Source organism: Gigantopelta aegis, unplaced genomic scaffold (assembly GCF_016097555.1).
Source record: "Gigantopelta aegis isolate Gae_Host unplaced genomic scaffold, Gae_host_genome ctg2593_pilon_pilon, whole genome shotgun sequence".
Classification (NCBI taxonomy): Eukaryota; Metazoa; Mollusca; class Gastropoda; order Neomphalida; family Peltospiridae; genus Gigantopelta; species Gigantopelta aegis.
The window spans coordinates 152-72,240 of NW_024532965.1; the positions used below are offsets into that span (position 1 = coordinate 152).

The following is a 72,089-nucleotide window of genomic DNA, read 5'->3' on the forward strand; positions in this document are numbered from 1 at the left end:
AAATTTGATTATAGTCAATAGAGCCAAAATTTTCTTGCATAAAACATTTTAATAATTCATTTCATCACAGGTGGTTGGAAACAATAAAACACAATAAACACTACAGTCCACAGTACACCATTCACGAACTTTTAACACTAGAATTCCTTTTCGTTAAAAGATTCAATTTTCATGAAATTGTAGTTGAAAATATTGTTCATCAAAGTCCAATATATTTTTAAATCAAAAATGCTGTTTTTATAAACTAACGAAGAGTTGTGCAACAAATAGCTATTCTGAAACTATGCACAAACATTATTCAAATAGGTATGGGTCAGTATGTTTTTCAGTGTGAGCAAAGACAAAAGTTGAATATGTGTGTTTAACTGTGTTCAATCTCACATATCTAAACACAAGCTCCAAGTCATGATATTGCCAATAGGTGTTTCCAAATTAGAGAGTATCAGAAAATGTGTATAGCTGTGGAAGTTATTTTCACTGATGAAAGATGGTAGTATAATGTTAAAATACATCATTTTTAATTATTGTACTAGTAGTGGAAAAAGTGTGGTTCAACTATGGGACAACCCAGCTATTCAGGCATTTTTTTTGAAAATTTGTATCCCTTGTAATCTTTATTTCACACAAAAAATTTACAATCCAGGGATGGTTTATAGTGTTGAATCTTAGCTTAGTTTCAAATTTATTCATTAGCACACAGGTTCAAGGACGTGTCCGTTGCAGTAGTTTGGGTCATGTCAATTGTCAAGTTACCCAATGTGGGTAATCAGTATATTAACACTCTACAAGATAGTTTTCAATATCAGTGACCATTAAAGTATATCAAATACACCTACTTGTAAAACAGTATGGAGAGAAGTCATCGAATCCGACATAAACTCTTGTTTTGTAGGATATGCTGTAGAAATGGATTGTATCTGAGGTATGTGAATAGTTTTATATTAAATTTTTCAATTATTATCTATCATATGGGTACATATGCCAATATGTATCAGGGATTGCTTGCTACATGACAACCAACATTAGAGGTCTTTCTTTCTGTTTAATTTGTTGTCTCTGTTGAAGATGACTTCACCATCTGGAGAAGAGTTGAACAAACGAATTTGATTGGTCCTCTAATGGAATTGGAAGACAACTTGAAACAGTTCTCCTCTTCAAGAAAAAAATCGTATTGTCCAATGGTTAGTAGCATGAATGTACTGAAAAGTGTCCTTCAAAGACAATAAGAAACTAAGAGTAATAGAAAGAAAGAAAACTCCTAGGTTGGCATTAATTTATGATCATGACAATTATAACAACATTTATTATCATTAAATATAGATTGCTAGAAAAAATAAAGTTAGTTATATATAACTATATCAAGAAAAAAAATAAATGATTATAAATCATTTCTAAATGTAGATTCTTTTTTACTATAGTTAATTTTCTTTTCTACTATATTACATCACGAAAACAGCGTTACGCTATGGTCTTCTGATAGAAACGATTTGCACGTACTGATATCATTAACGTTCTATTTATTAACATACTTGAATTCGCTTGGGAATATACAAGCCCGTTTTGACACGTGATTACGATTATGAAAACGCTTCGCCCTGTGGTTGTATATAAGCATGTAGGTATTATAAAAAATTAAACTTCTATCATCATACAAAGTACAGATGTTTGACGTACCTTATAACCAGATATTGTGGAACGAGTAAAAGTAGTTACTGTAGCGTTCTCTCTTTTAGGAGAGAAAACTTTGTGAAAATCTTTGAACTAAGGAAGGCACCTATTGTAAGCACTAAGCCTACACTAAGATATTTGCAAATCTTCATTGTAGAAAAGTAAAGGTAGAAAGCAGAAAGGAAAAGTGAAGAAAATGATAAAGATGAAGAAAGTCAAATTTCAATTTTTGAAGAAAGAAGTTGACTTCCAATGCACTTTTAGCTATAGTGAATAATATGTTGCAAATACTAAAGAGAATAAATGATATACTATACACTCTTTGTAATATCGTCATCACATTTTTCCAGCTCTATTTTAAATACTTTTCTTTTTACAAGTCCAAACGACACATCAACAGAGTTTTTATCGGATAATGCAAGCTGTATCGATAATGTGTGTAAGTCCCATTGTGATAGCACAAAAACGGCCAACATAAAACGGCAAAGTTATTCACATGTTATTTGGGTGGCTCTTCTCAACTGGAAAAACAGAGTTATAACAATGTTAATATCATTGAATGTCTGTTTCATAACCTTTAACTATACTAAGTCCTTATAACATATAAAATATAATGAAATGCCACTATATGACTAATATTATATATATATATATATAATTGTTATGACTACTAATACTCATAGACCTTTTACATGAAAAACATAAAATGCAGAAACTTATATTTAAATATTTGTGGTTAACTACCTTTTATTAGAATCAGGAACACTCACTATCTATCTGATAGGAGATTTCTTTCTGACAGTAAATTCGTTTGTTTAAGTCACAGTGGAGACCTTTATATAGCCTTTTGGGTAACTCTATATATCAGTATGTCAGTTGTAGATAGAGTAACTGTTAAGATTCCTCTGATGGGAAGGTATGTTAATATGGTGGTGATAAGGTTTCTCATGTTGCTAGGTAAAGTTTTTGTAATTTGATAGTTCTGATATAATACTCTTCATGTCAAATGTATTATAAGCACATAACTATGTAATAAACTACACTTAAAATAACATTTTGTACATGCCATTTCAAACTGTTGTCTTCGTTACTAGAATTTCATCAATACGACGTGAGCCCAATATTGAATTACAACAAAGCCAAAAAACTTATTAACTCAGTACATATAGCACCAACTAGAAGCCAAATAGTTGTCTTTGTAGTTTATGTCCAACAATTGAAACTATGGCAGGTACTATTTCAATTAAAATAACTGGGTTAGGTTCAGTTAAAATAGTATCTGCTTATAGCTTCCATTGAAGCCATCATTCAATTACTATAGCAAAGTGGGTGTAATATTAATCTGATTTTAGATACGACTAGTTGTCTTTATACGTTTGAGTTACAATATAGTATTGGTGTTGTATAGAGTTTGTCCAGTTCTCATATCAAATTATAGTTCCAGTTCTAGTTCTAGAACCTTAAGTTTATCATTTTTATAGTTCAATTTTTTTTCAGGTTCTAGTTCTAGAACCAAATGTTGTTCTTTTTATAGTTCTACTTCTGTTCTGGAACCTTAAGTTTATCATTTATAGTTCCAGTTCTAGTTCTAGAACCAAATTGTTCTTTTTATAGTTTCTACTTCCAGTTCTGGAAATTTTTGTTTTACAATTTTATTTCCAGTTTTAGTTCTGGAAATTTTCCGCTTAATTCATAGTTCCATGCCGTTGCAGTTTCAAATGTTTATAGTATATTAATTTATAACCAATCACAATTTCTATGAAACAAGTTGTATAAGTACTTTTTATTTTTTTTTAGCAGTGTTTCGTGTTCCAAATTGTAGTTAATCAATCTATTTTTTTGTCCTTTTGATGCTTCTCCACTTATGGAAAACTGTGAAGAAACTCAAATTTTAGTTCCAGTAATACCTAAAAAATATTTTTAGTTCCAGTTCTAATTCCAGCACTGAGATAAAAATTATTTAGTTCTGTAGTACTAGCTCTAGTTCTAGAATTGGAGCTAAAAATTAAAATGATGGTACTAAAATTACTTTAGTTCAATACCTAAGAACTGGAACAAACTAGTGTTGTAGCAACCTAGAATTGGGTTTACATCATATTGATGAAACTGTGGTAACAAAGAGCTCAGTTAAAATGATAAAATGCTCTTTACAGTGTGTTAATAACGAATGGTCTACATGTAACTATAGAAGTGAATTAAACAGAATAATCATTTTAATGCAAAGAAATGATAGGAAATTATATTCTTTTTAGAGCTAAAGTTAATGTTTTTTTTTTTTGGAAATATGGATGAAAGTGTTATAAAAACCAAAATAAACATGACAATTTGTATTATATATCATAACACAACAATGATATAAGCATATTATTTTATTGTAAATGATCATGACAATAACTAATGAGTCATACAGTGATGATAAGATGAGTCTGGATTGTTTCTCTTATTAATTTATACAATCATTTTAGTAGTCATTATTATATCAAAAAGTTCATCTATCCATAATTCATTTATCTATTGATTCTCTTTATTTATTCATTAAAGTAAGATTGTGGTGTTCATTTCCAGTTGTTAACTGATTCCTACTTTGTTTGCCATGGCTAGGATATTCTAAAGTATAGGGATCATGAGATGAAGCCATTCTAGCAACTACTTTAGCTATTTTTCTTCACTATAACATTATTAAATAAAAATTAGTAGTCAGACATAAAAATAATAGAAAGAAAACTAACAAATGTTATTATCATTGAATGTCTTGTTTTCTAACCTTTAACCATATATAGTAAGTTTCTTTTTAACATAATGAAATGCAATTATATATGACTAACAATATATAATTTCTATGACACTACTAAATCCACAAAGACCTTTTTAGATTAATCGCAGGACTTTATTATTTAAATATTTGTGGTTAATCAGGAACACTCACTATCTGATAGGAGATTTCTTTCTGACAGTTAATTCGATTTTAAGTCACAGTAGCAAGCTTTATATAGACTTTTGGGTAACTCTATTATTTGTATGTCAGCTCTAGATAGAACAAACTGTTAAGATTCCTCTTACATGAAGTCATGTTAAATATGGTGATGATAAAAATTTGTCATGTTACTAGGTAAAATTCATTGTAATTTATTTTCATAATTCTGATATAACACTCTTTATGTCAACCTTTTTAAAGGCACAATCACTATGTTATAAACTATATCAACAATACTACATATTACAACTCTTAGTAATATATTATCAGTATTATCTCTTTACACAATTATTCCTTTTTACTTGGTATGCTCATGACAAACATGAACAGCAATAATCACTTATTACTAATTACCAAAGTGACCAATTGCTATATATGGCAATTGTTGCATCATTCATTAATAGGCAGGTTACCTTGAACCAAAACCTTGTCTGTACTGTCACAAAATAGAAAAGACTTATTAGTTTAGTAATAAGGCTTATATCATTTTCATTAAATGTGAAATTAAAGTGTGTAGGTTACTTTGTATAATATATAATGATATGTGTCTTGTAAAATGATTGTGCAAATATTGTGCCCTTCTTATTTCATCACTGCAGTATATCCCAATTGTTTTTATGCAAAGCACATGTGCTTGCAGGAACACACTCATATAATGTTCAGGGAAACTTGTTTTTTTTTTGTTCATTCAAAGTAAAAAATGCTCTTCTGGATCATCTGTTATATTTAAACAATAAAAAGTGAACATATTCTCTGAAAAAGCATATGTCATTTTAACTATGGTCTTCATTACTACAGTTACATCATTATGATGTAAGTCCAAATCAAAAGTTGCTACAAGACCAATACTTGTGTAATTTCAATATTCATAAAACCAACTAGTTTACATCTACAACCACATTGTTTTTATACCCACTTACTATAGTAGTTGAATCATGGCTTCAATTGAAATTATAAGTAATACTATTTTAACTAAATTAGTTAAGTTGTAATAATATCTGCCCTCCCTCATAATATCAGTTATAGGATATAAATTACAAGGAGTATTTTTGGTTTCTATTTGGTTCTACACATATTGAGTTAGACTAGTTTTTTGGCTTTATGGTAACTCAATATTGAGCTTACATCAAATTGATGTGATTCTGTAACGAAGACAATTCAAACATGAATTCATAAATCACACACTTGTATATGGTTGTTTCTTACTTATAACATTATTTATGATGACATTTGTTAATGTTCTGACATTATATTATTGTATTATACACATGGAGAACTCCATTTTGTATTCTTATACTACATACTTCTTCAAAATATGTCTACTTGTTTGTATGAACAGATATTCTGTGATACAAGCAAAAATATATAACATTAATTCATTATCTACTTACAGTATTTCTTTACAATATATGACAATTACAATTTGATATCATAAAAGCACATATTTACCTAATCTTAGTATATACGTAATATTAATACTTGTATGATACAGAGTAGTACATCTATGTTCTTGTTTAATTGCATGTAGAGTGACATCACTTCATGTATGTCGTTGATAATGAAGTATAAAAAATATCTGTACACATACATACACTGATATATCTATGAAGTAGGGTATGTTATCCTCAATATTATGATCATCAAATTGGTTTGAATGTATACAGCTATATATATATAGGATGTTCTATGATATTTTTCCTTCTCGATAAAGATTTTTTTCCTTCTGGATAATCGAAAGCTTATAGACCACAATGATGTGATATTTTTATTGCTTCAGTTACACTGCATGGTTTTATCAAAATACAGAATAGAGTAACTACTGACCTGCACAATGTGATGCACTTATTACTTAATAGAGGAGTAGTATATACAGGTGACTACAAGTTAGTAGTTTCTAAAATGATTTTTTTTCCTTTTCTGGATTATTAACAGCTTATCAATTCCCTTGAGCTTGTATGACTTCTTTCCTTCTAGATAACATTCTAGATAATGACATTTTGAAAACTCCCTTGAGTTTGTATGACTTCTTTCTTCTAGATAATTGACATTTTGAAAACTCCCTTGAGTTTGTATGACTTCTTTCCTTCTAGATAACATTTCTTTCCTTCTAAGATAATTGACATTTTGAAAACTCCCTTGAGCTTGTATGACTTCTTTCCTTCTAGATAACATTTCTTTTTTTTTAGATAATTCACATTTTGAAAACTCCCTTGAGCTTCTTTCCTTCTAGATAATTAAGAGCTTGTAATATCTTATTGTAGTATTTGTGGGAAACAATTAAAGAATGATAACAACATTATTGTCAATATAACAAGCAATTTATATTTATAAATAAACAAAAAATGTATGATTTTATATCATACAGTAAAGGTATCATATCATATTACGTTTCTGAGTGATTAGTAATATACGGAATACAACGGACAACCGTTTTCATTAATTCAAATTCTATAAACACGTGTTACATTTTCGTAAACTTACCGTTTTTCTTCACGTGGATTAATGGCTACCTTCCTCAAATCCATTCTTCGAAGAGGTCCTTTAAAAAATAACTATATCTGTCATTATTTTTTTTGTTAAAACAGGTACCACTCTTAAATTTGTAGGCGGAGTTAAACCAAGCATCAAGGTATCATAATATGCCACACCCACCAATATAATAACTCATCATTTAGTGTAATACTTCAGTCATCTTTCAAGACAAACGATATATATCAGGTATAATTTACAATGACACATCTACATTATATGTGTAACATGTTATAGCCACACCCATTTATCAATATGCTGAGAAATTGACATTTTCTCGTACCAAACCTCACGTCAACATTGGTACAATAGGACATGTAGATCACGGGAAAACTACATTAACTGCAGCTATTACAAAAGGTACCCTATTAATTAACAAACAAATAAATAATTGTTTTTTATATATAGTGTTAGCAGAAAAAGGCAATGCAAATTTTAAATCTTATGCTGACATTGAACAATGCTCCAGAAGAGAGAGCCAGGGTATCACCATAGCAACAGCTCATGGTGGAATACGAGACCCCTAATCGTCATTATGCTCATGTAGATTGTCCTGGACATGCTGATTACATTAGAATATGATAACAGGTAAGTAAATATTTAATTTATAGTAATTAATTTTAATTTGTAGGAGCTGCTCAAATGGATGGTGCAATTTTAGTTGTTGCTGCTACTGATGGACAGATGCCTCAAACAAGAGAGCACTTACTATTAGCTAAACAGGTGATGTCACAATGACATCATTGTATTGATTATTATAATTATTTGATTAGGTGGGTGTTGAAAGTGTGGTTGTGTTCATTAACAAAGCAGATATGGTTGATGATCCTGAAATGTTTAGAATTGGTAAGTTCCTATAATTTTATTAATTAATGCTATCTATTAATAATAAAGGTGGAATTAGAAATGAGAGAAATTCTTAGTGAATATGAATTATGATGGAGACAACACACCTATTATTGCTGGATCAGCATTGTGTGCTTTAGAGGACAAAAAATCCAACAGTTGGTACTGACTCTATTCTTAAATTACTTGAACAAGTTGATACGTGGATACCATTACCAAGAGAGATTTTGAAAAACCCTTCTTACTTCCTATTGAAGATGTGTTCTCTATAGCTGTCGTGGTACAGTTGTGACTGGACGAGTTGAACGAGGGACTATTAAAAAAGGAGAAGAAGTTGAAATTATTGGACACAAAACAAAAATGAAAGCAGCTGTTAAAGGTAATAAGGCCTGCCCTTGTAATTATTGTTCATAATTAAATTTTTAGGGTTGGAAATGTTTCATAAAGAACTTGATGAAGGACAAGCTGGAGATCAGTTAGAGCATTGCTTAGAGAATTAAACGAGAACAAATAAGACGTGGGATGTTACTATGTCAACCTGATACAGTGATATCTTGTAGTAAACTAGAAGCTCAGGTAACTCCACCCACTCACCACACCCACTAATATTGTTATAGGTATATGTATTAAAGAAAGAAGAAGGTGGTCGACATACTCCATTTATGAGTAATTATTCCCCACAACTTTTTATTAGAACTGCCGATGTGACTTGCGTAGTGTCATTACCAGAAGTAAGTTATTACTGACACCACACCACATTTATGATCTAATTAGGATAAAGAGATGGTGATGCCAGGAGAGGACACTCCAATGACTTTAACATTAAAAGCAGATATTCCTCTAGAAGTGCAACAAAGATTTACTTTAAGAGAAGGACATAAAACTATTGGTTCTGGTGTAGTCACTAAAATATTGTAACTAATTTATTAAGTGAATAAATGAAGTACAATTCTGTTTAACTTGTAACTCTTTTAATCTTCTCTCATTTTGCTACAAATTAGAGGGACATGTACATTGTTACATACAGTATATATCCAATGTATTATTCTGAGTAATCTTTTATTTTAATAGTAATGTCGTATGATGTCATAGACCTATAGAGAGGGTCCATTGCTAAATTTTGTCCTGGTTCACTGGTACATGTATGGTCTATAGTTAGAAAGTAATTCAGAATTGTTCTTTCATTTTATAATGCTTTAATTGTTGATAAAATAGGTACATTAATTAATTTGTACTTTAACATTTCAGGATTAAAGTTGATATATATTATAGTTATCAACATGGTTTTTTTAAAGGCTAATAAAATTTGTATAAAACAATATATTATTTTAATAAACAGTTAAATACTGCAATTTGATTGTATTTTCAATTTCAAACATTTCTGAAAATGGATAATTAATTTTTCAATTTTATATTTGTCACGTGACTTCAAAAGATGTCAGAACAAAAACAATAATTTGCAGCTATTTTGGTAGCCACACCTCCAAAAATTATTAGTGGCAAGAGCACGAGGAAGTAAACGTCTTTCCAAACTAAATAAATTTTAAATTTCATATACAATGTTGTCAACATGTTGGAGGACTGCTGAAAAAGATCATGGTCTCACACCATCTTCTAACGTCATATCTTCATACAAGTAGTTTCTACTTAAGAACTCTTCAACAAGTTATTAGACAAGGTCCATTAAAGACAAAGCCCAAAAAAACAGGCCCAATGAATGGTCAACCACAACTTAAAGGCATTGTCTTACAAACTATGATTTTAAAAAACCTAGAAAACCAAATTCTGGTCAACGGAAATGTTGTAAAGTTCGTTTGAGTACTGGTAAAGTATTGACTGCATATATTCCAGGAGAAGGACACACTCTTAAAGAGCACGATGTTGTCCTTATTCAAGGAGGAGGACCCAAAGATGTACCAGGAGTTAAAGTTAGAGTCATTAGAGGAAAATATGACTGTGGACACCCTATTAAATAGAATTTATAAGTTAATGATATCTGTATTAATTGTGACAGTATTATCATATAGCAATCAATTATATTTCTACCAGAAATGAAAATATTATGATCTTATTAGAACGGATAATAATTTGACCTCTTTATTTCCAGTCTTCATGTGTTGATTTATTTGAATAAAGACATTGAAAATTTTGGAAGAGCATGTCCATGTATTGTATGATTTGTGTAAATGCCTCAGCTCCTTTCCCTAACAGTAATTCGTTGTACAACTTGATTCCCAACATTCACTGAGCACTTGCTGAGATGACACAATATTTTCTTCACATAAACCAGATTCTTGACTTAGATCACACAAGAGGTCTGTCGAATATGATACCCAGATTATTTCCTATATCATTTCTTTTTTTCTAATGCTACACTTTGATTTTGATTTATGTCAACAAGAATACATGTTTAGTTGTAGAACATATTTATAGGACTCAATGTAATATCAATTGTAATGTACCACCCTGACTTTGGACAAGTTAAAAAAAGATCTAGAGTCATAGCATGTAAGAGTCCTACATATATTTCATGATTGAAATAATAGTTGGAGGGGAGTCCATGGCTTGGGACACTACATATACTTGGTCTTCTCAGAGTTCCTTCCCTCATCATAATGAATAAAAATTAAGCTAGTTTGTATCCCTAGATAGTTGAGAAAGTGTCTAATAGGTAGTTACCATCATATCACATGAATCTCTGAACCATGCATGAAAGAAGTCAGTACATCTGTTGTTAAAATGATTGTATACTTATAACTGACTAGCAACTACTGACCTATGATTAGCATATTAAGAACAGAGTAGTGTTTATTAAATTTCTCAATATGATTATGCAATGAAAATTACCATAGATTTGTTACATCAATCAATTGCTACAATGATCCACACACCACACACACACACATATATGCACCTACTATACTTTACAATGTAGACTCTAAATATATATATTTCACAATATATTAAACTAGTAATTTAGGATCCTCAGTTATATTTTTGCATCTTCTTATAATTTCTCCTCCATCATCACTAAAAAAATTATACACTTCTCTTATTTCTCTTCACTTAAACTACTGCTCATTACTTTAGGACCCATAACAAAATCTGATATTGAAAGTCTTGAAATTTATCCAGAAGTATGTTTTAATAGTTTTTTTGATGAGTTGAATAATTCAGATAAATATTCTAGACTACATCTGTGAAGGGTATGCACCTATAATTTTGTTATTTGACAAGATCAGTCATAGATTTGTCCCTAAGTTTAATATAATATATATTTAGGTATATGGAAGCTGTGGTGAATCTCTTCAGACTATTGATATAACAAAACATACCAACCTTTATGTAATTCACATAACAAAGACTTCGACATCATTAGTCAAACATATTGTAACAAATAACATTATGACATCAATTATTATGTTTAATAGAACTGAGTGTCCAGTTGTTCAAGTACAGGTATAAAACATTAGATAAGATGTAATGTAGCTAACACATACATCTGTATATTAACAATGTATGTATGTTTATTTGTATAACATTCAGAAAACTACATTAAAAGGAGGCAGTGCCATTTATAAACTTGCAGGATAGTGAAATATCGGAATAGACACTACTCTTCATTAAATCCTCCACAGAAAACATTACTTGATGGTTCTATATCAGTAACACTAATGTATGTGCAAAATTTTTTTTTGTACAATCAATCACCAGTATCATAGGTTTACTCCTGTTAATACAGCAACAATCATTTTAACAAGATCCATTCATGTTTTTCTATCAAGGTACAAATGTACATGCACTTTTCATATAGAAATGTAAACTGCAGGCAATAGAAACAACCATTGTCTATGTCATCTATTATATGTCTCACTACAATGGACTACCTAACAGATGAGGTGAATACTATATGTATACTACTATATGGTCAATCTGAAGAAAATGATTTCAGGTCATTGAAATGTATATTGACATCATAACAGCAAAGGCTTTAACAAACTACCAAATATCAGGACATTGTAGATCAGTGTACAATTGAGATGTTAATATTAGAAATACCTGAAGATCTTACACTTACTGAAGAGAGATAAAATGGATCTTCACCTCTTTCTAGGAAGGAACTAAGGAAGCTGCTATCAATTTAGATAGAAGGAACAAAAGATAATGAGGAAGAGTGTTTAAGTAATGATTGTTTTTAAGGCCTATAAAATTGAAATATGATAAAAATTATTTGTTTTTATTTTGCTTAAGTAGACTAGTTTTATTATTCGCCCTTAATAAGATGTAGTTTTAGTTTTTAATCATTTTAACAGTGTTTTTTAGTTCGTTGATGCACTAATCACTTCATAGCTTCCGTTAATGAGTTCATAGCACAACGCAGTACGCCCCACAAGAGCATGAAGACAAAATCTGCAGTACATATAAAAGGAAACTAAAAACGATCTTGGATAGGTTGTGTTGTGGGCCAGCGTTCTGCAATGCATCAGACCTCTGAGATGGTTACCAGCATACTCTACGGAGTATCCGAAAGGCCGACTAGGATAGGGCTGGTAGTCTCCCTTTAACGAGATGAGGCTGGGTGTATTTGTGGTTCCCGGTTCCTGAATGCGACATTCCCTAAGAGCTGGAATCCCGTACGGCTGGTTTTAAGTTAGGGCGATGCTCCAGCCAGGATTACCTCGCGAAGACGAGGGTTACCAAGCCAGGTGGCGGTCCCAGCTAGCAATAGCAGGGAATCCTGGAGCCTAAGTGGAAGCCTGAGTGGTGAGCGAGTAGGAATCGTTTGGGCAACACAACATGTTTTTTTTTTTATTTAAATGCCTTAAAGTATTTTTTCTAAATTGTTTTGTTTTTATAAAAAACTGACTGTCATGGCGTAAGTTGTATGGTATATACAAAATATTCAATAAGTATTACAGTACAAACATAAAACTGACAAAGAAAATTTCATAAAATGTTATTAGCATAATTTTTTTCATATAATAATTTTTTAATTGGTTTGACTTGTTTAATATATAGATACATTGAAATCCTGATATTGAGAATCTAATAAAAATTCAAGACATGATATTTAAGATATGTTAGTATGATTATGATTGAAGTCATAATACCACTAATATAGATTGTATTTTTAAGAGCAATTAATATTTACATTATTTATATTTTTAAGTGTCTAGATATAGCCTGTAATGAAACACCATACTTTAATGCGAAATTAATAACGATGTTTCTCATGTTACTTTTTTTATTTATGAAATAAATACATTTACATATATTTGCTGTTCATTTTTTTTCTAGTCAAGTTTGAAACAAGAAAAAATTATAGATTTCTTCTCTTAATACTATGACATTACAATGTCATATATTACAATAAGATGCAATAGATATAAACATATACATGTTTTATATGTACAGGGTAGACTGAGTCAGCACAATGACCAATTCTTGCGAGACATTTAATTATATTTGACTTCGTGTTCTTGTCATAATTGAACGCTAATTGTGCACGTGATAGCGCAACTGTGAATGTCTGTCAAAATGAAAAGACAGAGAAATACTCTTGGTTGTAATGACTGCGATGCATCAGAAACTCCTAGTACTAACAAAATAAGACAAAAAGAGCGAAATACTCCTGGTTGTGATGACTGTGATGAATCAAAAACTGCTAGTACTAAGAAAATGAAGCAGGAAGATGACGAGTCTTCTGAAAAGGTAATTATATATATATATATATAGATAGATAGACAGATAGATAGATAGATAGATAAATAGATAGATATATTTATATATGTGTGTATTAATAATAGTCCTATAGTTATCTTTCATTAACATTAATTTTCTTAGGTTTTTTAATGACCCAATTCATGGACATATTGAACTCCATCCACTATTAGTGTCTATCATTGATACACGTCAATTCCAGCGACTACGTCATATCAAAACAATTAGGTATATAAAATGACTTCATAACATATATATATACTCCTGTATTAGGTGGAGGTTATTATGTGTTTCCTGGAGCCTCCCACAACAGATTTGAACATAGCTTAGGGTAAGGATATATTACTAATGATGCAGAGTTTAAGTTGCCATGTATGTGTGCAATTAGCCTAATAAACAGCGAAATCACTTTTGCAATAATGCCACAAGTGATATTTTTGAACTAAACAGTGCTTTAAACTTTAAATTTCTTTCACTAAATCTAAAATTTTGTTCATGTAATGAGACTATTACTGTATGCTATTGTGGTAGTACCATGTACTTTGATTCTCAGAATGTTTAATACAAATTTTTGTTATGCACACTCTGCCAGACAAAAATACATGGACTGTTAACTTTTTTACATCAAGTACTATTCTTGCATCATTATTGTTATATAAAAATTGTTGTCATCTATGAAGTTTCTCTTAATTGTCATAACAGAGAGGTCACAATTGCAATATAAGGTGGTCATTTTATAAGAAATGCTTCTATATTCATGCATATTATAGGTTTCAGATTGCCAGAAAGCCAGTCCATGTCACTGAGCATTATAGATGGCCAGAGATATCAGTCATACTTGTGATGCACCTGTATAGCATACATTAGATTTTAGCTGAGTACATTTATCTCTTGTATGCCAAATTGTACAAAGTTGACAAGTAGTCAATGCATGTATTGATATATATATTATATTCATAATGTATTATGCATGTATGTATATGCTACACTGAAAAAATTAATATGTTTATTTTAAACATTTAGATTGTACTTTACATAGGTGAATTACTATGGAATGTAGAATTTATATAAATTACTCATTGTATAATTTGTTGGTATATAAAAGTACAACATACCGACAAATTAAATAGTGAGTAATTTGCATGAATTCTACATTCCATAGTAATCCATAACTAGTTGTAAAAATAGCATATTAATTTTTACAGTACACTATTTGATCTTGAACCAAATGCAAAGAGCATGTTACGAGTTTCTTTACATCAATGTACATGACTAATTCTTGAATGAACAATGATTGTTTATTTATACAATTTCTCTTGTATTCTTTTCTATATTGACTGAAGTTATGGTCAATTTATATACATTATATTTTATTGTATAGTGTAAGTTATTTAGCTGGGGAATTTGTTGAAAGCTTACAACGTCGTCAAGAAGAGCTTGCCATTACTAATGAGGAAGTTTTATGTATAAAAATAGCAGGTCTCTGTCATGATTTGGGTCATGGTCCATTCTCTCACTTGTTTGATGGACAATTCATTCCTTTAATCAATGAAGGTTCAACTTGGAAGGTAAACTCTTAACAAAATTTCCTAAGTTTTTCTCTGTTATAGCATGAACAAGCTTCTGTTGATATGTTGCAGTATTTAATAGATGACAATAATTTATGGCCACAGTTTGAGAAAAATAAGTTAACAGAAACTGATCTGACTTTTATCAAGGAACTTATTGATAATCCCTTAACAGAAGACTTTTCTTCAGATAATTGGCCTTGCCAGGGACGACCAATTGAAAGAAGTTTTCTATATGAAGTATAGGCAATGTTTATAATCAATTTGTTATTAGTTTTATATACTAGATTGTTGCTAATAAAAGAAATGGAGTAGATGTTGATAAATGGGACTATTTTGCTAGAGACTGTCATTGTTTGGGAATACCCAATAACTTTGACTGGAGACGTTTTGTGAAATTTGCTAGAGTTATTAAAGTTGATGGTATTTACCAAATATGTTGTAGAGACAAAGTAAGACATTTATTAAGAAATATACTTGTTAAAATTATTTATGTTATGTAGGTAGTAATTGATTTGTATGAAATGTTTCATACTCGAAGCACTTTGCACAGAAAAGCTTACAAGCATAAGACTGTCACTATTGTTGAAAAAATGTATGTGGCTAAATTAGTTCCTCTAATATTAAATTTCCCTATAAAAGGAGACTGTTCCATTAACATTGTATACATCTATGCATATCATTGTATATTAGGATTACTGATGCTTTGGAAGCTGCTAATGAACACTTTCTTATAAATGGAAAGGATGGGTATGTCCCTATTTATTAATGATAATTACACTGATAATTATTGTATAGACATCTTGTTAAAATGTCAGGTGCAATAGAGGATATGGTAGCTTATACACAATTAACTGACAGTATAATACAGCAAATTATGATGTCATCAGACCCACACCTTCAGAAGGTAAGACACTCCTACCAGTATTATATTATATTATATTATATTATATTATATTATATTATATTATATTATATTATATTACATTATATTACATTATATTATATTATATTATATTATATTATTTTAGGCTCAGCAATTGTTAAGACAAATTGAAGAGAGGAACTTATACAAATATATTGGTGAAAACACAACCCATTACTGTAGAGATGACACTTGATGAGGTAAATACTTATATTATATAGTAGAAACACAATGAAATGTTATATCTGGTCTTTCAGAAGATAAGTTTTTATAATTTTTAACAACTATTTTATATTGTGAACTGAATGTATTTGTATTCTATATAAATATGCCATTGATGCCAATTTTATCTTGGAACATGCATAAGGTATATATGTAATCATGCCAGTTCTCAATAATTTAATCTACAATTTTATGTGATGGATATGATTATCATTTTTTCAGACACATCAAAGCCAATGAAGTCTATAGACTTTAAAATCTATGACAAAGAACTGAATCAAAACTTATTGGTATCTGCAAAGCTTCTGCTTTCTATTTACCTAATTTCTAATCCATCACTTGTGTGACATCAATAAAATTGGGATTTTAACATGCATAATGGATTATTTTTTTGTAATGTCCACTCTTGTAATAGTGGGTACCCTTGAACAAAAGCCTCTTGAGTTATTATCAAGATCAAAATAAATATGTGGTTCAGACTAATTGGATATCAGTATTATTGTTTAGATATTTTTTACTCTCTCTTTACTTATAATTCTAATCACATCAATTCAACTCACTTAGACTGAGATTAAGAAACAAGTAGTAGAATGTGGTCAGAACTCTAGCCTAACAGTTGATAATATACATATACAGGTATGTGTATGGGATGATCTGTACCATATTACTGCAGATATTACTTTTCAGATTGTTTCATTTGATTATGGTATGAAAGACAAGAATCCTATTGATAAAATGAGATTTTATATAAAAAGTAAACCAAATGAAGCTGTGAAGTTTAAGAAAGACCAAGTCTCTCAAATGTTACCACAAATGTTTTGTGAGAAGACTATTCGAATGTATTGTAAAAAAATTGACAAAGAAAGTATTGATTTATTTAGCTAAAACGTATGTAGAACAAAGGTATAATATCTAATGTTATATTGTATTAAATTTAGATGTTATGGGACATGGTGCAGCAAACAAGAACATCTGATAGCATCTAGAGTAAGTATTTTATTTATCTTGTCATTATCATATCAATATTAGGGAGATCTTTATCAACTTTCTGCAAAAGAACTTGAAGAATTATTTACAGAAGAAGGTGTTTTTCCCCCTCGTGGCACTCCATTTGTTTCGCCAGCAAAACCAGAATCTGTTCCTCAAAATCAGTCTAACAATCTTGAACCAGTTAATAATAAAGTAATTAAGGAGTTGACGTTTGAAATCCAAGAGTCAGACAAAAAATAACTGATATTCATAGTGGACTATTGATTGATTTAATTATATTTTCATGATGCATATCAGTTTAAGGATATTAACTGTAAAAAAGGTGTTTGTATTTTAAAGTTCTTTTGAGATCAGCTAGAAATGGCTGTATTAGAAATAGAGTATTTGAAATAAAAATTAGTGAATAAAACAGATCTACATGTATGTGATCCAGAATTGTGAGATGTAACCTATGCTTACTCTGCTGGTCAGTTTACTGGTAATAATAGCCTATTTAATTGCTTGCATAATTAGCAACCATGCAGTTTTTTTAAAGTCATCTAGTTAGCACCTTTTTTATAATCAACACAGCTTGACTTCCTTCTTGCAGTGAGTGTAATAATAATAAATTAGACAAAGATTGTATACATATCTTTCATTGATACTTACAGGTTGAGATTGACACTATCGAAACAAATATATTGTCCTCCGATAAGGACTGTAGTCTAATTGTAGATGATCTTCACATTGATGTATGGATGAAATAAATTAACCTGAAATACCAATATATTTTGAAAAAGGGTTGTATCATTTGATTATGGTATGAATGTTGACAATCCCATTGATAATATGTACTTTTATGCCAAACAAGATCCCAATAAACCATTAAAAATCAGAAAAGAACAAGTCTCACAAATGTTACCTCAAACATTTCATGAGAAGATAGTTAGAATATATTGTAAAAGATTGGATAAACATAGTGTTCAAGTAGCTGAAAAGTATATATGAGGTCATGTGTCTCTTTTGTTATCTAATGTTATTGTAGTTGTTTCAAGATATGGTGCAAGAATCATGATCATACAGTAAAATCCCAAAGTAAGTCTAATTCATCTGTTGTTCTTCATTCACTTAATGTAATTTTGTCTAAGACATTGGAAGAACTGTCTGTAGATGACTTCACTCCATATTCTTTTACTCCTCAAAAAAAAAAGGACATGTGTAAAGATAAGACTGGTAATGATGCAAAGATAAATTTAAAGAAAAGGTTCTCGTCAGCAGCTGAAATCCATCATAATTGTATAGTTAGTTTTGCTTGTATTAAGCACATGATTTGACATTTATATTATAATGAACATTGTTTACATATTAGTTATGTATATATTCATTCATTTTTCTTAGCTATATGAAATTAGTAATAAGTAATTACTACAAAAATAAAACTACCAATATACATAGTGAAAATCTCTATATAGTACTGAATGTCTATTAGTCAGGCAGGTGATCAATACTTCATTGTGTATAGTTATTATTCAGGACTTAGGGGGTGGAGATCAATTTATTATACATAAATATATAAACTGCAGGGAATAGAAACAACCACTGTCTATGTCATCTATTATATGTCTCAATACAATGGACTACAGGTGAATACTATGTCTATACTATATGGTCAGTATGAAGAAAATGATTTCAGGTCATTGAAATGTATATAGACATCATAACAGCAAAGGCTTTAACAAACTACCAAATATCAGGACATTGTAGATCAGTGTACAATTGAGATGTTAATATTAGAAATACCTGAAGATCTTACACTTACTGAAGAGAGATAAAATGGATCTTCACCTCTTTCTAGGAACTAAGGAAGCTGCTATAAATTTAGATAGAAGGAACAAAAGATAATGAGGAAGAGTGTTTAAGTAATGATTGTTTTAAGGCCTATAAAATTGAAATATGATAAAAATTATTTGTTTTATTTTGCTTAAGTAGGACTAGTTTTATTATTTGCCCTTAATAAGATGTAGTTTTAGTTTTAATCATTTTAACAGTGTTTTCAGTTCGTTGATGCTACTAATCACTTCATAGCTTCCGTTAATGAGATTCATAGCACAACACAGTACGCCCCACAAGAGCATGAAGACAAAATCTGCAGTACATATAAAAGAAAACGAAAACAACCTTGGATAGGTTGTGTGTGGGCCAGCGTTCTGCAATGCATCAGACCTCTGAGATGGTTACCAGCATACTCTACGGAGTATCCGAAAGGCCGACTAGGATAGGGCTGGTAGTCTCCCTTTAAACGAGATGAGGCTGGTGTATTTGTGGTTCCCGGTTCCTGAATGCGACATTCCCTAAGAGCTGGAATCCCGTACGGCTGGTTTTAAGTTAGGGCGATGCTCCAGCCAGGATTACCTCGCGAAGACGAGGGTTACCAAGCCAGGTGGCGGTCCCAGCTAGCAATAGCAGGGAATCCTGGAGCCTAAGTGGAAGCCTGAGTGGGTGAGCGAGTAGGAATCGTTTGGGCAACACAACATGTTTTTTTTAAATTTAAATGATTTAAAGTATTTTTCTAAATTGTTTGTTTTTATAAAAAACTGACTGTCATGGCGTAAGTTGTATGGTATATACAAAATATGCAATTAGTATTACAGTACAAACATAAAACTGACAAAGAAAATTTCATAAAATGTTATTAGCATAATTTTTTTCATATAATAATTTTTAAATTGGTTTGACTTGTTTAATATATAGACACATTGAAATCCTGATATTGAGAATCTAATAAAAATTCAAGACATGATATTTAAGATATGTTAGTATGATTATGATTGAAGTCATAATACCACTAATATAGATTGTATTTTAGAGAGCAATTAATATTACATTATTTATATTTTTAAGTGTCTAGATATAGCCTGTAACAAAACACCATACTTTAATGCGAAATTAATAACAATGTTTTTCATGTTACTTTTTTATATATGAAATAAATACATTTACATGTATTTGCTGTTCACTTATTGCTAGTCAAGTTTGAAACAAGAAAAAAAATTATAGATTTCTTCTCTTAATACTATGATATTACAATGTCATATACTACAATAAACATATACATGTTTATTTGTACAGGGTAGACTGAGTCAGCACAATGACCAATTCTTGCGAGACATTTAATTATATTTGACTTCATGTTCCGGTCATAATTGAACGCTAATTGTGCACGTGATAGCGCAACTGTGAACGTCTGTCAAAATGAAAAGACAGAGAAACACTCTTGGTCGTAATGACTGCGATGCATCAGAAACTCCTAGTACTAAGAAAATAAAGCAGATGGATGATGAGTCTTCTGTAAAGACAAAAGAGCGAGATACTCCTGGTCGTGATGACTCTGATGAATCAAAAACTGCTAGTACTAAGAAAATGAAGCAGGAAGATGACGAGTCTTCTGAAAAAGTAATTATATATATATATATATATATATATATAGATAGATAGATAGATAGATATATTTATATGTGTGTGTATTAATAATAATCCTATATATTTCTTTCATTAACATTAATTTTCTTAGTTTTTAATGATCCAATTCATGGACATATTGAACTCCATCCACTATTAGTGTCTATCATTGATACACGTCAATTCCAGCGACTACGTCATATCAAACAATTAGGTATATATTATATAATGATTAAAATAAATATACTATTATATTAGGTGGAGGTTATTATGTGTTTCCTGGAGCCTCCCACAACAGATTTGAACATAGCTTAGGGTAAGGGCATACTATTGATGCAGAGTTTTAACTTGCCAAGTATGTGTGCAATTAGCCTATTTTATACAGTGGAATAACATTGTCAGAAGTGTGATATTTTGAACTAAAAACAGTGCCTTAAGCTTTAAGTGTATTTTGCTAAATCTTTGCATGACAAAATTTTCTTCATGTAGTGAGACTATTACTGTTGGGTATTGACTAGTACCATGTACTGGTCATTCCTTTGTTTGTCAAAGTAGTGCTTAAAACAAACCTTGGTTATTACATATTCTGCCAGACCAAACTTTCATGGACTGTTAACATTTTACATCAAGTGCTGTTCATGGATTGTTATTGTTATATGAGGTTGTTACCTATGAAGTTTCTATTAGTTGTCATAACAGAGAGGTCAAAATTGCAATATAAGGTTTTGGAAAAGGCTGGACTTATAAGAAATGTTTCTATAGTCATGCATATTACAGGTTTCAGATTGTGAGAAAGCCAGTCAAATGAACACTTAGATGGCCCAGATATAAGTCTTATTTGCGATCCACCTGTATACATTAGATGTTAGTTGAGTACACGTATCTCTTGCATCCCAAATTGTACAAGGTTGACAAGTAGTCAGTGCATATATTGATATATATATATAATATATATTATATACATAATGTATTTATGCATGTATGCATATATGCACTAGTTGATACTAAACCAAATTAATGCAAAGAGCATGTTAGAGTTTCTTTACATCAATGAATTTGACTAATGCTTGCATGGACAATAATTGTGCATACATACAATTTCTCAAATATTCTTTTCTATATATTGACTGAAGTTATGGTCAATTCATATACATATTTATTTTATTGTATAGTGTAAGTTATTTAGCTGGGGAATTTGTTGAAAGCTTACAACGTCGTCAAGAAGAGCTTAGAATAACTGATAAGGACGTTTTATGTATAAAAATAGCAGGGCTCTGTCATGATTTGGGTCATGGTCCATTCTCTCACTTGTTTGATGGACAATTCATTCCTTTAATCAATAAATGTTCAACTTGGAAGGTAACATATTCACAAAATTTACTAAGTTATTCTCTGTTATAGCATGAACAAGCCTCTGTTGATATGTTGCAGTATTTAATAGATGACAATGACTTATGGCCACAGTTTGAGATATATAGTCTAACAATAAATGATCTGATTTTCATCAAAGAGCTTATGCTGGTCCCATACAACCCTTTACTCCTCTAAAACAAGACTCCTCTTCTCATAATTGGCCTTACCAGGGACGACCAAGAAATAAAAAGTTTTCTTTATGAAGTAGGCAGTCCCTGTAATCAATTCTGTTATTATTTTATATACTAGATTGTTGCTAATAAAAGAAATGGAGTAGATGTTGATAAATGGGACTATTTTGCTAGGGACTGTCAATGTTTGGGAATACCCAATAACTTTGACTGGAGACGTTATATGAAATTTGCTAGAGTTTTAGAAGTTGACAATATTTACCAAATATGTTGTAGAGATAAAGTAAGTCTTTTTATAGAAATTAATTTTTACCAATATAATTGGCTATACCATATATTTATAGGGAGTAGTGGATTTATATGAAATGTTTCATACTCGAGTTACTTTGCATCGAAAAGCATACAAGCACAAAACAGTCAAAATTGTTGAAAAAATGTACAGAGTATACATGTAATTATATTGTTGCATGTGTTACTGTATACTTGTAGGATTACTGAGGCTCTTGTAGAAGCAAATGAACACCTTTATCTAAGAGGAAAAGATGGGTATGTCCCTTGTTATGGCTCATATTACATGCATTTTTCCTACAAGGAAAAAGATCAAAATGTCAGATGCAATCTATGATATGGTAGCATTTACTCAACTAAATGACACTGTTCTGCAACAAATTATGATGTCAGAAAATAAAAAACTTACCAAGGTAGAAAACACTATATTCCAAACAACACATAATATCATAGACTTATATTGTAATAGGCAAAAGATTTGTTAAGAAAAGTTTGAACAAAGAAAGCTTTACAAACTTATTGGTCAAACACAACTTTCATTGGAATCTAATGTAAGTTAAATACTTACTTGTGCATAATTTTGAAAATTTAACTAACTTAGTATATTAAAATTGATACTTGTACCTATCTACATAACAACTCACTAACTAATGTTTGCTAGAATTATTTGTTGTATCATAATACATCTTATATATGGACATCCTTTTCCTACAAACTAGACAATGATTCTATACATATCTCTTATTGATATCTACAGGTTGACACTATCAAAACAAAAAATGTTGTCCTCTAAGAACTGTGGTCTAACTGAAGATGATCTTTGCATTGATGTATGAATGAAACAACTTGACCTAAAATGCTATTATATTTAAAACAGGATGTATCATTTGATTATGGTATGAAAGTTGCTAATCCCATTGATAACATGTACTTTTATGCCAAACGGGAACCCGATAAACCATTAAAAATCAGAAAAGAACAAGTCTCACAAATGTTTACCTCAAACATTTCATGAGAAGATAGTTCGAGTATATTGTAAAAGATTGGATAAACATAGTATTCAAGTAGCTGAAAAGTACATATGAGGTCATGTGTCTCTTATGTTATCTAACGTTACTGTAGTTGTTTCAAGATATGGTGTAAGAATCATGATCATACAATAAATCCCAAAGTAAGTCTAATTCATCTGTTGTTCTTCATCCACTTAATGTAATTTTGTCTAAGACATTGGAAGAACTATCTGTAGATGATTTCACTCCATATTCTACATATACCCCAAGTAAAAAAAAGGACACGTGCAAAGACAAGACTGGTAATGATGCAAGGATAAATTTAAGTGAAAAATTCTCATCAACAGCTGAAAATCCATCATAATTGTGTAGTCAGTGTTGTTTGTATTAAGCACATGATTTGACATTATAATAAACATTGTTTACATATTAGTTATGTATATTCATTCATTTTCTTAGCTATATGAAATTAGTAATAAGTAATTACTACAAAATAAAACTACCAATATAATAGTGAAAATTTATATATAGTACAGAATGTCTATTAGTCAGGCAGATGATCAATACTTCATTGTGTATAGTTATTATTCAGGACTTAGGGGGTGGAGATCAATTTATTATACATAAAGATGCTGGCTTAGAGCCAGATGAATAAACATTATCAAGTATAGCAGGAAACCACAAAGAGCATTTTAAAAAATAGAAACATCCACTGTTAATTAATAGTCAGTGTTGTGTGTTGCTGCTTGATCATTTTGTAGGCATGTTTAATTTTTATAGGTACATAACATTATACTAGAAGTAATGTGGATTAATAATTACAAAAAAACTCTTAGTTTGTTAATTATGTATTACCTTAATGCAAAACTATTGTATGTAACAGATAGAGTACTAGTTATAGTTAATTGCTTTGTCACAAAAAAACTACCAAAATTAAAGTCATATTAATTATATGAAACAGAGTATTAATTAACTGATTTAAATGAGAGTGGTAGTTAAATAGAACATTATAACATCTATTGTGACTGTACACTACATCTCACAAATTCTAGATCTATTCTATAGATAGACTTAAATTTATTATCTACCATATCCCCAAGTTATATTTAAGTATCACAGCTGATCACAAAAAATAAATCTGAAAATATAAAAACAACGTGTACAATTGACAAACTTGAACTGATGAACATCTTGAAATTTTTGAATGCATAAGAGAAATCAATAGAGTACTAGTTCATTATGAATATCAGTTTATTTGTGTCTAGCTTTTTGACTTGTAAAACTTAAACGTTCTTTACTTCAACTGATAAAATATTGTTAGTATGATCTTGAGGAACAGCTTCTTCTTTCATTGGTGTACCAAATGGAGTACCATAAGGAGTAAAATCACCTTCTTCTGTAGATAATTCATCAAGCTCATCTTGGGAACTTAGAGACAGATCTCCCTAATGTTATTAATATGACAATGAAAAGAGAAATAAAAAAAACTTACTCTAGGTGTGATGAGATGATCTTGTTTGTTGCACCATGTCACAAAACATCTAATTAAATATAACGTAATATTCACTACACATCAATATGTATACCTTAGAGCTAAGTCAAGATTTGTCTGGTCAAGTTTCTTACAATACACTCTAATATTCTTTTCATGAAAAGTTTGTGGCAACATTTGAGAGACTTGATCTTTTCTAACTTTAACAGCTTTATTTGGTTTACTTTTAATATAAAATCTCATTTTATCAATAGGATTTTGTCTTTCATTCCATAATCAAATGAAACAATCTGAAAAGCAATACTTATAATAACACATTACACAGATCACACTGTACTATACCCTTATATGTAGATCATCCACTGTTAGACTAGAGTTCTCAATAGATTCTATTATTTGTCCTTTTGATATCACTCTGTATTAATAAATATAATAGCTAGTATATATATAATAAAGATAAACACTAGACACAATATATATTGTTTTTCCATTTAAGACCGACCGACCATTATGTATGACATTGACTTAAGAGATGGCCTTACTTGTGAAAATACATTATTACAATTAATGCATACTTTCAACTAGACATCAGTTCATAGCGGATTATTAACTATTCTATGTATATTATCTAAAAGTACTAGATCTTGTTTTAATTCAAGATTAGCATATTTTAATACTGACCCCAAACCCCTAAACCCTAAATATTAAGCTTTAATGTATATAACCTGATGTTCAGATTGTTCTACGGAGCCAGGTCTAAAGTTTTGACTGTCTTTCTAGCTTTCCATATTATATATAATTGTTTCATTTTAATTTACCTCATTCAAGTTCTAGTTCAATAGAAGGTTGTGTTTGACCTATACACTTGTATAATTTCCTCTCTCCAATTTGTCTTAATAATTTTTGAGCCTAACATAATGTAATATAATCTAATATAATATAATATAATATTAATATAAGGTAATGTTAATATAATCTAATAGAATAAATATATGAATATAATAATATATATAATATAATACTAGAATATAATATAATGAATATAATGTAATATAATATAATATAATATAATATCATATAATATAATATAATGTAATATAATATAATGTATATAATATAATATATATAATTATAATAATAAGATATATAATATAATATAATATAATATAATATTAATGTAATATAATGTAATATAATGTAATACTGGTAGGAGTGTCTTACCTTCTGAAGGTGTGGATTGATGACATCATAATTTGCTGTATAACACTGTCAGTTAATTGTGTGTAAGCTACCATATCATGTATTGCATCTGACATTTTGACAAGACGTCTATACAATAATTATCAGTGTAATTATCATTAATAAAATAGGGACATACCCTTCTTTTCCTTTTATAGAAAGTGGTTCATTAGCAGCTACTAATGCTTCAGTAATCCTAATATATCAAGATATGTAATGTTGGGGACAATATTCAATAGAACTGTTTCCTAATATAAATAGAATCTAGTGCAACCTGTCCATATAATGGAGGGATTGTTATAATTATTAAGAGGTATTGCATGAAAACTTAGTGGTATAAAATGATATGAATTAAGAACACTCTCTATGTAATCCCATGCTATCACTATAGAATATCAATATGGCTGGTCTATTATTATAAACATCAAGAATACACGTCATGTTTGTACTAACATTTATTCCACAACATTAGAGGTTTTGTGTTGATAAGCTCTTCGATGTAAAGTGTTTCGAGTATGAAACATTTCATATAAATTACCTACTTCCTACAAAAGGTCAATGATTAAACATATCACAAAATAAAGACTTACTTTATCTCTACAACATATTTGGTAAATACCATCAACTTTTATAACTCTAGCAAATTTCATATAACGTCTCCAGTCAAAGTTATGGTATTCCCAAACACAATGACAGTCTCTAGCAAAATAGTCCCATTTATCAACATCTACTCCATTTCTTTTATTAGCAACAATCTAGTATATAAAACTAATAACAGAATTGATTACAGGGACTGCCTACTTCATAAAGAAAACTTTTATTTCTTGGACGTCCCTGATAATGCCAATCATGTGAAGAGGAGATTTGTATTGGGGAGGAAGTAGAAGTTTGTAAGGGACCAGCAATAAGTTCCTTGATGAAAATCAGATCAGTAAGTGTTAGATGATATGACTCAAACTGTGGCCACAAGTCTTGTCATCTATTAAATACTGCAACATATCAACAGAGGCTTGTTCATGCTATAATGGGAGAGTGGGAGAGAGAGGGAGAGGGAGAGAGAGAGAGAGAGAGAGAGATGTATTAAGTTTAAACTACGAATCTTACCTTCCAATTTCTATTTTCATTAACTAAGGACATAAACAGTCCATCAAACATATGAGAAAATGGACCATGACCTAAATCATGGCATAGACCAGCTATCTTAATGCACAACACATCACTGGCCAGTAATGTTAAGCTCTACTTGACGACGTTGTAAACTCTCAATAAATTCACCAGCTAAATAAGACACCCTGCAAGGACATATTACCATACAATCCTGTGTATAATATATTGTATAATACTGTGTATAATATATTGTATAATATATTGTATAATACTGTGTATAATATATTGTTATAATACTGTGTATAATATATTTGTATTACATGTGCTTACCCTAAGCTGTGTTCAAATCTATTATGAGAAGCCTCCTGGAAACACATAATACCTCCACCTGATAAGGAGAGATGTGTTATGATATCATTAATATAAAGTATCTACCTAATTGTTTGATGTAACGAAGTCTTGAAATTGACGTGTATCAATAATAGATATTAAAAAGTGGGTGGAGTTCAATATGACCATGAATTGGATCATTGAAGACCTAATGATCCAAAAATATTATTTCTTTATTTATCTATTAAGATACCATTTGTACAATAGCTGACTGGTCTGACCCCATGCTATCTCTTGTTGTCCTTCCATCCATTACCTCACCTTTTCTCTGCCTGTAGGCAAGAACTGATATGATTGACACCATTTCATGACATCAAAACTGACTACCTACTTCACTATAATATTAAGAAAATAATTTATAATAAACAGTACTATTAAACACACTTATTAACAGACAATGAATTGTGTGCAACATATTACAGTTCAGTGGCAGATTATAATTACAGACAGATATAATAGGACCACATATATAGATATGACACCATTTTTGGGTGGAGTTAGTATTTAATACCACATTACAAGGTGATATATCAATAATCTTAAATGAGAGACACATACTTTTATTCCCATTTCAATTAATGTTGTTGTAGTGATATCTGGTATATGACGGAGCTTTATCTTGTGTTCTGTACAATAAATTGACTACATCCTAAACAATAGAGTTATCGTTTACCTCTGAAGGCACTAACAATGAACTTATTAAAGCCATTTAGTTCAAGTAAACGAGACACATCATCCTCATCATTATCAGGTTCTACAATATTGCATCTCTTTGCACTAACTACTCTGGTAGATCAGGAGGTCTGTTAAGTCAGGAGGATTTACTACGCCTAGCTTCCTTTTCCTCTTAAGAGCCATTACCCACGTGATTTGAGCCACTCCCACTGTAAATATTTACAGTATGAATATTCATAAGAAGTTATTAATTTTGTTAGACTATTTTTATTTAGTTAGTAAGTTAAAGCAGTTTCAACAATTATTACAGAAAAATTAACTTTAATAAATATAATATAATTGTTTAATTGTGTCAGTTATATTTATAAGTTAAATCCAATAGTAAGTTACTCCTAATATATTAATATTCACTGATATCCAGTATCCTTTTCATGACTGTAATAAATTAGAGTTATTATGATATTTTAAGTTATTATCTTACATTGAATTATTTCTTCCATTGTTAGTGGTGAGATATATGTCACTGTACTAACCTCTTTAATAGTTACCATATTAGAATCAATTGGTTCTATTTTATCAATAGTACTTGGTATAGAGATCATTGGAGGAAGAGATTGAACATCTATAATAGTAATATTATAATGAGAGTGTATCAGTACATAGACTACTAACCACATCTATTAGGATGTTCTCTACAGAAGATGAGACAGTATCTGGTATATGACAATAGACATGTTAATACACATATGTACATGATCACAATACAATCAAACAAGGACTATCAATCAAAGACTTGACAATTTCTTTTAATGTATCGATTGTCAACCAACGAAAACGTAGCGGTGCCATGTGTGTAAAATTTACCTAGAATAAATAATTAGTTTAATTAATGTTGAATCTTAGGAGGGGCTCGCTAATGTGCAGCAACACAGCTCCACTGATTCTGCTTTTCTTGGCTCTCTTTTGAAGTCACAAATATTTCAAGAAACTATTTTCATTATTTTTACTAATATCATTATTATTATTATCATGAAATGTTACTATTATTATTTTAAAATGTACAATTAACATTATGTAAATATAAGCATATTATACTAAAATTATATTATATTAATATGAAATAAATTATATGTATAAAATGGCCTAATGTTGTATGTAATGGTCTTTAAAGTTGTATATGATAGTCTGTCCTTGTACCTAAATTAAAAGGAAGTGACATTGCTATATTGACTTATAAATAATGTTTCAGCTTACTTTTTTACTGTTAGTGGTTATATTTGTGTCTGCTGATCTTGGGCTTCTTCCTATGGAGAATCTAAAAAGAACATAGATATTACCACACTCATCACATGCTATATTATATATACTCACCCCCAGATTGGCAGGATGGTTGGCAGCAGACTAACTGCCCTATAGTCTTTGTGCCTACACAAAGTGAAAAGGACAGTTAGTCTGCTGCCTATACTTTTCCCCGCCACCTTTTCCCATCATCAGATATCTATGCAAATAGAAGTACATGCAACAGTGAGAAATAGCTGTAATGTGTTACTGATAATTCCTCAAAGTGCCGTGAGCACAATAATATCTGTGTTGAAGAAGAAATGAAACAATCATGACACAATTGCTTACAGAACTTACACTTCATTTTACTCTCTTCCTCCTCCTGCCAATATTCGGACATTCCCCCACCATACATCGCTACAGAATTAAACGAACACAATAATATAATAATGTACATGTTTGTGCATCATTTGTGTTTGCTCATGTTGTAGGCATTACTTGTTCAATAATGCATGCATGGACTATGGCTGACTTACGGGGGGAGAACAGGAGAAGGAGGAAGAATGGGAGGATCAACAGATGGAAGAATGGGAGGATCAGAATTTCTCTGATACAAACATCCATCAAAATGTTCTCCTCCTCCTGCCAATATTCGGACATTCCCCCGCCATACATCGCTGCAGAATTAAACAAACACAATAATATAATAATGTACATGTTTATGCATCCATTTGTGGTTTGCTCACGGTTGTAGGCATCATTCATTGCAGTAATGCATACAAAGGACTATGGCTGGAGTATTGACTTATAGGGAAAGGAGGAAGAAGAGGAGCAAAAGTTGTGCTCTATTTGCTATCCACAGATGCTGCTGCTTTATTTCTATAAGTATATCAATATGACACATTATAATAATATATAGATATAACTTACTACATTCTATACTATGTTGACTACAGTACCAAACATATGGACATATTGTAGAATAGAAACAATAATCTCTATTGATCTCATTAGCTTGATTTAATTCAATTAATATTTGTGAATTAGTTGAAGAGATCTCAGATTTCATAATATCTATAGTAACACATTACAAGTTCATATGATAAGTTAGTATTATATACTTACTACATGTATTAGGAGAACTATTACAATACAAGGACAGTCAGTGATATAGTCACAATGAACTTGTAATTTCTGTTGTATCATCACCTCCACTACAACATATGTCTATTATATCTAGATACATCATATTGTTACTTACAGCCAATAATGTTTCTAAGTGTTAACGTTCAGGTACCTTTGGCCTGGATATCCTATAAAAATGAATATTATCACAATGAAATACAACAGTTTATAGTACTAAACATAATATAATAGATACAATATAATTTTTAAATAATGGATTCATGAAGAAAATTATTTTGTACAAACTATAATATATGAATATTCTGTTATGTATAAAACAAATTAATAAACACATTTCACTTTGGAAAGTAATAAAATTTATTAAGTGAATGATTTAAGAATTCTTAGTTTGAAAGAATTACTTTGTAATGAATACATACTGGAATTGTCTTTGTTCTTGACTATAGTAGACAATTTAAGAACACATCAAGTAATAGAAACAGTTTTGATTTGAATGACCTTTCATTTTGTCATAATCTATTGATATATAACAGAGAACACAATATTATATAATTCACTTATACTTACTAGATGTACAGTAAACTCCATAGGAAGTAGCAATTATAAGAAGTACAAGTATTGTGTTGAAGAGGAATATCTTTGATGAGAGGTACTTTGTAGTTGCAAGTACAGTGAACTGATCAGCCTGATACGTTTATAGTAGACTGATTATAACAACGAACCCACAAGATTAGAAGTAAGGGGGTGTGGCAGACTAGTTAGTGTGTGCATTGAAATATTAGTAAACACTGAACGATATGTTATAATGAAAGTTTAATGACTTTTAATTTAAACAATATATTTACTATTATTATTAAGAATAAATAAATGTATATATTATATATATATATATTATATATTATATATATATTATGTACTATGTAAATTAATAAAAAAATAGAAGACTAACAAAGAAATCAAGAACGAAGAATTGCAAGGAATCACAATTATTTGGTAAAATTATAAATAGTTATAATAATCGTGAATTTCCGGTAAAATCATGAAGACTGTGCAATAATCTGTCTTAATGTTGTACCTTGTACTCCATATTGGACAAGATTAGAGATCAAAGCCATATTGTCATTAAATCTAGCCCATTGTCTGTATGAGACAAACCTTGTGCATGCACCCATGAATTCCTAGGAAATCTACAGTGTCTGTATATATATATATATATATATATATATCTTTGTTAATGTACTGGATTACAGCTAGTACTCTATCATTATAAATTCTTTTTAACCAACACTCACATTAGATAAACTATATACTTGTAAACCAGAAACATATGACTTCCTTATTTTGAAGCTATTGACCTATATTTTATATCCAAGATTCAAACATTTAGGATAATGGAGAACACACCCATCATCCTAATGTATGAATTTAATTTATATATGTATCTTATATTTGCACGCTAATAAAAGCACGTGTTATTTCCTCCTTCATTATTTTCCTTCTCATTTCATTTACTTTGTTGTATTGAGGATCTACATACATCAGTCAAAATGGATACCTCGTTTACTGACAGTCCTACTTGGATCAAGAAAATGAAATGGCGTTTTTCCCATTTGGATGCAGACAAAAATGGTATGTTGATAATGCAGATTTAGCTATTATAGCTAAAAAAACTAGCTGCCCTCAGAAATGAAGGTTCAGATGAGGAAAAGCACTACTATCAAATAGTTAAAGCTATCTCATTAATTGATAAAGAAGGAGTTACTGAAGAGGAGTTTGTGGAACAAGCCAAAAAATTTGTTTCTCTGCCAGATGCCAAAGAACGTTTGCAAGAATTAGCTGATGCAGGCTTTAAGATCATGGATTATTAATAATGATGGAGTTATATCTTATGAAGAATATTTGCAGTTTTATAAATCATTAAACATTAAACAAGAAGCAATCAATGAACTTTTCAATAAAGCTGACACCAATGGAGATGGGGTTGTTGATTATCAAGAGAGTTGTGAAAGCTTTTTCAAGTTCTTTTTGTCAGCTTAATAACTATTAATAACTGTAAGAAGAGACTCATGACTTGTTTAGATAATAGTATGTAGTCTAAGTATCTCATGTATAATCACATTTTTTAAAGGACTATTCTATTTCTCAACTTAACTATTAGAAAAGACATATGACTTAGTATATATAAATAATATAATTCAGTTGTAATATTCCCATGTCATGTGTATTGTGATGTGGATGTTATGTCAACATAAATTCCATTGTAACAGACCCTCACAAGTAAGTTTCTCATCCATGAAAATTCTACTGTTTGATTAATTACTCAGTCAATTAGCTACACATTACTGTAAATTAATACACAAATAAAACAATTTCATGTTTACTATTATCAACACATCATATTCTATTATATTCAACTTATATATTACCACTGATAAATTAAATCAATTAATTCACTTTTCAAGTGAGCTGCTACTATTGACATGATTATCATTTTATATAATTATAAATTAAATAAGTACTTTAATTAAATATGTACTTAAGTACAACCAGATTACTATTATGTTCATATATAATAATGTCAACATAAAGACTAATTAATATTTCTTTTTCTATTTTTAATTGCTGTTACAACATTTACAAAAGTAGCACACACACAATTTATAACAACACAGATGATTATGATATACTGTATTATATGTACTTGCAATAAACTATGTTCAAATCTTTTTCTCCTGAAAACATGTAATTCCCTTTACCTGATACGGAGACATGTACATAATATCATTGATAGACAATATATAACTAATTGTTTGATGTAGCAAAATCTTTGAAGTAGACATATATTAATAGTAGATATTAAAAGTGGGTGGAGTTCAAATGACAAGGAATTGAATTATTAAAACCTAATAACCTAAAAATAAATTATCTGTTCATTTTCCATTAAGTTACCATTTATACACAAGATGACCCATGCTATCCTCTTGCTATCCTTCATCTATCCATTCCTTTGTCCAAATATCTACCCATTGATCGACTCATTTCTCTGCTTACATTAAATAGCCTATGTCCTAAATTTCCCTCACTGTTCATTGTCTGTTACTAGTATCATTGATAGTAGTGTTTTGTAATAATAGAATTTCTTAATATTATAAGTGAAGTAGGTAATTAGTTTGATGTTATAAATGATATAAGTCTTATTAGTGTATACAATATTTAGAATTCTTATTACTATGGATTGATAGTTCCTGCATTTCCTGGATCTTCATATATGGTATGAAAGTTATCTAATGATAAATTCCACAGTAACAGACATAACAAACAGGTTTGGTGTCTATTAAAATTCAATTGTCTAATTGATTACTACGCAATGAGTAAACATGACTGTCAGTCAGTATACAATAAAATAGTGTAATCTTTGCTATTATCAATGTTTAATATTATATTATATTCAACCTATATATGACCACTGGTTGATTAAATCAATTAATTCAGCTTTTAAAAATGAAAAATGAAAAAGACCAATAAGGAGAGGAAGAGAGAGAGAGAGAGAGGACTACCTATTTTACTATAATATTAAAAATTCTATTATAATAAACAGTACAATCAATAACATAATTTTATAACAATGAATAGCATAGGTATCTGTGCAAGTTACATCCCAAGAACAGAGAGAGAGAGAGAGAAGGAGGGAGAGAAACTGAAAAGAGAAAGAGAGAGAGAGAGAGATATCGAGAGAGTGAAACAGAAAGAGAGAGTGGGAGAAAAGAGAGAGAGAGAGAGAGAGAGCTATGTTAAGTTTAGCTTACCTACCAACTTCTATTTTTATTAAGAAGAGCCATAATTGTCCATCAAACAAATAAAAGAATGCTTCATGCATGACCTAATCATGACATATCTTATACAAATCACATCATTAGCAATGATGTAAGTTCTACTTGACAAATGGTAAACTTTCAATAAATTCATAAACCAAATAAGACAACATACAAGGACATAGTTCCATATACTTTTGTATAATTTGCTTCATTTCATATAGTTACACACAAGATATGTTCAAATTTTTTATGATTAGCTTATGTGAACAAGGTAATCCCCTCTACCTAAGATGTGTTATAATATCCTTACATATAGTATATAATCCTTTAATAACAAAGTCTTTGAAATTGATATGCAATAGCAATAGATATTAAAAGGGGATGGAGTCAGAATGACAAGATTTGGATCATTAAATATCTAATGATCCAAAAAGATGATTGTTATATTTTGTACACAAATTGACTACATCCTCCTATTGTCCATCTGTTGGTTTGTAGTCATTTGTCTGATATAATATAAACATTGATAAAGTTTGTGTAAAATTAAAATGACCTAGATTTCAATGAAGTTTTAAATTAATACCAGTAGTTGTATGCCCTAAAGAGTTCAGATAATGTATAATCTCATAGATCATACTTTTCTTTTATAGTGAAAGTCAATTCTCAAGATTCTGATGTATGTCAGACAAAACAGGATTAGACAAAATGATATGACACTATTTTATCTATCATTAATATATCATACATGTACATGTACAAATAAACATGTATGGTTATATCCATTGCCTCTTATTGTAGTATATGATATTGTAATATCATAGTATTAAGAGATGGAATGTATAATGTTTTGTTACTGTCATTTTTCAAACTGACCAGCAAAAATGAACAGCAAATTCATGCAAATGTATTTATTTCATAAATAAAAGTAACATAAAAAACAGCGTTATTAATTTCAAATTAATGTGTGTGTGTTTTTTATAAATAATATATTAAATATCATGTCTTTAATTTTTATTACATTCTCAATATCAGCATTTCAATGTATCTATTAAACCAGTCAAACCAATCAAAAATCATTATATGAAAACGCTTATGCTAACAATATTTTTAAAAATTTTCTTTGTCAGTTTAAGTTTGTAATACCAATTGTATATTATGTATATACCATACATCTTAAAGCAAAATCGTGAAATGTTCTCTATGACAGTCAGAGGGCCAGTTCTACTAACAGGTAGTTTTAAATAAATCAAAACATTATTTAAAAAAACATGTTGTGTTGCCCAATGTATGACAAGGGGGGGTAGGAATGAACTTTGAGTTGGGGGGGGGGGGGGGGGTGACCTTATAATTAGTTGTATTTATATTATTAAAGAATCAAAAATGACCAAAAAAAATTAATTCGTCTGTCGTTAAAGGAAACAAAGTCTTTAGCTATTTCTAATAAGTTTATGTTATCAGTATAGTCCTTATGTGTATGTAACAGCATGACATGGTTTAGTTGTTCTTTGGTCATAGTAACATGTTATGTAGGTAGATTTCATTAAAAATTTAAGATTTATAAAAAAAAAAACATGTTGTGTTGCCCAAACGATTCCTACTCGCTCACCCACTCAGGCTTCCACTTAGGCTCCAGGATTCCCTGCTATTGCTAGCTGGGACGCCACCTGGCTTGGTAACCCTCGTCTTCGCGAGGTAATCCTGGCTGGAGCATCGCCCTAACTTAAAACCAGCCGTACGGGATTCCAGCTCTTAGGGAATATCGCATTCAGGAACCGGGAACCACAATACACCAGCCTCATCTCGTTTAAAGGGAGACTACCAGCCCTATCCTAGTCGGCCTTTCGGATACTCCGTAGAGTATGCTGGTAACCATCTCAGAGGTCTGATGCATTGCAGAACGCTGGCCCACAACACAACCTATCCAAGGTTGTTTTCGTTTCCTTTTATATGTACTGCAGATTTTGTCTTATGCTCTTGTGGGCGCAACTGTGTACGCTCATGAATCTCATTAAAGCCAACTATGAATATGATTACTGACATCGGTGAACTGGAAACACACACTACTGATTATAATAATTTTATCGTATTTAATTTTATATTGACTTAAAAATAAGAATCATCTAAAATAGTTTATTACAGTAGTGACAAATATATTATAATAAATATCACTATAGTAATGTTGTTGATATGTAGTTGTTACTCCTACAACTAAGATACCAGTGATCCCACACTTTTTTAAACATTATTCCATTTTTAAACAAATTACAGAAACAAAAGGTTCAAATAATACACATACCCAATTAGAGTTCTTTTTCTTATGATTTAGTCAAATAATGTTTGAATAACATAATTCTTTTAATGATTGATCTTAAATCAGACAAATAAGACACATAATATTTATCTGAATATGTACCACATCATGTTCTATGTTAACAGAGAACTTAATGTTATATAATTCATTCATAGTTACTAAAGTACATAAAATTCCATAGGAAGTAGTATTTTACAAGTAATGTGGTGAAGAGAAACATTTTCAATGAGAGATAGTTCATAGTTGCAAGTACAGTGAAACTGACTAAATATGACAAGAAATCAATGAGTACTGAAAAGATACGCAAAGTGCAACTGACATTTAATTTTCTTTTTATAACAATATACTTACTGATATTAGTAAAGAAAGAAAAAATTATCTTTATATATATATATAAACATATATGTACATTATAAACAAAACATGTCATATTGTATATACTGTACACACACTAGTTATGGATGTAACTAATAATTGTGTAATACTTTTGATAGTTCTGTAACAAATTGATATTATTAAATTTTAGTTAAAAAGGAACAACAATCTAATTTAAATGTATCAAAATAATAATTATACAAATGAATTAAGTACAGGTATTTAATCTTGCTTAATCTTTTGATGACCGACGACAGCAGCAACAACTTCGACAGCATTTACAAATTTTACTGCAACACCAGATAATTATGATGACACTGCTTACTATCACTAACCATACATCAATATTATAATACTGTAAAAGTTCCATTTATAGCGAATAAATGAAGGGATACCATGATCATGTCCTATATCAGCATATAGCTCTACCAGATCAGCACCTTTCTTAGCTCCTCCACCAGCTCTTAATAAATGACTCACTTTTCTAACTTGTTCATTGTAGCCGCCTGTTCTAATTTTGTGAACTGAGTCCACAATATCATATGTTTTCACTTTACTTGGGATGAACCATATTCCTAAACCTTGAGAGTCAAGTCTGTAGGCAACATCAAACTGCTCAAATACACTTGGAAAGCATACAACAGGTACAGAATGGTACAGGGCCTCCATGACACCATTGATACCACAATGTAATATTGCTAGGACCACTGAGTGATGTTGTAACATTGTGATCTGTGATACCCATGATGAGATGTACACGCGATCTTTGTTAATAGTTAGTCCATTAAGAATGTCTTGATTAGATTGACGTAATGACCATACAATGGTGTAGTTCGTTGAAAGTTCAATGAATGCTTTTTGCCATTTCATCAGTGACCTCACCAGTTGTACCCATACTAATGTAAATAACTTGAGAATCTGGAGAATTCTTTGATAACCATTGAACAAGAGTGGAGTCTAGAGGAGGTGATGTTGAGAGAAACATAGGACCAACATAATGTTGAAGAGGAAGAATAGTTTTTGGCCAATCAAATCCAATTACTGAGTTTATTAAAAGTGGTTGTTCAAAAATTTTATACTGGCATCAAAAATACTCCGCTCTTTATTAATCCTTAAAAGAAAATCAATTATAACAAATGTTAGTTTCTCTATAGGACTGTAGAGAACAGTGGTCAGAAATCGATCATAAAATGACATATTATCAGATATTGGACTAAATAGACATGGAAAAGGCCATGGTATTGAATATGTAGGTTGAATTGGTACTGTTGGCATAACAAGCATTATATTGTCATTACTCCAAGCACTTTGTATGTAATATCCAACATACGCAGTAGCTATATCAGATATTATATAATCATAATTACTGCTATTCAACTTATCAATCTCTTTCTTCATTTTCAATAGATACATTTCATTGTCTTCACTTGCATTGAATAATGTTTGTGTTATATTGTACAAGATAGTTGTTAAATCACCACTACCTTCATGCTTACCCGTTTCAACTACTTGTTCATATACCCAGCCAGGTATAAAGTCTGCTGATATAACTTTCATTCCGTGTGAATTAGCCAACTTGGGAAGATGTTCATATCCTTCAATAGTTGGTCCCAATAAAGTCACTTGATGACCTCTGCTTATAAGTTCAGCTCCCAATGCTACCAGAGGAAAGAAATGACCTGGATATAAGGAATGAAGAATTAAAACTGATAACATCGAGTGTTTGCCTTCATCACAATGAGAAAGTGGATTTCGACTGTTATTTAGATTAAGGGATTCATCAATTAAAGTCAATCCAATAAGACAAAATAGAAGGAAGACTGACATTTTGAAAAGGAAGTTGATTTTAAACTTAAGTTATCACAGGATTCACTTCCATATATGGCTAAGCTGCTATCATAACAACTTATAATCTTTAAAAATACTTATATCCATTTTACTATGAATTGGAATATCAAGGATATGGCTAGACAGATCATTATATAAATATACATTGTCTGTAACTTGTATTGGACATAGAGAGCTAGTACTCTACATTCAGGAATACTTTATAATAAACATGAAATATTATGTAAATATATCCAATGTAAAACCATATTGTAGAAGTAAATAAGTTCATGATGTTGTAACTATTAACATGTTTTAATCTGACATGTCAATGATTTCCTGTAGAAATAAAATTTTAACATTGAAAATACAAGTATTATATTACACTAGTGGTAACAATATACTACAATAAACATCACTAACAACTACATTAAAACGTTAATTACATTAAATTATACATAATATCCAGTTAGAGTCCATGACACATAATACTAAATATTTATATACTGTTATGAAGTCTTAAATATATTTGACTATAATTCAGGACATCATTGTGATTACATGTTAATATGATGATAGCTATTGTTCATTGTAGAATTACTCTTTCTTATCATTTAGTCCAAGTTAGACCAAAACCCATGTGATTTAAGTGCTGCATACTGTCTGGAATTTTTAATACGTATATATTAGTAAGCATAATTGCATCAACAACACTATTATAATCTAATCGTATTACGTCGTGGTATATATAATTTAAACACTTACATTTCGATAATACGAATAAAGACATCTGTTAACTTTTTATCTCTTTGCTTTTCATTTAGTCTGTTGTGTTGAGGGTCTACATACACCAGTCAAGATGGATACCTCGTTTACTGACAGTCCTACCTGGATCAAGAAAATGAAATGGCGTTTTGCTCTTTTGGACGTAGACAAAAGTGGCGTTGTTAATAATGAAGACTTAGCTATTGTAGCTAAAAATCTAGCTGCCTATAGAAACGAAGGTCCAGATGAGGAAAAGCACTACTTTAAAGTAATTCAATCTACTTCGTTAGTTGACGAAAAAGATGTTACTGAAGAGGAGTTTATCCAACGTGCAAAAAAATTTGTTTCTCAACCAGATTCTAAAGAACGTGTAAAAGTATTGATTGATTCAGTTTTTAACATCATGGATGCTAACAAAGATGGAGTTATATCTTACGAAGAATTTTTGCAGTTTCATAAATCATTAAACATTAAACAAGAAGCAATTGATATGCTTTTCAAAGCAGCTGACACCAATGGAGATGGGGTCATTGATTATCAGAAACTTATGAAAGTTTTATCAAATTCTATTTCTCTGGTTAATAACTATAAAAGAAAACTCATGACTTAGTTATAGTTAACACCATATATATAGCTCTAATTGTGCAGTTAAATTTTTAAAAGTTGATATTTTTTGTATTATTTAAGTCAATAAGTGCTTTGAATAATGCAACATAATGTCTTAAAATTACAAAGCAAGTCTTTGACCAGTCAAATTCTACTCCACAGCAAGTTTGATACATGGTTTCATCTATACAACCATCAATAGGTGTGGTTTATTGTAAATATACTTATTAAATATTTGTATTTGCACTTAACCCACCATGCATTCCTATCCATGATATCACTATAACAAAATGGACAGAGTGTTCTGAATGAATGATAGATTTCATGCATATGTCAAAAATTCGAGAATAATTAAAAGAAAGACTTAGTTTATTAATTGTTTTAATTATACAATATATGTCATATTGTCGTTTGGATACAATACTGGGATTATGTACTTAATTTTAATGATTTACTATATAACAGAAATCAGTCTACACAATACTATATTGTTAAATTGATTGGTTTAACTAATTCATAGTTACTTAGGTTATTGTATCCGTCTAAAACAATTGTAATAATAATATCATGTTATGTCTGTATATTATATATACAGACATAACATTTTCTAATTACTATGGAATTAAGAGTTCCTGTACTTTTAATTGACTTCTAAAAGATCATATATAATAGGGTACAGAGGTTATCTCATATACAATCCATAGTTACTATGATATGTAACATGAGATAATTCTAAGTAAGTTACTAAGTAATGACCATCTTACACAGAATTATGATCTATCAATATTATTTTGTTTAATTAATTACTCAGTCTAGTAACTACTCATGACTATCAAATTCCATACAAATAAAATAATGTGATGATTATTATAAACATATCATCTTATATTCAACCTATATATTACCACTAATTGGTACAATTGACATGATTATCCTTTTATATAATGATAAATTAAATGTACTCAATAATAACTAGATTACTATTATGTTCATATATAATAATGTCAATTTAAAAACTAATTAATCTCTCTTAGTTTACTCTAATTGTTGTAACAATAGATATACAGAAGAACCGATACAAAATATATATACAGTTACATCATATGATGATGAGTCATAAAATAATATTATAACGATCTGTTCAAATTTTTGTCCTCTATTGTTGATTGATATTCTACAATATTATATATTATTATTATAATATATAATATTACAATATTATAATATTATTAAAATTTGAGAATAATTAAAAGAAAGACTTAGTTTATTAATTGTTTTAATTATACAATATATGTCATATTGTCGTTTTGGATACAATACTGGGATTATGTACTTAATTTTAATGATTTACTATATAACAGAAATCAATCTACACAATACTATATTGTTAAATTGATTGGTTTAACTAATTCATAGTTACTTAGGTTATTTGTATCCGTCTAAAACAGTTGTAATAATAGTATCCTGTTATGTCTGTATATTATATAATATATATACAGACATAACATTTTCTAATTACTATGGAATTAAGAGTTCCTGTACTTCTAATTGACTTCTAAAAGATCATACATAATAGGGTACAGAGGTTATCTCATATACAATCCATAGTTACTATGGAATGAAACAGGAGATAATTCTAAGTAAGTTACTAAGTAATGACCATCTTACACAGAATTATGATCTATCAATATTATTTTGTTTAATTAATTACTCAGTCTAGTAACTACTCATGACTATCAAATTCTATACAAATAAAATAATGTGATGGTTATTATAAACATATCATCTTATATTATATTCAAACCTATATATAACCACGAATTAAATTAAATCAATTGACTCACTTTAAAGTAAATTGGTACAATTGACATGATTATCCTTTTATATAATGATAAATTAAATGTACTTAATAATAATTAGATTACTATTACATTCATATATAATAATGTCAATTTAAAAACTAATTAATCTCTCTTAGTTTCCTCTAATTGTTGTAGCAACAGTTACAAAAGGAACAAATACAAAATATACAGTTACATCATATGATGATGAGTCATAAAAAATATTAAACTGATCTGTTCAAATTTTTGTCCACTATTGTTAATTGATATTCTATAATATATAACTCATTTATACTTACTAGATGTACAAATAACTCCACTAAAGGTAGTAATTAGAACTAGTACTGTGGTAAAGAGAAATGTTTTCAATGAGAGATATTTTGTAGTTGCAAGTACAGTGAACTGATCAGCCCTGATAAGTTTGTAGTAGATTAATTATAACAACGACCAACAAGATTAGAAATAAGGGGGTTGTGGCCGACTAAATATGATAGTTATGTTACATAGTGACAAGACTACATTGAATTAGTAATACTGAACAATATGTTATATGAAAGTTTAATGACTTTTAATTTAAACAATATATTTACTTTTAGTATTAAAGAATAAATAAATGTACATTATATTATATATATTATATATATATATATATATATATATATATATACTGAAGTATCTAAGTCTGTTGAAGAGTGCTCGATGTCGTTTAGACAGAGCACGGGTTAGAAAAGTACACGACCAGTTCCAAGCCACCCTTAGCAATGATATAAAAAAGATAAAGAACTCCAAGGAAATGCTCATCCCCGTCGACAAAACTAGGAATCTCTACCTGCTGGAAAAGACCAATATGACAAACTGCTCAGAGAAAACATCACCAAGCACTACAAACCCGCGAACGAACACCTGTACGACGATATCAACACCGAAGCCAAGACCATTGCTGAAAATCTGAAGATAGAAGACCGAATGGAGATCATGGCCAAAAAAGAAGCCTTCATAACACTCAAAGATCAAGGAAAATTTCGAAAGCACCCTTCCATGTCGACTGATAAACCCTGCAAAAACTGAAATGGGCATCGTTAGCAAGAAAATCCTCGACAACATCATCAGCAACGTCAGATTAAAAACAGCTGTCAACCAGTGGAAAAACTCGGCCTCTGTGATTGAGTGGTTCAGAGACCTGGGCGATAAAAGCAAGCACACTTTCGCCTGCTTTGACATCGTCGATTCGTCGAATTCTACCCTCAATCTCGGAAGACCTGCTTTAAGCAGCCCCTCGATTTCACAAAACAGCACACCACAATCTCACAGCAAAACACCGAAATCATCTTCCACTCTAGGAAATTCCTACTTTTCGACAAAGACAAACCATGGATAAATTGAATTAGTTAACAATAATTGAAAAAATGGCAGATCACAAGGGCTTGTCTTCTGATGGTGGTGTTTCTGATGATCAACTACGTCGAACTGTTTCAAATAAACAGAGAGTGAAGGATAAACTAGCTAATAAGGATAAACTAGCTAATAAGAATAAATTTCAAGCCTTCAAATCCATCCTCATCTGTTCATTGTGTCTGTTCCTTATCAGAAGACTCTGGTCACATGGTTGATTGTGAGGCTTGTTCTCAATGGTCTCACAGCAAATGTGTTGGCATTACTTCTTCTCTGGCTCCAACTTATCCTTATGTCTGCCCATTTTGTATAAAATCTGTGTTTTCACGCTTTTCTCTCAGATTGAAGAAATTAGGACTGAAGTCTCTGTTCTTCAGAGCCAACTTTCTTCCCTTGAGTTGTCCATTAACTGTGATGTCTCTCCTCCTGTTCAGTCAGAAATTCAGCGCATTAATGATTCTCTTTCTGAAATCTCAGTTAAACTCATTTCTAATATTTCCAAGTCTACTCAGCCTCCCACTTTGCAAGTCCCGCAGATTCCAACCAATTCTACCTCAGCCAACAAGTCGATTAAGCCTGCTGATATAGACAGAAATCTCAACATTGTAATATATGGAATAAAGGAATGCCCAAAAGGCACTTCCAAATTCAACAGGGCTATGGCTGATCTTAAAAGTGTCACCTCCATCATATCCAAACTAGACAGTTCCTTTAACGAATACTCAATTAGAGACTCTCTCCGGCTTGGAAGATACCAAGAGAAACTCAAACGTCCCCGTCCACTCCAGGTAAAATTCAACAGAGCTGCAGACGTCTCAAAGGTCCTTTCTAAAAGAAACAGACTGGACAAATCTTTCATTATTAAGCCAGATCTGTCACCTACTGATAGAGCACAAGAAGCTCTCCTCCTGAAGGAACGCTGGTCATTAATACAGACAGGGCACAGCAAAAGCGAGGTAAAAATTCGAGGCTCTTGCATTTTCATCAATAAGAAGTTGCATGGTCAAGTTATCGATTTCATGTTTCAACGCTATCCTCAGCTTGGTGATGATGCCCCTAACCAAAGGACCTCCTCAGTCAGAGAAGAACATGCTCCAGTATTAGACGATCTAACGCCTTCCCCAACTTCAGTTCCTGATCAAAGTTCCACCAGGGTTAGTACCTCCAAGGATTGACTTACTGACAATCTCAAAATTTGTCTCTGGAATTCACGTAGTCTAGTAAACAAACTTCTTCAATTCCAATCATTTGTCTACTCATCCCCTTTTGATATCTATGCCATCACTGAAACCTGGCTGTCTAGTTATATATATGACAACGAAATTCTGCCCAACAACTTTATTCTTTATCGTAAAGACAGGAATACCAGGGGTGGTGGGGTTCTTTCTGGCTGTACATCACAGTATGCAATGTATTCTTCTTTCCTCTCCCTCAAACTTAGAAGTCATTACTGTTGAAATCAAAAAATATCCTTCCTCTACCTTTCATCCTCTGTGTTGTTTACTCCTCACCCAACTCTAGTCAAGTCTACTTCCAGAACTTATTATCTTATCTGTCTACTCTCTCTTCTGCAAATTATCACATTATTATTACAGGAGATTTCAATTGCCCAGACATAGACTGGGATACACTGTCTAGCTCCTCCTCTCATATCTACCATGATTTGCGATCTTGCATTTGATCTCAATCTGGAGCAACTGGTGTCAGCCCCTACACATATCAAAGGGAATATTCTTGACATAGTTTTGACCAACTGCGATAATTATCTCAACAATCTCACTATTCATCCTCACCAAGGACTAAGTATTCAATCTGATCATTTTATAGTATCATTTTCTATTGCCAAATCAAGACCCAACCCTAACCTGATATCTCCCCGATATGTATATGACTATTCCAAAGCTGATTGGGATGGTCTTTCCTTCTTATCTTCTTGATTACAATTTTGATTTTATTTTTCAACTCAATGATGTTGAAACCTGTTGGATGTCTCTCAAACAATCGCTTTTAACTGCTATGAGTTTGTTTGTTTCTAAGGTCAAACTCCGGGCACATCAACGCCCCAAGTGGTTTACTGCAAGCATCCAAAATCATTTGAATAAAGTTCACTCACTTCGTAAGAAAGCTAGATCAACTCCTTCTCCTCAAAATTTATCTAATCTAGCCTCATCTGAATCTCTCCTTCAAGCTAATATAGCTGAGGCAAAATTAAACTATGAATCTCACCTTGTCTCTACATTTGCTGCAAATAAAAAACTACAAAATCTTCAACTACATGCATTGTCTAACCACACATAACTCCCTGCCAGCTACCATTCGTTCAGACTCCTCAGAAGCAAGTTCTGACATGGAAAAGGCCAATTTATTTAATCAATACTTTCACTCTGTTTTTACCAGACGCAACTACTCTTTACCCTCCCTGCAAGATTTTCCAGTAAATGGTGTCTCTATTAGTGAGATTACTTTCTCAGAGAGTGATGTATATGAAGTACTTGCTGCCCTCGACCCTAACAAAGCTATGGGTATTGATGGTATCGGCCCTAATGTTCTTAAGTACTGTGCTATTTCACTATGTCGTCCTATTCATCACCTCTTCTCTCTCTGTGTTCGTCTTCACTCTATCCCTGCTGAATGGTGTCTACACTGTATCATCCCTATTTTTAAATCAGGAGACAAATCTCTAGTACATAACTATAGACCTATCTCTCTTTGTGCTCCATCTCTAAAGTCCTGGAGAGACTAATCTATAACAATATTATCGATCATGTTTCCTCCTGTATTTCTGACTCTCAGTTTGGTTTTCTCCAGCACCACTCCACTCATTCATCAGTTACTTCTATTCCTGTGTACGACTTTCAATTCCTTTGACCAGAGATCCCAAACGGACTGTATCTATCTTGACCTACGAAAGGCTTTTGATACAGTTCCTCACAATGAGCTTTTATTTAAATTCTGGTCCATCGGCATTACAGGTAGCCTCTGGGAACTTTTCCAATCATACCTGTGGTCTCGCTCTCAGTGTGTCTCTATCAACAACAGCCTTTCTGACAAACTTCCTGTTATCTCTGGAGTTCCTCAGGGCAGCATCTTAGGGCCCCATCCTATTCATCATTTACATCAATGACTTGCCGTCTACTGTCTCCTCTTCAATTATTCTTATGTTTGCTGATGACACAAAATGTTACAGACCTATCAGTTGCCCAAATGACTCCTTGCTTCTTCAGAGAGACCTTGACTCCATCTCAGAGTGGCGTGCGGCATGGAATTTGTCCTTTAACTCCACTAAATGTGCTGCTCTACACTTCTCTCGCTCTCCATCTTCTTCCTCTTCTACCTATTATCTGAATGGTGATTCAATTTCTGACATGGTATGTCACCGTGATCTAGGTGTTATAATGTCCAGGGATCTATCCTGGAGTAATCACTATGACTATATTCTGCCAAAGCATATAAGACCCTTGGCCTCATCCGCCATTCATTCCATCATATCAGCTCTATCTCTACCAAAAGGACTCTTTACATCTCTCTTATTAGACCACAGATTCTCTATGGCTCTCAAATCTGGCGTCCCCATCTGATAAAGGACATTATCAAAATTGAGAATATTCAAAGGCGTGCTTCTAAATTTATCCCAAATGACTTTCTCTCCGACTACAAGTCTCGCCTCACTTCTCTTCACATACTGCCTCTCATGCTATCCATGGAACTAAATGACATAATCTTTGTGGTTAGTTGTCTCCAGTCTTCTCATTGTTGTATTGATATTCATAGTCTTATTTCTTTTAGCTCTTCTGACACTAGATCTGCTAGTTCCCATAAAATGATTCATTCCATTTCCTCTACTAATCACTCTCGCCATTTTTTCTTTAATCAAATTCCAAGACTGTGGAATGCCCTTCCCTCAATTGATCTAGACTTATCTATTAACACTATCAAGAAACAGCTAACAAAATTCTTTTGGGTCTATTTTACCAACAACTTTGACCCCTCCAACCCATGCTCATTCCATTTTGTTTGCCCATGCAGCAAATGTTCTCTTTGTTCCCTTCCCTCACAATTCACTAAATCACTTTAATCAACTTCATCACTTAGGCTATTAGTAGGACTTACTAATAGGCCCTCAGTTCAATGCCCCTCTTATTTCTATCACTTACCATTCGTCTCACTTTTTATAATTCTATTATTGTTCTGTAAAATGATAATAATAATAATAATAATAATAAAAAAACGAGAGGGAAACAGCCTGTTCGACGTGACGATGGGAAGCTACGACGGAGCGGAAGTTTGTGAGCTGGTTGGCATCTACGTACTCAACACCCTTGCAAACAAGTATGATATAAGCAAGATAGGCTTGTACAGAGACGATGGGCTTGCAGCTTTTAAAAACACCTCAGGCAGTAAAGCAGACAAAATCAAAAAGGATATAACTAAGATCTTCAAAGAGACTGGCCTTAGAATCACCATCCAAGCCAACCTAAAAGTTGTAAATTTTCTTGACATCACCCTAAACTTGAACAATGGTAAGTACTACCCTTATAGAAAGCCGAATGACAAACCAGTCTACATCCAAAAGCAGTCCCAACCACCCACCTAACATCATCAAGAACCTGCCAGATTCGATCAGCAGACGCATCTCCGACATCTCGCATGACAAAGAAATCTTCAACCAAGCTGCCCCCCTCTATGCAGATGCACTCAAATCCTGCGGCTACTCGGAAAGCCTACATTACAGCGACGAGCAACCAAAAAAGAGCAAACGTAACCGACAGCGCAAACATCATATGGTTCAACCCACATTCAGCAAAAACGTATCAACGAACGTAGGCCAAAAATTCCTAAAGCTGATCGCCAAGCATTTCCCGGAAAACTCAAGGCTACACAAAATATTCAACAAAACACTGTTAAGGTCAGCTACAGCTGCATGCCAAACCTAGCCAACATCATCAAAGCACACAATAATGAGGTCTCAAAAGACACCAGCACGCCCACGCAGAAACCCTGCAACTGCCGAAAAAGAAAAAAAGACCTATGCCTATTAAACGGCGAATGCCAGTCCAATAACATCGTCTACAACGCAGAAGTCGAAAACATGAGAAGAAATGAGAAAAAGGGTGTACATAGGCCTAACCGAACACGCCTTCAAGCAGAGATATTCCACCACATGCAATCAATTAGGCAGAGAAATACGGAAATAGCACAGAACTATCGAAGTATGTTTGGCAATTGAAGAAAGAAAGGTGAGGAATTCAAAATTACCTGGTCAATAAACCAAAGGGCACAAGCCTACTCAAACACAACAAAGCAGTGCAACCTTTGCCTAACGGAAAAGCTCTCTATCATCAACGCCGACAAAACCACCACCCTGAATAAAAGATCCGAACTCGTCTCAAAATGCCGACACAAAAACAAGTACTCTATAGCACATTTCTCTAGGGATAGGACATAGCTAACACCTCGATGCTATATAACCAGCCTGTAAACAGAGTAGTATCCAGCTGTCTGACGATCGCATAACGCGTGAAACTCAGAGTAACAGCAACACAGCGAGAGCTCTGTTCTTTTGTCCTTTAATTCTGTTCTATATATATATATATATATAATATGTATATATATGTATATATAATATTAATGTATATAATATATATAAACATGACAATATCATGTTGCATATACTGTAATTACAGACACACTAGTTATGGTTGTATGCAATTAGCAAGAATAATTGCTTTTAATATTTGACTCAATATAAATCAAATGAAATTAAATAATACCAGCACAAATGAATTAAATATAGGTATTTAATTAACTATTAACATGATTATCCTTTAATATACTGATAAATTAAAATAATTAATTTAAAATATGTACTTAATTATAACCAGATTACTACTACATAATAATGTCAACATAAGGATTAACTAATTTCTTCAGTCTTTTAATCTTCATATAATTGTTATAATCAACCCAGAAATCAGCAATAATCAGTTATATTCACACTGTAAATGTTTACCTAATTATGTTAAGTGATGCAATAAACTCAAAAAAAAAATGAAAAGCAGACAAATTTAAATAATAATAATCGAGAACACACCCATCATCCTAATGTATGAATTTAATTTATATATATCCAATATATCCACGCTTATAAAGCATGTGTTATTTCCTTCTTCATCATTTCTCTTCTCATTTCATCTACTCTGCTGTATTGAGGATCTACATACACTAGTCAAGATGGATACCTCATTTACTGACAGTCCTACTTGGATCAAGAAAATGAAATTGCGTTTTTCCCATTTGGATGCAGACAAAAATGGTATTGTTGATAACGCAGATTTAGCTATTGTAGCTAAAAAACTAGCTGCCTATAGAAACGAAGGTCCAGATAAGGAAAAGCATTACTATCAAATTGTTAAAGCTGTCTCGTTAGTTGATGATAAAGGAGTTACTGAAGAGGAGTTTGTAGAACAAGCCAAAAAAATTGTTTCTCTGCCAGATGCTAAAGAACGTGTGAAAGGATTAGCTGATGCAGTTTTTAAAATCATGGATATTAATAACGATGGAGTGATATCTTATGAAGAATTCTTGCAGTTTCATAAATCATTGAACATTAAGCAAGAAACGATCGCTGAACTTTTCAATAAAGCTGACACCAATGGAGATGGAGTTGTTGATTATCAAGAGACTTGTGAAAGTTTTATCAAGTTCTTTTTGTCAGCTTAATAACTATTAATAACTGTAAGAAGACTTACTTAGATAACAGTATGTAGTTCTAATATATCATGTATAATCACATTTTTAAAAGCACTATTCTATTTTTCAACTTAATAACTATTAAGACTAATGACTTAGTATATATCCAAAATAGAATTCAGTTCTAAAATATCATTTATAATCACATTTTTAAAAAATATGTTCTGAATAATGCCAAAATTATGTCTTTGTTTTAAAAAGAAATTTTCCATTGATTAATCAAATTGTGCTACACAGCAAATTTCATATATGGCTTCAATGAGTATGCTATTGTGTGTTTATTTTATTGTAAATATACTCGTTAATTATTTGTGTAATTACAGCAAACTTTGCCGATCTATGACATAACTATTACATAATGAACAAGAGTATTCTGAATGAATGATAGATTTAATGAATGAACAATCTGAAAAAATTAACAGGAAGGCTTAGTTAGATACATGTCATATAGTGACACAATAACTGAGGCTATTTACTTATTTGTAATACACTATATAACAGAAATCAGTCTAGACAAAATATTGTTGACATTGATTACAATATATTTGTTAAGTTGATTAGCAAAAACTGTCCTGTTGTTATTTTAAGAGAATTAAGAGATCATATACTTCCCAAGTCATGTGTATTATGGTATGGATGTTATGTCAACATAAATTCCATTGTAACAGACATCACAAGTAAGTTTACCATTACTGAAAATTCTACTGTTTGATTAATTACTCGGTCAATTAGCTACACATTTCCTATTGTCAATATATCATATTATATTATATTCAACCAATATATTACTACTGATAAATTAAATCAAACCAATTCACTTTTCAAGTGAGCTGCTACTATTGACATGATTATCCTTTTATATATATTTATGTTTAAATCTTTTCTCCTGAAAACATGTAATTCCCTTTACCTGATATGGAGACATGTACATAATATCATTGATAGACAATATATATCTAATTGTTTGATGTAGCAAAATCTTTGAAGTTGACATATATCAATAGTAGTATTAAAAGTGGGTGGAGTTCAAATGACAATGATTTGGATCATTAAAATCTAATAATCTAAAAGTAAATTATTTTTTTTTTAATTCATCAAGTTACCATTTATACACAAGATGACCTGACCCCATGCTATCTTTTTATCTATCCATTCCTTTGTCCAACCCATCGATCAATCTATCATCTCACCATTCCTCTGCTTATATCTATATGTCAATAAAAACCATTTCATAACGTCAAACTAATTACCTACTTCACTATAACATTAAGAAATTGTATTGCATGTGTAGTTTGCACTAATATTAATTTTATAAAATTATTTTGATAAAGATATATCAACATAATAAAATAATATGCATCTCTTATTGGATGGCAGTTTTCTGTTGACTTTTGATTTTTGTATCCAAGATGAAACTTGTATTACATTAAGCTGTGTCCCATTGTTGATAGTGAATATTGGATATTGTAGATGTGTCCCTCCAAATTATGCAAAACTCTTAAAACAAAAACAAATTTTCAGTATGACGATTCAATAACTATTATGTAGTTGCTTGTGAAGCTATGGGTTTCTAGTTGCTTACGAGTGACTTAAAGTATTTAACTTTAACTAAAAGTATTTGGTTTTAGTTATTTTAACAGGCTTTTTACTTCGTCAGTGCTATCACAAACTGCCATTAAACATATTCAGTTACCTTTAATGAGATTCATAACCGACAGGGTTGCGTCCCACAAGAGCATTAAGACAAAATCTGCAGTACATATAAAAGGAAACGAAAACAACCTTGGATAGGTTGTGTTGTGGGCCAGCGTTCTGCAATACATCAGACCTCTGAGATGGTTACCAGCATACTCTACGGAGTATCCGAAAGGCCGACTAGGATAGGGCTGGTAGTCTCCCTTTAAACGAGAAGAGGCTGGTGTATTTGTGGTTCCCGGTTCCTGAATGCGATATTCCCTAAGAGCTGGAATCCCGTACGGCTGGTTTTAAGTTAGGGCGATGCTCCAGCCAGGATTACCTCGCGAAGACGAGGGTTACCAAGCCAGGTGGCGGTCCCAGCTAGCAATAGCAGGGAATCCTGGAGCCTAAGTGGAAGCCTGAGTGGGTGAGCGAGTAGGAATCGTTTGGGCAACACAACATGTTTTTTTATAAATCTTAACTTTTTTAATGAAATCTACTGGGAAGGAATGTTGGTATAACTGATCAGTGTTTTATAGAGAACATTCCACGAACTTCCTTTTAGTTGTATGGTATATATGAAACATGCAATTGGTATTACAAAGCATAGCATAAATTTATCAGATAATAATTAAATTGTTTAACAAGTTTGATTGGTTTATTAGATGTATTCAAATTTTCGTATTGACAATATGTTTAAAAAATTAAGACATGATATTACATATATTAGTTATGGTTAAAATGGTAATTATTTAAAAATTTGAGTACCTCCTTGCTTGGTATATAGCTGCTGGCACTATTACTATAACTATACATATCACCACTGCTATAGCTGATGAGACTGAGCATCCTTTTGAACAATACTAGAGTCAAGTAGATTTTCTATAGGCTCTGCTATAATTCACCACTAACAAAAAGAACTATAAAAATAGGTTGATGGATATAAAAAGTGTCTAATAGTTTGAAGTGAGTGGTAATGCTCCAGCTAAGATAACATTGTCTTTGTCCTTATTTGTCTATTTCTAGTACCAGTGTATTCTTCTAAATGTTTTTTTCCACAATATACAGGTAAACTTTATCTAATAGATCAAAGTCATCTCTCTCTCTGCCTCTGTCCTTCTTCTTAGCTCTTCTTTCAAAAGTAACACGTTACTGCAGTCACCAGCTTTCTTTGATACTTTCCTGGATATTATACAAGTATTGTTTGTCAGTCTACTGCATTCTTCTAAGGTTAGAACAATTGAAATTAGCCATTTTGGTCTGGTAGGACAAAAATTTACAACAAAGAACCAAAAATTTCAAAAGAATGGTTGAATTGTTTTGTCCTAGGACAAAACTTTTCGTGACAATATTATCATTATGTTATAGACTAAATTTAACCCTTTACGTCCCCACTACTACTTTTTAACATAAAATGAATTTCTAATGCGCATGCTCGGAACACGCTCCTACGCTCTTTATACGCTCTTTATAAGCCTCTTGTTTGCAAGCATACAAGATAGCTAAATTGGAAGAGCGAGTATTGTTGTATCGCGTAGATCCAGCAGCCGCTCTGTTAAAAGTTAAGGACAAAATGTAGGACAATGGCATAATGATGTTCGTCAAGGTATTGGTAACTACACTTATGTTAATGGAGACATAAGGGTAGGAAAGGGGGGGGGGGAGGGCAGGGGAGCTGAAGCCCAGCCCCCAATTTTAAGTCAAAGGGGGGCTAAGCCCCCCTGATTTGCACTCAAAACTATATATATGTACACAATAACTGCTTAACTGAAGTGGTTATTGTGTTAACCTAATTAGACTGTATCTAACCATACCAATGACTTCTGCTACAGCGGAATGCAGCCTTACACTGACTAAAAAAAATTACCTACAAAGTACTATGACCAAAGAACAACTAAACCACTTATGTTAATGGAGACATAGGGGTAGGAAAGGGAGGGGGAGGGCAGGGGGCGTGTCATCTTATATTATATTCAACCTATATATTACCACTAATTAATTAAATCAATTGACTCACTTTAAAGTAAATTGGTACAATTGACATGATTATCCTTTATATAATGATAAATTAAATGTACTTAATAATAACTAGATTACTATTATGTTCATATATAATAATGTCAATTTAAAAACTAATTAATCTCTCTTAGTTTACTCTAATTTACATCATATGATGATGAGTCATAAAATAATATTATAACGATCTGTTCAAATTTTTGTCCTCTATTGTTAATTGATATTCTATAATATATAACTCATTTATACTTACTAGATGTACAGTAAACTCCACTAAAGGTAGTAATTAGAACTAGTACTGTGGTAAAGAGAAACGTTTTCAATGAGAGATACTTTGTAGTGGCAAGTACAGTGAACTGTTATAGTACATTAATTAAAACAATGACCAACAAGATTGGAAATAAGGGGGTGTGGCAGACTAAATATAATAGTTATGTTAAATAGTGACAAGAGTACATTAAAATATTAGAAACACTGAACGATATGCTATAATGAAAGTTTAATGACTTTTAATTTACAGAATATATTTACTATTATTAATAAAGAATAAATAAATGTATATTATATATATATATACTAGAGTATCTAGGTCTGTTGAAGAGTGCTCGATATCATTTAGACAGAGCGAGTTAGACCAGAATTGAAGGACAAAAGAACAGAGCTCTCGCTTTGTTGCTGTTACTCCGAGGTTCACGCGTTATGTGATCATCGGACAACATATATATATATATATATATATATATATATATATATATTAATAAATGTTCTTTAAAAATTAAACATGGCAATATCATACTCCATATACTGTAATTACAAACACACTAGTTGTGGATGTATGTAATTAGCAAGAATAATTGCTTTTAATATTTATTTTACATGTACAACTTATATTGTTTATTTTATATAAAAAATAACTAAATCTAAATCAAATAAAATTAAATAATCCAAGTACAAATGAATTAACTACAGATATTTAACTAACTATTGACATGATTATCCTTTAATATACTGATAAATTAAATTAATTTCAAATATGTACTTAATTATAACCAGATTATTACTATGTTTATATACAATAATGTCAACATAAAGATTAATTAATCTCTCATAGTCTTCATATAATTGTTATAACAAACCCAGAAATCAGCAATAATCAGTTATGTTCACAGTGTACATGTTTTCCTAATGTTAAGTGATGTAATAAACTTAAAGAAAACGAAAGCAGACAAATTAATTTAAATAATAACAATAGAGAACACACCCATCATCCTAATGTATGAATTTAATTTTTATATATTTGCACGCTAATAAAAGCATGTATTATTTCCTCCTTTATCATTTCTCTTCTCATTTCATCTAATCCGTTGTGTTGAGAATCTACCACTAGTTAGGATGGATACCTCATTTACTGACAGTCCTACTTGGATCAAGAAGATGAAGTGGCGTTTTTCCCATTTGGATGTAGACAAAAATGATATTGTTGATAACGCAGATTTAGCTATTGTAGCTAAAAAACTGGCTGCCTATAGAAATGAAGGTCCAGATGAGGAAAAGCATTACTATCAAAATTGTTAAAGCTATCTCGTTAGTTGATGATAAAGGAGTTACTGAAGAGGAGTTTGTAGAACAAGCCAAAAAAATTGTTTCTCTGCCAGATGCTAAAGAACGCGTGAAAGGATTAGCTGATGCGGTTTTTAAAATCATGGATATTAATAACGATGGAGTGATATCTTATGAAGAATTCTTGCATTTTCATAAATCATTGAACATTAAGCAAGAAACGATCGATGAACTTTTCAATAAAGCTGACACCAATGGAGATGGGGTTGTTGATTATCAAGAGACTTGTGAAAGTTTTATCAAGTTCTTTTTGTCAGCTTAATAGCTATTAATAACTGTAAGAAGACTTATTTAGATAACAGCATGTAGTCTAATATATCTTGTATAACCACATTTTTAAAAGCACTATTCTATTTCTCAACTTAATAACTATAAGACTCATGACTTAGTATATATAAATAATAGAATTCAGTTCTAATATATCATTTATAGTCACATTTTTATGTTCTGAATAATGCCACAATTATTTTTATGTTAACAAGAAATTTTCCATTTGATTAATCAAAATTGTGCTACACGGCAAGTTTCATATATAACTTCCATGATTATGCTATTGATATGTTTGTTTTATTCTAAATATACTCATTAATATTTGTGTATTTACAGCAAACTTTGCTGATCTATGATATAACTATTACATAACTTACAAAAGTGTTCTCAATGAATGATAGATTTAATGAATGAACAATCTGAGAACATTTAACAGGAAGGCTTATTTATTAGTTGTTTTAACTATTTGATACATATCATATAGTAACACAATAACTGAGGTTATTTACTTATTTGTAATACACTATATAGCAGAAATCAGTCTAGACAAATATTGTAGATATTGATTACAATATATTGTTAAGTTGATTAGCAAAAAATGTCCTGTTGTTATTTTAATAGAATTAAGAGTTCATATACTTCCCAAGTCATGTGTATTATGGTATGGATGTTATGTCAATATAAATTCCATTGTAACAGACCTCACAAATAAGTTTACCATTACTGAAAATTCTACTGTTTGACTCATTACTCAGTCAATTAGCTACACATTACTGTAAATTAATACACAAATAAAACAATTTCATGTTTACTATTATCAACACATCGTATTATATTATATTTCAACTTATATATGACCATTGATAAATTAAATCAATTAATTCACTTTTCAAGTGAGCTGCTACTATTGACGTGATTATCATTTTATATAATTATAAATTAAATAATTACTTTAATTAAATATGTACTTAAGTACAACCAGATTACTATTATAAAGACTAATTTCTTTTTCTTCTTTTAATTGCTGTTACAACATTTACAAAAATAGCACACACACAATTTATAACAACACCAGATGATCATGATATGCTGTATTATATGTACTTGCAATAAGCTATGTTCAAATTTTTTCTCCTGAAAAAATGTAATTCCCTTTATCTGATATGGAGACATATACACAATATCATTGATAGATAATATATATCTAATTGATTGATGTAGCAAAATCTTTGAAGTAGACATATATCAATAGTAGATATTAATTTAAAAGTGGGTGGAGTTCAAATGACAAGGAATTGGATTATTAAAACCTAATAATCTAAAAATAAATTATTTTTTTTCAATCCATCAAGTTACCATTTATACACAAGATGACCCCATACTATCCTCTTGTTGTCCTTCATTTATCCATTCCTTTGTCCAACTATCCACCCATTGAACAATCACCTCATCTTTCTCTGCTTATATGTATACACTGATAAGACTTATACCATTTCATAACATCAAACTAATTACCTACTTCACTATAATATTAAGAAATTCTATTATTACAACACACTACTACCAATGATACTAGTAACAGACAATGAACAGTGAGGGAAATTTAGGATATGGGCTATTTAATGTTCAGATTGCTAATTACTATGGAATGATAGTTCATGAATATCCTGCATTTCCTGGATCTTCCATAAATAGTATGAAAGTTATCAAATGGTAAGTTCCACAGTAACAGACATCATAAACAGCTTTGACATCTATTAAAATTCAATTGTCTAATTGACTACTACACAATGGAGTAAACATGACTGTCAGCCAGTATATACAAATAAAATAGTGTAATCTTTACTATTATCAATGTTTAATCTTATATTATTATATTATATTATATTCAACCAATATATGATCAATGATTAATTAAATCAACTGATTCAGTTTATAAATGAGAAATGAAAAAGACCAATAAGGAGAGAGAGAGAGAGAGGACTACCTATTTTACTATAATATTAAAAATTCTATTATAATAAACAGTACAATCAATAACATTATTTTATAGTAACAAACAATGAATAGCATAGGTATCTGTGCAAGTTACATCCCAAAAATATAGTTTCTCCGTCTTTTCCAGGGAGCAATGGTAACACCATCAGGTCTTATTCCGTCACCTCTATTGATAGACTGGAAGGCTCTAAATTTAAAGGAATTTTAGCTGAACCAAGTGTCCTTTCAATTTTTGCAATATATGCTGAGTGGTATATATAACAGTTGATTTTCACTTTTAGAACAACTTAAATCATGAGCAGTAAGTTCATCACACACATTAAGGCAACTGGTGTTATATATAGTAAATTGTAATGACACACTATATAATATAACATAAATCAGTCTAGACAATATGTTGTTGCTATTGAATATATTATACTGTTAACTTGATTATCTTAAACTAATTTATAGTCACTTACTTTGTATGTATCCTTATAAAAATACTTTGCACTAGTGTATTATGATTTAATTACTATGGAATTGACAGTTCATAGACTTCAAAGTCAAATCATGTGTATATTTTATATTGATCTCATGATAATCACATAGTGACAACCAATATGGTTTACCATGCATGAAATTATATTATCTAACAAATTACTGAGACAGTTGGCTACACATCTACAGTCTTATTCATTTCTCAGACTAGTAACATTACTTGTAGGCAGTTTACAAATAAAATAGTGTTTTTTTACTATTTTCAACATTTTATTTCATTCAATTATTTTATTCAATCTACATATGAGTACAGATTGGTTAATTTTGGTCCATTTTGTGTGGGACTAGCATAATGTATCAAGAACTAGAGATACCATGTTAACATGTAAAAAATATGGTCATGGTGTATAAGGGTATTTACAAGCTATTTGAAGTGATGGTGTTAACATATTTAAGGACATTAATTGGTAAGTATTAAGATTGATATAAAAACAATGTATTTATTATTTTTTATTTGTTGTTTTTGTATACATCACAGATGTCTTCAAATATTACATTTAGAACAGGCAATCCTTGTCACCTCCAAAACTGACTCATCATTCTCTTTAACATAACGTCTATATTGTCTAAGTTTACTTTTGATAATTTTAAATTCTGTTTGGATAAGTTTTACTGTTTGTCTGATTGATTGCTGTTATGGACAAGCATGTACTTGATACCACATCTTTACTGATGTCTGCTGTATCTGTATGTTAAGATGGATGAATGAATGATTAAATGGATGTATAGAGAGGTTGATAGACAGTTTTTACTTTGTGGAATAATATCATAGTTATTTATTTTAGTCCCTTTAGTTCTAAATCAGTTATATCAATCATAGATTTCAGTTGTTATAACAATAATATACTAACCATTGACTGGTTTCAATAATCACATATATAGATGTTAACAGAATCTCAATTGAAATAGACTTCATACATTATGAAACAGCCACGAGTTTTATCGTAAACAGTGAACAACAAGTCAGTGCTATATCACTAAATTATAATACCTTTAACTTTCCAATGTTATCTCCATTGTTGTGTAGATGATTTGTAATATGTATAATTATTATGAGAAGGTGTTACAAAGTATAATTATTTAATCACATGGGCATCAGTCACCATACTAGTTTGTACACTGCTAATGTACTGTAGCTAATGGTTCATTATGATATCTCCATAATCTTTAATAAAAGACACTTACCTTCTTCTCATTTGAATTAATGTTGTAATAGTGATATCTGGTATATGAAAAGGCTTATCTTGTATTCTGCATAATAAATACGACTAGATCTTAAATAACACTGTTATTATTTACCTCTGAAGGCACTAACAATAAACTTATTAAAACCATTTATTTCAAGTAAATGAGACATATCATTTTTATTATTAGGTTCTAAAATATTGTGTTTCTTTCAACAAACTAGTAATGGTGGATCAACAAGGTCTCGTACATCAGAAGAATTTACTGCGCCTCACTTTCTTATCCTGTTAGAGTAGCCATTACCGTTTACCCCATGAGTTTTAGTAGGATTTAAACCACTCCCATAGTAAAAGATATGAAATTCATAAGAAGTTATTAATTTAGTATCATTGGACTAGTAACTTTTTAGTTCAATAGTTATTACTGACAATTAATTATAATAAATATAATATAATTGTTTAATTGTGTCAGTTACATTTATAAGTTAAATCCAATAGTGAATTATTCCTAATATAACACAATAACTGAGGCTATTTACTTATTTGTAATACACTATATAGCAGAAATCAGTCTAGACAAATATTGTTGACATTGATTACAATATATTGTTAAGTTGATTAGCAAAAACTGTCCTGTTGTTATTTTAAGAGAATTAAGAGTTCATATACTTCCCAAGTCATGTGTATTATGATATGGATGTTATGCCAATATAAATTCCATTGTAACAGACATCACAAGTAAGTTTACCATTACTGAAAATTCTACTGTTTGATTAATTACTCAGTCAATTAGCTACACATATTCTATTGTCAATATATCATCTTATATTATATTCAACCTATATATTACCACTGATAAATTAAATCAACCGATTCACTTTTCAAGTGAGCTGCTACTATTGACATGATTATCATTTTATATATATTTATGTTTAAATCTTTTCTCCTGAAAACATGTAAATCCCTTTACCTGATATGGAGACATGTACATAATATCATTGATAGACAATATATATCTAATTGTTTGATGTAGCAAAATCTTTGAAGTTGACATATATCAATAGTAGTATTAAAAGTGGGTGGAGTTCAAATGACAATGATTTGGATCATTAAAATCTAATAATCTAAAAGTAAATTATTTTTTTTAATTCATCAAGTTACCATTTATACACAAGCTGACCTGACCCCATGTTATCCTTCATCTATCCATTCCTTTGTCCAACCCATCGATCAATCTATCATCTCACCATTCCTCTGCTTATATCTATATCAGGCTTGGGGTCAAAATACATGAGTAGTTGTATTTAGCTGTATTTAAATACTTTTTTGGAGTATTTGTATTTGTATTTTGAATTTTTGAAACAGGAAGTATTTGTATTTGTATTTCAAATACTACGTGAATTCTTCAAATACTCCTTTTTAAATTGTTTGTTTCTTCTGCAAGATTATGTGTAAGATCAATTGACACCTATAAGTACCAACAAGTTATATACACTATCTGACTATCTGTGACAAAACATTTGAAGAACTTGTGTTTTATTAGATGCAGTCAATAATTTGTAATGATTAGTTATTATATGTAAAATCAAATAATGGGGATGTTCTGGGATAGTACAAAGAAGTTTGAAAAGTATTTAAATACTTTTCAAAGTATTTGTATTTGTATTAAAATACATTCCTGTTAGAAGTATTTGTATTTGTATTTTGTATTTTCATATTTTGAGAGTATTTGTATTTGTATTTAAATACTATTCAATGTATTTGACCCCATCCCTGATCTATATGTCAATAAAAACCATTTCATAACGTCAAACTAATTACCTACTTCACTATAAACATTAAGAAATTGTATTGCATGTGTAGTTTGCACTAATATTAATTTATAAAATTATTTTGATAAAGATATATCAACATAATAAAATAATATGCATCTCTTATTGGATGGCAGTTTTCTGTTGACTTTTGATTTTTGTATCCAAGATGAAACTTGTATTACATTAAGCTGTGTCCCATTGTTGATAGTGAATATTGGATATTGTAGATGTGTCCCTCCAAATTATGCAAAACTCTTAAAACAAAACAAATTTTCAGTATGACGATTCAATAACTATTATGTAGTTGCTTGTGAAGCTATGGGTTTCTAGTTGCTTACGAGTGACTTAAAGTATTTAACTTTAACTAAAAGTATTTGGTTTTAGTTATTTTAACAGGCTTTTTTACTTCGTCGTGCTATCGCAGACTGCCATTAAACATAGCCACAGTTACCTTTAATGAGATTCATAACCGACAGGGTTGCGTCCCACAAGAGCATTAAGACAAAATCTGCAGTACATATAAAAGGAAACGAAAACAACCTTGGATAGGTTGTGTTGTGGGCCAGCGTTCTGCAATACATCAGACCTCTGAGATGGTTACCAGCATACTCTACGGAGTATCCGAAAGGCCGACTAGGATAGGGCTGGTAGTCTCCCTTTAAACGAGAAGAGGCTGGTGTATTTGTGGTTCCCGGTTCCTGAATGCGATATTCCCTAAGAGCTGGAATCCCGTACGGCTGGTTTTAAGTTAGGGCGATGCTCCAGCCAGGATTACCTCGCGAAGACGAGGGTTACCAAGCCAGGTGGCGGGTCCCAGCTAGCAATAGCAGGGAATCCTGGAGCCTAAGTGGAAGCCTGAGTGGGTGAGCGAGTAGGAATCGTTTGGGCAACACAACATGTTTATAAATTTTTTTTATAAATCTTAACTTTTTTAATGAAATCTACTGGGAAGGAATGTTGGTATAACTGATCAGTGTTTTATAGAGAACATTCCACGAACTTCCTTTAAATTGTATGGTATACATAAAACATGCAATTGGTATTACAAAGCATAGCATAAATTTTATCAGATAATAATGAAATTGTTTAACAAGTTTGATTGGTTTATTAGATGTATTCAAATTTTCGTATTGACAATATGTTTAAAAAATTAAGACATTATATTACAAATATTAGTTATGGTTAAAATGGTAATTATTTAAAAATTTGAGCAACTCCTTGCTTGGTATGTAGCTGCTGACACTATTACTATAACTATACATATCACCACTGTTATAGCTGATGAGACTGAGCATCCTTTTGAACAATACTAGAGTCAAGTAGATTTTCTATAGGCTCTGCTATAATTCACCACTAATAAAAAGAACTATAAAAATAGGTTGATGGATATAAAAAGTGTCTAATAGTTTGAAGTGAGTGGTGATGCTCCAGCTAGGATAACCTTGTCTTTGTCTTTATTTGTCTATTTCTAATACCAGTGTATTCTTCTAAATGTTTTTTTCACAATATACAGGTAAACCTTATCTAATAGATCAAAGTCATCTCTCTCTCTCTGCCTCTGCCCTTCTTCTTAGCTCTTCTTTCAAAAGTAACACGTTACTGCAGTCAACAGCTTTCTTTGATACTTTCCTGGATATTATACAAGTATGTTTGTCAGTCTACTGCATTCTTCTAAGGTTAGCACAATTGGAATTAGCCATTTTGGTCTGGTAGGACAAAAATTTACAACAAAAGAACCAAAAGTTTCAAAAGAATGGTTGAATTGTTTTGTCCTAGGACAAAACTTTTCGTGACAATATTATCATTATGTTATAGACTAAATTTAACCCTTTACGTCCCCACTACTACTTTTTAACATAAAATGAATTTCTAATGCGCATGCTCGGAACACGCTCCTACGCTCTTTATACGCTCTTTATAAGCCTCTTGTTTGCAAGCATACAAGATAGCTAAATTGGAAGAGCGAGTATTGTTGTATCGCGTAGATCCAGCAGCCGCTCTGTTAAAAGTTAAGGACAAAATGTAGGACAATGGCATAATGATGTTCGTCAAGGTATTGGTAACTACACTTATGTTAATGGAGACATAAGGGTAGGAAAGGGGGGGGGGGAGGGCAGGGGGAGCTGAAGCCCAGCCCCAATTTTAAGTCAAAGGGGGGCTAAGCCCCCTGATTTGCACTCAAAACTATATATATGTACACAATAACTGCTTAACTGAAGTGGTTATGTGTGTTAACCTAATTAGACTGTATCTAACCATACCAATGACTTCTGCTACAGCGGAATGCAGCCTTACACTGACTAAAAAAAATTACCTACAAAGTACTATGACCAAAGAACAACTAAACCATGTCATGCTGTTACATACACATAAGGACTGTACTGATAACATAACTTATTAGAAATAGCTAAAGAGTTTGTTCCCTTTAACGACAGACGAATTAATTTTTTGGTCATTTGATTCTTTAATATTATAATGCAACTAAATATAAGGTCAGCCCCCCCCCCCCCCCCAACTTAAACTTCATTCCTAACCCCCCTCCCCTTTGTAATACGTGTAAATATTCATAAAATTTAATTAAATAAAATTTTAAACTTTGACATGTAATAATGTATACACTGTAAATAAACATATATCACTTATGAGTGTATTCAATAATAAAATAAATGTTGGATAATTAATAAAAAAAGAATGTTTATTTATTTATTAAATTAATTAATAAAAAACAAGAGGCAAGGAATTTAAACAGAACTAATCATTCCTTATTTGGTGGCATAAATAAGATAGCCCTTAGGTTCATAGGTCATTAGTCTAATCCATCTGGCTAGGTCTGTGAGGAATTCTAAGTTATCTGGCTCAAAGACACCATGCATCTCCACTACTTTTGGACTAAAGAAATGTGTGTGACTCAAGAATGCATTCTACTCTTTTTCTTCTTTTCAGTCATTTCTGCTACAGATCTTAGTTCAATGGTACCATATAACTCAGAGCATAGGTATCTGTGCAAGTTACATTCCAAACTATAGTTCTCCCGTGTTTTCCAGGGAGCAATGGTAACGCCATCAGGTCTTATACCATCAGCTCTATTGATAGACTATATGGAAGGCTCTAAATTTGAAGGAGTTTTAGCTGAACCAAATGTCCTTTGAATTTTAGTAATATATGCTGAGTGGTATAACAGTTGATTTTCACTTTTAGAACAACTTCAATCATGAGTATAGCAAGTTGATCACACAATTAAGGTGGTCTGCAAAAAGAAGCATCAAGGCACAGGCTAACTGCAACTCCGATTGAGCCTAAACCTCAATGATGACACTGGTAGAGTATTAAATCATGCACCTGACGTTTTGGTACATATAGTAAAGAGCCTAGCTCAAAAACTAGTGTCTTCAGTATTTTCAAGGAACTGGTCATACCTCTGCTGGATGTAAGGAGCCTTCTGATGAATATCCATAGCAAGTGGTGGCAACATGTCATGTTTTCCATTCCATTTGTCGTGTTTACCACTCCATTCATTAAGAGCAATGATGGTAAGCTGAAGATTCACACTATGTAACCTTACAGGGGAAATACAATGAATAAGTTTGAAACATCCAGTATCTGAGGTCATAAAGGCAGAGGGAGCAACCTGGATAACTCTGGAAGTACTGATTTACAATGAATACTTACTGCAGTTTTCTGGTTATTGAATAATGTAAGTACACATCTGCCAGTAATGGAAACAAGTTTGACCTGAAAGTCTTGTCATTGTGTACATATATACCTTTATCAATGTAATTATATCCATTTTACTATGATTAAACTATCAAGGATATGGTTAGACAGATCATCATTATAAATATGCATTGTCTGTATCTTCGAAGACTTAGATGATGTATTGGATATAGACAGCTAGTATTTTATATTTAGGAATATTTTATAACAAATATTTACATGAGATATTAAAGATATGCTGTGTAAATCATATCATACCAAATTATAATGTTGTAAGTAATGACTTGTCTTAATCTGGCATATCAAAGATTTCCTGTAGAAATAATTTAACATCCATGTTAAAAATATTGTATATGACAATTATACTACAGTAAACATCACTATAATTATACTAGCAGTAAATTATATATGGAGTTAAAGTTGATGACATATAATACTAAATAATTACATGTTATGAAGTCTTTAATATATTTGACTATAATTTTAGGACATCATTGTGACTACATGTTAATAAGATGATTATTATTGTACACTACAAAATTTCTGTTGCTTACAATTTAGTTAATTAATGTTTAAAAGATATTTCTTTTGATGACTGCTTCTCATTTTAACACTATATAGTCTCTTCATTTTTATCAGATGTAATATCACTAGAAGAATGCTTGTTTTTGTGAGCTCTATACAGATATCTCGTACTGCAACAGACTGCATACTCTCTGGAATTTAAATTATTTTATAATTAATTGTCTAAATTATCATAATGATAATTTAATTTAGTGGCGCTGATAAAAGCATCTGTTAAACTCTTCCTTTGTCATTTCTCTTCTCATTTCATCTACTCTGTTGTATTGAGGATCTGCATACATCAGTCAAGATGGATACCTCATTTACTGACAGTCCTACTTGGATCAAGAAAATGAAATTGCGTTTTTCCCATTTGGATGTAGACAATAGCGGTATTCTTGATAATGCAGACATGACTATTGTAGCTAAAAAAATAGCTGCCTATAAAAACGAAGGTCCAGATGAGGAAAAGCATTACTATGAAGTACTTACATCTATCTCGTTAATTGATGATAAAGGAGTTACTGAAGAGGAGTTCGTAGAACAAGCAAAAAAATTTGTTTCTCTGCCAGATGCTAAAGAACGTGTGAAAGGATTAGCTGATGCAGTTTTTAAAATCATGGATATTAATAATGATGGAGTGATATCTTATGAAGAATTCTTGCATTTTCATAAATCATTGAACATTAAACAAGAAATAATCGATGAACTTTTCAATAAAGCTGACACCAATGGAGATGGAGTCGTTGATTATCAAGAGACTTGTGAAAGTTTTATCAAGTTCTTTTTTGTCAGCTTAATAGCTATTAATAACTGTAAGAAGAAACTCATGACTTGTTTAGATAATAGCATGTAGTTCTAATATCTCATGTATAATCACATTTTTTAAAGGACTATTCTATTTCTCAAGTTAATAACTATAAGAAAAGACATATGACTTAGTATATATAAATAATAGAATTCAGTTGTAATATATCATGTATAATCACATTTTTTGAGAATATACTTTATACTAGTTAAGTCAATAATAAATGCTCTGAATAATGCAAAAATGTCATCTTTGTGTTGTATACCAAGAAACTCTTCATTTGATAAATCAAATTGTGGTCCAATGCAATTTTCATATATGGCTTCAATGATTATACCATAGGATAATTGTAAATATTCTCGTTAAGTATTTGTATATTTACAGTAAATTGTACCTATCTATAACATGACGTGGAAGAGTGTTCTGAATGAATGATAGACTTAATAATGTATAATCTAAGAAAGTTAAAAGGAAGGCTTAGCTTATTAGTTATTTTAATATTATGTTATTTTCATGTGGATACAATAGTGGTGTTATATATAGTAAATTGTAATGACACACTATATAATATAACATAAATCAGTCTAGACAATGTGTTGTTGCTATTGAATATATTATACTGTTAACTTGATTATCTTAAACTAATTTATAGTCACTTACTTTGTATGTATCCTTATAAAAATACTTTGCACTATAGTGCATTATGATTTCTATTTACTATGGAATTGACAGTTCATGGACTTCAAAGTCAGATCATAATAATCACATAGTGAACAGGTTTATCATGAAATTATATTATCTAACAAATTACTTAGACAGTTGACTACACATCTACACATGATTGTCTTCTTTATTTCTCAAACTAGTAACATTACTTGTAGGCAAATAGTGTTTTTTACTATTTTCAACATTTCACTTTATATTTTATTCAATCTACATACACTGTAAACATTAATATGTCATTCTAACAACTAATTTGTACCTGACATGAGTGGATTACTATGGAATCTAAAATTTATGTGAAGTACTCACTGTATAATTTGTTGGTATGTAAAATTATAACATACCAGTAAATTATATAGTGAGTAATTCATATAAATTATAGATTCCATAGTAATCCATCCATGTCAGGTACAAAATTAGTTAATAAAATGATATATTAATGTTTACAGTGTATGAGTACAGATTGGTTAATTTAGGAAGACTAATCAATCTCTCTTAGTCATCCTCTAATTGTTGAGAGAGAGAGAGAGAGAGAGAGACTGTAGAGAGAAGCAGAGAGAGAGACAGATGCAATAAGTATCATATCATTTTTCCTCTTGTTGTCCCTCCAACTAATCATTCATCCACCTATTAATCGATCTATTACCTCACCTTTTCTCTGTCTGTAGATCAATGATAAGATTGACACTATTATGACATCAAATTGACTACATATTTCATTATAATGTGAAGAAATTCAGTTTCAATTAAAAGAGTACTATCAATAATACTATAGTATGATATAATCAATGATGTGGGACATATGACAATCCATAGTTGGCAGATAATAAGTCAGGCACATAAAAATAAAAATAATATATAGAGTATAGACATGTATTATGGTTATACACCATTTTGTGTGGGACTAGATAATGTATCAAGAAACTAGAGATACCATGTTAACATGTAAAAATATGGTCATGGTGTATAAGGGTATTTACAAGCTATTTGAAGTGATGGTGTTAACATATTTAGGACATTAATTGGTAAATATTAAGATTGATATAAAAACAATGTATTTATTATTTATTATTTGTTGTTTTTGTATACATCACAGATGTCTTCAAATATTACATTTAGAACAGGCAATCCTTGTCACCTCCAAAACTGACTCATTATTCTCTTTAACATAACGTCTATATTGTCTAAGTTTTACTTTTGATAATTTTTTAAATTCTGTTTGGATAAGTTTTATGTTTTCTGATTGATGCTGTTATGGCACAAGCACTTTGTACTTGATACCACATCTTTACTGATTTCTGCTGTATCTGTATGTTATATGGATGAATGATGATTAAATGGTGTATAGAGAGATTGATAAACAGTTTTACTTGTGGAAATATATCATAGTTATTTTTTTAGTCCCTTTAGTGGTTCGAAAATCAGTTATATCAATCATAGATTTTCAGTATGTTATAACAATAATCTACTAACCATTGACTGGTTTTCAATAATCACATATATAAATGCCAACAGAATCTCGGAAAGTTGAAATAGACTTCATACATTATTAAACAGTCATGAGGTTGTCTACGTAAACAGTGAAACAACAAGTAGTGCTAGATATCACTAAATTATACTACCTCTTAACTTTCCAATGTTATCTCCATGTTTGGTAGATGATTTTTGTAATATGTATAATTATTATGAGAAGGTCGTTACAACGTATAATATATTTAATCACATGGGACGATCAGTCACCATACTTGGTTTTTGTAACATGCGTAAGGTATGTAGGTATGGTTCATTATGATATCTCCATATAATCTTTAATAAAAAGACACTTTTTACCTTTCTCCCCCCCTTCATTTGAATGTAACTCTCGTTGTTAATAGTGATATTGGTATATGAAAAGGCTTATCTTTTATTCTGCATAATACATATACGACTAGATCTTAAATACACTTTATTAGTTTACTCTGAAGGCACTAACATAGACTTATTCGATAAAACCATTTATTTCAAGTAAATGATACATATTAGTCTTATTATTAGGTTCTAAAAATATTGTGGTTCTTTCAACACAACATAGTAAGGTTGGATCAACAAGGTAGCGTTCATCAGAAGAATTTACTGCGCCTCACTTTCTTATCCTGTTAGAGTAGCCATTACCGTTTACTACACCCCATGAGTTTTAGTAGGATTTTTAAACCACTCCCATAGTCAAATATTATGTAAATTTATAAGAAGTATTAAATTTAGGTATCATTGGACTAGTAAATTTTTAGTTTCAAAGGTATTACTGCCAAGTAATTAAAATCTACATAAATATAATTTGTCTAATTGTGTCCAGTTATATTTATAAGTTTAAATCCAATAGTGAGTTACTTTCCTAATATATTACTATCAACTATTCACTGTATCCAGTATCCGTTTCATGACTGTAAATAATTAGAGTTTTATAATTACTTTAAAGTGTTATCTTACATTGAATATTTCTTCCATGTTAGTGTGAGCTGAGACATATGTCAGCCTGTACTAGCCTCTCTTAATATGTTACCATATTAGAATCATTGGTTCTATTTTATCAATAGTACTTGGAATAGAGATCAATTGGAGGAAGAGATTTGAACATCTATAATGTTAATATATAACGATAGTATATCAATACATAACTAGATACCACATCTATTTGGATGTTCTCTACAGAAATAAGACAGTACCTGGTATGTTGACAATAGGACATGTTAATAGGCATGTCACCTATATAGAATGGAAGAGAAAATAAGTGATCAAATGATGACATATATTATGTTTAAAGAGCCCTTATTTACAGATTTGAAGTAATAGTAAAAATTTATTACTATGTTCTGCTTAATATTTAGAAAGGAGCTGTTCCATGCTATACAAGGGGGGGGACAAGGACAATGAAAGCTTGCATGTTTAAGAAACTCATTCATTCATAGATTAACAGAGATAACTTACCAATACTATCCACAAGATGATGGCCTTTTGCCTTTTATCTAAAGTATATCAATATGACACATTATAAATATATAGATACTAACTTACTACAATTCTATACTATGTTGACTACAGTACCAAAAGTAGGGACACATTGTAGAATAGCAAACAATAATCTCTATAGATCTCATTAGCTTGATTTAATTCAATTAATATTTTGTGAATTAGTTGAAGAGATCTCAGATTTCATATATCTATAGTAACACATTACCAAAGTTCATATGATAAGTTAGTATTATATCTTACTACATGTATTAGGAGAACTATTCAATACCAAGGACAGTCAGTGATATAGTCACAATGACTTGTAATTTCTGTTGTACATCATCACCTCCACACTCGACAACATAGTGTCCTATTATATCTAGATATATCATATTGTTACTTAAAGCCAATAATGGTCTCTAAGTGTTAACATTCCCAGGTACTTTTGGCCCAGAAATCCTATTAAATTGATATTAATTAAGCTAGGTACCCAATTATAGAACAGATACAAAAGCAATTCATAATAATCTTTTTCGATGCAGAGAGATACTAACTTGTACAAACTAATACATATAATTACATTAAGATTGAGTGTAAAGCCCCATTCAAAATTTAAGAAGTGTCACTTTAGAGTAAGAATTCTTAGTTTGGTAATATTAATTTACAATGGAATACTTACTGCAGTTTTCTGGTTCTTGAACTACAGTATACAATTGAGGACACATCAAGTGATAGAAGACAGTTTTTGACCTGAAAGCTCTCTCATGGTGTCATAATCTATTGATACATAACAGAGAACACAATATTAATATAATTCATTTATACTTACTAGATGTACAGTAAACTCCATAGGAAGTAGCATCTATAACAAGTATTGTGGTGAGAGGCAACATCTTTGATGAGGAGATACTCTGTAGGTGAAGTACAGTGAACTGATTGAGCCCTGATAGTAGACTGAATTATAACAAGGGCCAACCAAGATTAGAAGTAAAGGGGTGTGGCAGACTATTATATTTTACAATAAGTGACAAGACAACATTGAAACTAGTTCATTCTGAAGACGGATCTGCAATAATAATAAACTTTGATGAACTTGAAAATTCTTTTAAAGAATAATATTACTATTATAGTAAAAGAACAAATGGTACATATATATATCCACTATTCATATATACATTTAAAAACTTATGGAATTTGTCATATTGCATAGGTTCTGAGGTAGCGTTATGTTGTTCAATTTATTTCAAAATAACTTATTGAAAATATAATTAAATATAATAAATAATAATAACGGCAAATGAATCAAATTTATAATGAGAAGTACTTACTTCCAAACACAGTGAACTGACTACAATATGACAAGACTTCACTAAGTACTGAAAGATGTACAATAATGAAAGTGACATTTTATTGTTCTTAACAACATAACTTACTATTA

General features: G+C 30.8%; 2 protein-coding genes and 2 pseudogenes across 2 annotated transcripts; 3 read left to right on the top strand and 1 right to left on the bottom strand.

The window, feature by feature from the left end:
• Nucleotides 1-7,408: 7,408 nt before the first annotated feature.
• Nucleotides 7,409-8,935, top strand: LOC121391527 (annotated as a pseudogene).
• A 4,620-nt stretch (nucleotides 8,936-13,555) lies between these two features.
• Nucleotides 13,556-20,596, top strand: LOC121391528 (deoxynucleoside triphosphate triphosphohydrolase SAMHD1-like). Its single transcript, XM_041523124.1, is given in 14 exon segments — nucleotides 13,556-13,729; nucleotides 13,833-13,960; nucleotides 14,007-14,069; nucleotides 15,120-15,306; nucleotides 15,349-15,546; nucleotides 15,594-15,758; nucleotides 15,810-15,901; nucleotides 16,000-16,056; nucleotides 16,105-16,213; nucleotides 16,338-16,394; nucleotides 16,396-16,431; nucleotides 17,483-17,667; nucleotides 18,223-18,367; nucleotides 20,552-20,596. Coding segments are annotated over 14 exon segments (1,641 nt in total).
• A 78-nt stretch (nucleotides 20,597-20,674) lies between these two features.
• LOC121391529 (deoxynucleoside triphosphate triphosphohydrolase SAMHD1-like) lies at nucleotides 20,675-25,975 on the top strand. Its single transcript, XM_041523125.1, is given in 14 exon segments — nucleotides 20,675-20,831; nucleotides 20,994-21,095; nucleotides 21,140-21,197; nucleotides 22,054-22,240; nucleotides 22,283-22,391; nucleotides 22,394-22,473; nucleotides 22,475-22,498; nucleotides 22,544-22,708; nucleotides 22,770-22,861; nucleotides 22,915-22,971; nucleotides 23,018-23,126; nucleotides 23,183-23,206; nucleotides 23,208-23,264; nucleotides 25,952-25,975. Coding segments are annotated over 14 exon segments (1,245 nt in total).
• Nucleotides 25,976-26,034: 59 nt separating this feature from the next.
• Nucleotides 26,035-38,223, bottom strand: LOC121391531 (annotated as a pseudogene).
• Between the last annotated feature and the right edge of the window lie 33,866 nt (nucleotides 38,224-72,089).